The sequence below is a fragment of the Apium graveolens genome, chromosome 3 (genome assembly GCF_009905375.1).
Source record: "Apium graveolens cultivar Ventura chromosome 3, ASM990537v1, whole genome shotgun sequence".
In the NCBI taxonomy this organism is placed as follows: domain Eukaryota; kingdom Viridiplantae; phylum Streptophyta; class Magnoliopsida; order Apiales; family Apiaceae; genus Apium; species Apium graveolens.
The window spans coordinates 282,028,621-282,100,709 of NC_133649.1; positions in this window are offsets into that span (position 1 = coordinate 282,028,621).

Consider the following 72,089-nt stretch of genomic DNA (forward strand, 5'->3'; position numbering starts at 1 on the left):
GACTTAAAGATTCCTAAAAACGTAAACGGATATTAGTCATGACCGAATATGAAAATGGATGTCATTGACATGGTTGAAAATGAAAACGGAATGACAAGGATTAAAATTTTGGCGATTGCGGCATGTAAATGACCCGAATGGGAGTAAGAGTTTATTATAATAAATTCTGGAGGAGGATTATCAAGAACCAAGTAAGCCATCGTGCTATTTTAGGATTTTTAGTAATAGGTTAAATAAGACCGCTTATTTTATTATGCAAATGATAGATCTCCGCTCTATAAAATTGTTATGAACGCGGAAGAGATAATTGGTGATAGAGAGACCCCGTGATATCGCGCCACGCAAGGACCCAAGATATTTCGTGAGAAGGGACGAACAAAGGCACGACTTAGAGTTCTCAAATCGACAAGTAGAATGAGAGGACTATCCTGGCCATTGAAGATACGTCTAGCGGCTTACCTTTTATTTGGAACGGTTAGGGGAATCGCCTACTGTTGACAATAAATTTGTGTAGATGTACTTACCACGCGAGCATACGGAAAATAGTCGCTAATATCCCTTATGAAGGACAACGTGGAAGAATGAAGGATGTCATTGTCAGAGCTGATAGAAGGCAAAGAAGATCGTACACGCCCTGTAAAGGCCACTGGTAGTGGGTACCAATAAACGCGAATACGTCTAAGGCGCTAGCGAGAATAGCAAGTACGACCCAGAAGGTATCATAAGTACTATAGATATTATACGGGGAATGATTACAGAAGTCCGACCGATAACGGAAGCTGAGCGTTCCACGAGTCTAAACGTGTCAATCAATTGCGTATGAAATGGTGCTTCCTTCAAGATGGCAACAGGACCCGACGTGCCTTACATTACTACGGGAAGAAATGTTAAATCTGGCGCTAAACGTATAACTGGAGAGGAGCGTGTAGAAATGCAATGAGAACTTCTTACATAAAATAATCGACATAGATGATGCGCCGAAATGAGCAAACGTTAAGGAACGAAACTCTAGCACTAGTAAGAGTGATGGAGGGGGAAACAAATAAGTTGAAGGAGCATTCCAAACAATAGAAGGTGCGCTAATAGTCCATATTATAGATTTCTAAGGAAAATGAAGTGACCAATTGACGTTAATCGAATTACCGACAATAACGAGTTATCATGCGGGCATTTGAACGGCTACAAAGCTTTGTACGGAAGAAAGAATTGTTCTTCCTTAGGTTGGGAAGAAATTGGTAAGTGGAGGATACTTAGATCATCATTGAGTCAACAAACCAAAGAAATTCCTATAACTTATCAGAACTGGGCTAGTGGCAGCCCAGGATGAACAATAGAGATATGCAGACTAGATCTATAAAGATGAAAAGTACGAAGTAAAAGACCAAGTATTATTGAAAGTGCCTCCCGGGGAGGGAGTGATGAGATTCGAAAGGGAAAGAATGTTGAACCAAGGATTATTGGACTGGTTGAAATCTTTAAAGGAATAAGAGATTTGGCATATAAATTAGCACCAACATCGAACACTCACCAAGTTTAAAACGAGTACCCGAAAATATATTTGACGGATGAGTGAAAATTTTATGAAGAGATCCAATACTGTGAAGTTAACGTGAGAACTCGAGGTGGTCCCGTGAGAAGCGTGTCCCCGCCTATTTCTGAACTGATTCCGGGACGGAATCCTTTTAAGGGGGAAGACTGTAAGAACCCAAATTTTTGACGTCAGTAAAAAAACCTTTAGGAATAGTAATCTTGTGGTTTATTAAAGACTTTTGCGACCACACCATATACGAGTGTTTCATTTAAGTTTCCGAGTTCATATTGTGGTTATACGTACTAAATGAGTGTATGCAAAAGTCATGAGTTTTCGAAGAAAACCAATAGTCCAAATGATATTATTTTACGAGCCATCGAGGAATAAGAGAATTATACTACGACCAAGAAAATCTTGAGAATTATAATTTCATAACTCATAACCAAGTACGAGCAGTGGAAATGGTAATGATTTACGATTAGCGGAATTCTTCGACGTAGCATTTACGGGAATTGATTAAAAACGTACGTGAACGAAAGCGAGATAATATAGGATGACAAAATCAAGTGATAACCTAGGAAATTAAGTATTTTATAAATTTATTCAAAAAGTAATAAATTAGGAAGCTAGTTATAAAAATTAATAAATAACAAATTTTGATAAACATAAATTCAAGGAGCTTATCATGCAAGCTTTGACTAATGAGACACCTAGCTAAGCCTAGCCTTTGAAAATGAGATGCATCTTGTCCTACACACTTTCTAAAGTCACAAAATCCTATTTCCACCACATTTCCAAGAAGCAAGCAAGGCAATTCTCTCTCCCTCCCCAAAAACCCAATGCTGATTTCCAAGAATACCATGGGAAGAAAAATTCATATCTCATGATCTATTCATTCAAAAATCACCAACTTTTAACCAAAGCTTCCTCATACCATATAAAAGGTACGTTCAAAATTTCATGGCCATTGAATTAGTATAGAATAGTCAAATCCTTGCTCAAAATTGGTGGTGAATAGTAACTCCGAAAATCACTAATGTGTTTTCTTGATTTTTCATGAAAGTTTAAGGCTCCTAAAGCTAGACCAAGACATCATCAAGGATCTTAGGACTTTATTAAGTATTAAAAAGCTTCAAGGAAGGTATAAACATTCATCCAAACTTTGTTTAAGTTTTAAGTTTCAAGAAAAGTAAGGATCTTGGATGTAAGTATGGTTCTGATGATTGATTTGATATTATCTTGATGTTTAGTTAATTAGTTTTAAGGTTGATGATTGTTGTCTCAAGAAGATGATGTTATTGAGAGAATTTAGTGTTGAGATGATGATTTGATGATTGTTGATGGTGGTATAATGATTTAAGACGTAAACGAAACTAGAATCGTAATCTTAACCTCGTTAAAACGAACAAAACTTAACTTAAGTTTCTGCAGAAGTTTCCGAATATAAAAACTGTAGTTTCCCGAAAAGTGAGACTTGATTATGATATAAAATGTTATGAGGATCATTTAGGTGCTTGAATCGCTTGATTCCAATTTACGGATCAAAAGTTATGACCGTTTTAGTAAAAGGGATTTACGCGATAAAACTGCTACAAATTACAAATTTTGTAAATATAAATGATTGACTTACAAATATTTAAAACTCATGAAATATTTACAGAGATTAATAAATAGAGTTTATTAGCTTCCATTAAAATTTCAAGTAAAAATGTTGAAGTTTCAATTTTATAAAAATGTTGGAGTCGAGGTCGCGCGTAGTACGAATGTCAAAAATAACCCCTGTTAGGAAACTGCCATTTCGGGATTTTCACCCCTATTACCAGAAAATCATTTTTAAATGATGTGTTCTAAATTTTGTCTAGATCACGCACGCGAAAACGGTGCGTCAATTGAGTTAACGGTTTGAGAGATGTCAACGTTTTAGTGAAAGCGGTTTGAATAGTAAAACTCCGTAGTTGACAGAATTTTTGAAATGCTTTTCACCTAATTAAATTCATTTTATCAAAATGAAACTTTTAGGATAAATATTAAAAGCACTCAAGAAGCTCCTCGAGGTATTTTCATATTAAAATATTAATTTTACGATTTATTAAAAATGAGAGAGTGCGAGTCGCGTAATAGTAATATTCGGTAAAGTCAAATCTAGAAGACCACTTTGACCGTCCGTTTCGACCAAGGAGTGATACTTATTTCGAGACGGTCGAATGATGAAAGTTATGAAGTATTGAACTTATTAGAAATATAAGTTGATGATGAGAGTAGGAATACTGATTAAGATTATGATGTTTGTTGATTAGAAAACCCGGAACGAGAGGAAGTCGGGAAACGTATCTTGGATTCCAGACAAGTTTTCAAACCCTACCTTTTAAAACTGTTGTGTTGTGTTTGTTTTCACATAAATTCTATATACATGATGTTGTATTATGATATTTTATGAATTGTGATATATAATATCATACGATATATTAATGATTTTGGTATATGAATATTACCGAATTTCAATCGATAACGCTAGAGAGTAGCGTTGTTTATATGAGGAGTATATTTTAGACCGAGGATCGGTCAGTATAATTTGATGAAAACCCGGAAGTATTCCGGAGGTATTTTATTTAATAATATTAACGCTATAGTAGAGCGTGATGTATAAGTTGTAAGACCGAGAATTGATCTATTTTTATAAAGTATAAACCCGGGAATCATCCCGGAGATGTTTTGGACGATTAAAAGTTCGTACTTGTTTTATCCCAAGGGACTCGCTGTCCACCAGTGAAGTATTAAATACCTCAAATATATTTAAAATGATTTCCAAAGATCGTATTCCCTCAACTACATTTAATTACTTGAGCAACGAATATTATTTCAAGTTATTCATTCAATATAGGAGAAGTATTCTCCAACAATTATTTATTTCAAGCCTGATTAAGTATATTATTAAAGATTACTTTAATTATTTAAACATAAATTAGTTGGGGAATATTATTTCAAATATTCTTTAACAACATATTCATTCGAGGTCGAATTATTTAATAATTATTATTTAATTATTAATTATTTATTTAATGATTTAATATAATTTAAAAATCATGAAACCTATTCAAAAAATACTCCTGGATTTCAGAATATCATACGAATACTTTCAGATCGTCGATGAATTAATCTCGACTTATTTTAAATATTTCAGCATAGTTTCAAAAGAAACTCCCCCTTATTTAATTATCAGTTGACAACGGTCAACTCACATCCTTGGTACTTCCTCCAAAAATTCTCGGAAGTACATATATATATATATATCAAGGTGTAGCTATCAATAAGCAATATGTTTGGGGAACAATATAAGTTCCAGATATATGATGGGATTCTTACAAGGACAAGGAGCGGTAGACTCCAGTATTTCTTGGACTGGGGAGACTACCAATTTACTACCACATGAGAAGGTATACTATATACCGATGAACATATGGAGTGTGCGTACCTGAGAGGGATGGACGCAAAACCGTGTCTTGAGAGGGATAGACACGAAGTGTGTACCTGAGAGGGATGGACACAGAAAAGGCCCGAATGCAGCCAGGGTGATAACCGATAACAAAAGGGAATCATCCTTCTACGAGTAGAAAAGGTTACTATTTCCGTAGTACGACTGATCCTCGTGTGCGGTGGCTCCAGTGAATGTCCTATTCTTCCAATTGGAATTGTGATGCAATATCGTAACCCAAGCCTAGGTGCTGGGTTTACCATTAAGGTATTCGCTGGATAATAAGTCCACAAAAGAATTGTTTTCGAAAGAAGTTGTGTATCACCGAGGAAAACTATTTTTGAATAAACATATTTATCATAAATGGAATTATACTTGAATTTCTCATACAGTCTTTTCATACTATACATTATTATGGCTGAGCATTATTGCTCACTCTTACTTTCTTTAAATGTCACAACACAACAGATAACCAGTATGCCGGAGTGAGACTTAATCGCTTGCAGTCCTGGGGAGAATCCCTGGCAGCTTTGTCTCAGGTGGGCCAGAGTATCAGATAGGTATAAGATATCAGTCGTAATTATTATAACTTCATGTAGAGGTTACAAATAATTTTTTGAGATCCTGTAAAGTACATTTGAGTTTTAATAACAGATGATACTTGTTGTACATCATTTCTAAGGCTATAACTTATGAGTGTGTGAGATTGGGGGTCTGTGATATGAAATTATTGGATTATTGAGTTAATGCAGGTTACACATGATTGAAGGATTGCGTGACGACCCAGATTCTTGACCCCGGATTTGGGGGCGTTACAGGATATCTTTGCCTTTGAGCAAATTGCTGAGGTTGCTGGAATCCAGGTGGATTAAACTGTTTATTTACAGCTTACTGATATGGTTGCTGAACAACATTCGGATTATTGCTCCAGCTGAAATTGAGATGATTTCTGTTTTTAGGATGATAAGTAGCGGGCACAGGCTGCTGCGGTCTTTGAAAATTGTTCACATACTGAACAAATTTATTAACAAGAGAACACTGATCCGTAGCATGAGAACCGACTCACAGATCACAGACACTAGCTATTTGATTGTTGGTTAAAGAATCGACCTTTATAGACAGCGCCTTGAGCTGCGCTGCAATAGCTGTAGCTGCATCGACTTCCAGAATACCTGCTACTTTCCCAGGCATTATCCTTTGAGTTGGGTTTTGATACTCGTTTGCAGCCATAGTTTCAATGAGATTATAGGCCTCAGTATAGCTTTTGGCCCACAAGGTGCCTCCAGAAGCTGCATTGAGCATGGGTCGAGATTGGACCCCCAAACCATTGTAGAAACAAGTGATCACCATCCAGTCAGGCATACTATGATGTGGACACTTTCTCAACATCTCCTTGTAGCACTCCCAAACCTCGCACATAGATTCTCCTGGTTGCTGCGCAAACTGAGTAAGAGCACTCCTCATAGCTGCAGTTTTGGCCATGGGATAGAACTTTACCAGAAACTTTTGTGCAAGGTCTTGCCAAGTAGTGATGGACCCAGCTGGTAAAGAATGTAACCAGTCCTTAGCTTTGTCCCTCAGAGAGAATGGGAAAAGCCTTAGCTTGATAGCCTCATCAGGGACACCATTATATTTGAAAGTACTACATATCTCGACAAAATTCCTGATATGTATGTTGGGATCTTCAGTCGCAGCCCCTCCGAAAGAAACAGGATTCTGCACCATCTGAATAGTGCCCGACTTGATTTTAAAAGTATTGGCCTGAATAGCCAGATGAATGATGCTTGACTGAATGTCATCAATTTTAGGCCGAGAGAAGTCCATAAGAGCTTGATCAGCTTGAGCTAGACGATCACCCATTATTTCAGGTTCTTTCTTTTCACTCTCTTTATCCGAATCTTCAAAAACTATCTTCTCCGGAAAGTCAAGAGCTTTATCTGTTTCCTCAGCTTCATCAAGATTTCTCTTGCGAGTGCGAGAACGTGTTTGCATAAACGCTCGCTAGAGTACCTGAAACACAACCAGAAGCAGTAAGTAGCAAGTCTTAATCAATGAATCCTAATGACCACTGATGGCAAGTACATAAACTAAATAAATTAACACCGAGTCCCCGGCAGCGGCACCAAAAACTTGTTAGGCACAAAGCATGCGCTAAATAAATCACGCAAGTATACGTGTTCGCAAGTAATATAGAATGATTTCTAGTTCATTCCCATAGAGACTCTGATTAATTATATTTAATTAACATTTACTCACCAATGTATGATTATTCTTCAATGCCAAGATAATAACAATTAAGATTGGTTAACTAATATTAACTACGAGAATTAAACACTTGAATTAACAATATTAAACACATATGAGATCCTAACTTCATTACTACTTCATTCAATAGTTATTGTTATTAACCTTAGCATGTAGTGGTGATGATATTAATCGAACACCACGAAACTGATAAACGCCAACTTTCGTTGTACGAGTACCATTCTACCAAGCATCCACAATTAAGATAGAACTTGAATAGGCATCAATTATGTTGAGACCCTATATGTCTACGGAATTTGACAACATAACGATTTAAGTGCAAGTTATTCATGATGATTATAAAGGGAAAGTAAAACGGTTAGAGTTACCCACTAATCATGCATACAATGCATGGACCTATGCTAGCATGGCAAGTTCTAAATCTCAAAATTCACTATCGCTTCATAAAAGATTAACAGGCTATCTTACATGTTCGCGACGCATATAAGATGAATAAGCAAAACCTATGCTAGATATCATACAATCACCACATACCAAGGTATTAAACAATTAACTAAAGAAATCCATAGTAAATCCGCTAGGATCCCATGATCACGAATAGCCCATAATAGAACTCATCGTCATAATGGGTTCATATGAAAACATGATAATAACACAATGATATAAAGATGAAAAATACTTAATAAATAATGAAGTACATCACAAGAGTATTAAGGTTCAAAGCATAAAGAAAACTAGCATCCACTGTTACAACGAATTAAAGGAATCACAAGATAAACGAATGCTCCCTCTTCTTCGTTGTTGCGTGCTAAAACGGTCTTCTTAATCTTCTTGCCTTCGCTCTTGATAAAGAAAACGTCTTTCCCATAAGGTTTATATAATAGCCCAAGAGAACCAGCGCCAACAGAAGCCCAATTATACTAAAATTAATAAAATACAGATTCTGAAATTCCGCACGCACGCGGTCGCCTGCTTCCTCCACGCGGCCGCTTGCTAGCACGCGGGCGCCTGCTCCTGGCGCGCGGCCGCCTGCTACCTTTCTGGAAAATACTTTATTTTGCTAATTTCTTCGCTCATCACCCCTAGACTGATTCCAAGCACTTCCTTAAGCTTTATTTGATGAAAACCACCTATCTAAGCAAGTTATACCCTAAAATGCAAAAATACTAGAAAACACGTCAAATACACAAAATAATTGAGTTCAAGACACCAATTCAAGCTATTATGAGACGCTCTAAGTGGTATAAAATGCCACTTATCATAATGATACCTGGTGTGAAGGTGCACTGACTTAGAGTGTTCCACATAGTTGTTGGAGTTGAAGTGGTTTCTTATCATAACAAGAAATCAATCTTCTTTCATAAAGTTGACAGCTTACTGAGATGCTTCTCCTGCCACTTAAGTCGACAGCTTCCCAAGATGCTTGTCCTATCTTTCTTACAACCTGCGTAATCTATATCTATATAGCCAAACATGTTAAGCATAATATCTTTAGGGTACTATACTCTAAGAGTTGGTAGTCCCCTAAGATATCTAAAAATCTTGTTAATGGCTATACGATTGGATTCTCTAGGATCCATTTGGAACCTTGCACATTGTTATCTTGAGAACATTACATGTTGTCTATTAGCATTTGAGTAAAAGAGTGAGCTTGTCATACCTCTATAGCTTGTCATTATACATGAGTTGCACTGATCAAGCTTTAGTGGTTTCTTCATTCTTTTGGTTTACTTGTGCTCCTAAAAAAATATTCTTTTGACTTGATTGTAGTAATTCCAAATAGAATTGTAACGTTTCCAACATGTTCCTAAAAATTATAATTATATCACTGCACATATAAAACATTATGGTTGTGCCTAGTGATAAAGAGGGTTATTAATATGACGACTTTACTATTTCATATTTAACTAACTACAGTTAGAGTGCCATACCATGTCCTTGACAATTTCTTGAGTAAGATACTAGTTCATACCAATGTGAAGTTAGCTTGTGAAGAAGAGATATACAAAGTCTAGTAGATCTACAACTACAAAGTCCATAAACTATTATGCATTGACTTCCTCTTTTGACTCACCAACCAGGAGTGCACTTGTTCACATTCACCAGAGTCCAATTCCAGGTTTGAATGTGCACCAGGTGGCTGATATGTCGTAATATCCTCAAGTCTCGTCATTAATGCTTTCTGCTAGATACTGCTTCTTGATAATAACCTAGCATCTAGTTTGGCCTTGTACCTCATAAAAATGCCATTGTCATCCAGTTTTGACTTCTAGTTATCCTTGTATCAATTACAATATTATCTTTTGGTTTGGATATCAGCTTTCCTACGATATGCTTTTTGACTGATTGAGTGTATCTTGCTTTGTAAATCATCCGATCAATCCGGATCTATTAGAGCTCCTGTAATTTTCTTAGTTTCTTCTTCAGATAGAAAACTAGAGAAATAATCATTCATCCTCGGTAGCCCTACTAATCATTACCCCACCATCTAGACCACTTAAAAATTAGACTCTGGGAATCTCCAGTCTACCAATCCTTTGAGAACCTATGTCTTGGGGTAAGTTTAAATTATTTAAAATTCAAAAATCTCAAGAGTTGATAATTTTTAAAAACTAAAAAATCCAAAAATATGAGAACTTGACTGTTTGGTCTAAATACGGGATTTAATATGTATATCGATCAACTAGGTATGATACCAACTATTAGGTCCGAAGTATCGTAGAAGGCAGGTTGAATACGAGACTCACTAAATTAAAAAATTCTTTCAAATCTTTTACGGATATATAATTTAATATTTGGTTAGTGGTTCCATGTTTTCAATGTGAATAGTGTTTAGAATAATAAAACAATGAACACAAGATATTCAGGGAAGTATATATTCATATATAAATCCTCGGGGGTGTTGCTACACTCCGGTAAATAAATTAACCGGTTACAATCCAAGAACAACAATGTTCTTGCTTCTACAAAGATATTACAAATTAAATCATATACACTGATCTAGCTTTTTGTTTGTCTACGGATCTAATTATCGGATAACGATTATAATGCCCCCATGAATATACACGAGTTAAATCGGGCATTATAACGTTTCTCCGGTGAGAAGTTAAATGGATATCAATGTGCTAAGCTTCTCTGTATTTCTTCGCTGCTTATTTTATCAGCTCTCATTTTTGGAGAAGAAGATAAACAGAACAACTCATTGCTTCTACTGCTTGCGTAGACTTTTATATTAATTGAAATATGCGACCGGACCAAATATTAACCAAATAAATCAATTGATTGGATCAATAAAATTGTGGCTGAGAGATGACTGGAGACCAGGGAACTTCATTTCCTTTTACTTGCGCATAGAAAAGAGAGTTTAGTACTTAGATTAATTCTTTATCTCCTTGCTTGTGACTAGAGATAGGAAATAAAGTAATTTGCCTTAGAACAAATTTTACTTGCAATTAGAGATAAAGGAACATGAATTTGCCTTGGTTTGATTTCATTTCATCTAAGTGGCGACCAACGTACTAATGTCGTAAGGCTTAGTTGCGACTCCTACTAGCAAGGAAGAAGATTACTTGCGCATGGAAAACCATTTTGAGGTCCTTGGAATGCTTCCCAGGGTCCCACAAGCACATGGAGGCAATTTCTCTTTCCAAGGAATTCTATGTGGAGACTTGGTGAACCTTGTGAGATTTCAAGTTCCTAGTAGTAACCACTCATGCCTTAGAATAAATTATGACTTGTAAGAAGTGGTGACTCCTTGTAGCCTTGTAGTAGTAACTAAATGCCTTAGAATAAATTAGAGCTTTTAACTGGCAACAACTAGTGCTAGCAGTACACCTTAATCACCACTAAGTCGCTTAGAATTATTTTGGACTTGTATCAATATCTAAGTGGCGACCAGAGTATAAAATAAGCACCTTTGAGCTTATTCTAGATCCAGTTAATTCTCTAATGCTCCTACTAAGTCAAGACCAATTCGTGTACTGAGATATTAACCTGTACTCAGAGGATATTGCTTGAAATAATCAATATACTGGACATGGTGACTCCTACTACAAGGTAGTGATCACTTTGACTTAGTTTCTTTAGAATGTTGTAATCCTTCAATTTTCCCGTATTTAAGTCTTCTCCGAGTCTTCGTATAAACTATATAACATGCATATTTAGATACGAATCCTCATTTAATAACTCTTCCAATGATAATACTCAGATTCCTTTCATAAACTGCTCACGTCTAGTGCAACTGGTCTGGTTCATAGACGACTAGCTTTGATTCAGTTCTTCGTATTATATGCTTGATTACATTTTTAAGCTTGAAACAACTTCATCGTTTCAAACACTGACTGTCAATAAACAATCGTACTTTCACTAGAATCCTTTCTGGTACTTAGACAATGTCTTCATTTTTGCTACAATCTTGAATACTTCATTCACTGTTCTTCACTGACGCTTGGATATATAAATGAACTCCTTTCAGCGAGTATACCTTTAAGATTGCAGCTATTTTCTTTAACCTCTGTCTATACCATGCCTTTAATTCTTCAGATTCATATGCTTCATACACTGTCTATCTTCAATCAATGCTGATATATTGAAATCTTTTGGTGGCACTTTTACACTGAATCTTCAATCATTTCTGAAGCCCTGAAAGTCTTTAACCTTTATTCTTTACTGAGGCATGAACATGTCAATGAACTTCTTTCAGTGACCTATAAATATACTTCAAGCCTTTTTCTAATCTTTTGATTCTTTGTATTTGCCATGTCTTCATTTCTTCATGATTTTTTGTGTATATGTAGGATTATTTACCTATCATGTTTTAGTGTTGTTCTCGTGTTGAGTTATCACGTATACTGTGCATACCGCTACGATTCTCACCAAGAAAAACAGTTTACTGAAAAATCCCCAGGTCTAATCTCATAAACATTTTTACAGACTCAAGAAATATAATTACATAATACAAATATTGATTATCATACAACTTAATATTAGAGCTGTTAATACGACTTAGTCTTGTTATTATATAGACATGTCTTGCATAACAATCTCCCCCAATTTGTGAGAAGATTGCTAATCACAAATTCATGCCTAATAACTAGACTAACCCAAGCTAAAATCAAATAAAATAAAATTAACAGATTGACAAAATACACTATTTATACATTGATCATTTACATCAGTTCTCAATTACAAACATTAGGTGAATTTCTCATAACCAGCCTCTTTTCTAATGAGGTCCTTGATTTTGACTAGCACTTCAAGTTCTTCAATAATTTATGTCCCTCTTAGAGCTTCCACTAGTTTAAGCCAGTCTTCCAATGAGTAATTGTTGAGAAGATGAATTCTAAATCTTGAAAATCTGCCAACTATGATATTTCAGAAAATGTCCATCTTTTGAAACCCTGCTCAACCCCCTTGCCTTGAGTTCATTAGATCTCTGTTCAAACATCTCAATTTCTGTAACATATTTTCTTTCCCTTTCTTCCCTCTCAGCCTTTTTACTAGCATGCCTTATATCCCCTTATCTCAACCTTTCAGCCAACACAACCTTCCACATTCTGGTACTAGAGTCCCTTGCCTTCATCAAACTGATCACTCTCATCAATTCTACAATTGAATAATTTTCAATAACTTCTCTATTCAGTAAGATGGAAGTGTCATCCTTGTAGTAAATTATGACCCCACTCAGAGAAACAACACAAACTTTGACTATCTCTTCAACTAGTTGTTGGTGACAATCATCATCTGTTATGCTTTTTGAAACTGGTAGAAAGTCATCTTGATTAAAGCAATTCCAGATAGCACCATCCTCAGCTTGAATTTTCCTTGATTTTCTTCCTGTAGTCTTAAAGTGAATTTTGGTTGGAGGTTTGAATGAAGGAGGTTTTGATATTTTCTTTAAGGATACTTGGATGGTTGTGATAGGTAACTTGAGAATGGAGTTTGCAGTTGTCTTGAGCAGGTACTTGGGTTTTTGAGGTTGGATTGATTGAGTGTCTGCTTGGTTAGGTTTGGAGGTTTGAGTTTGGTGAGTTTGTGATTTTTGAGTTCCTTGGACATTCTGTTGCTTTGCTTCCCTTTCTCCATCCTTTCTTTTTCTCTTTCCATCATCCCTTCCATTATTTTCTTCCTTCTACTTCTTCTTATCATCAACCTTGCTACTAGTTGCTTTACTATACTGACTTGGATTTGGGACAGAAGATTTTTGCTCATTTATCTTTTGCTCCTCATCATATAAGTCATCTTTTGTATTGATTTGAGTTCGAGGCAACATGGTTTCAGCATTCCTTAGATATTTGCTCAAAATCTTGATCATCTTTTCATCTTCAATAGTCTTGATCTTTTTCGTCTTCAAATCAGTCTCTAGAGTCATAATCAATCTTAGATTTCCCATGACACATTGCTTAGGGATCATGAATTGTTTCTACCTTTTGGTGGTTGAACATATGTAGGCCACTCCCTTGCTAGGTTGAAGGTAAGCTTCTGGAAATGCAGCTACCGGACCCTTTTTGAGTTTATTTAGCAAGAGAGTGTCCTTTGGAATCACCCTGTTGACTTTTTTGATTAGGATGTCCAGCTCAGATGCTCTTCTAGATTGGAGATAAGAGAGAGACACATGCATTACCTGTCCACACTTTTGTCATTGATATTTGCAACAATCCTCTTCTCTTTGAAGTTTCCATCGATCACTAATATTACCTGTAGAAAATTTATATTCCTATACAAGGCCTTTTTATATGTGAAGAAGTTATTATTTAGAGAGATTCTGGGAGCTTTGAGAAGTTCATCAAATTCCTTGTCAAGACAAGGTCCCTCAGCTGCCTTCAACAATCTGTCCATCCCATCATCATCTTTCTTTTGAGTTGTAGCTAGGCTGGATGATCTTAGCTTAGACTCCATCTCCCCCTTTGCCTTTGTAGCAGGCATAGTGATTGTAGGTAGAGGAATTTGGGTCCTTACTGATTGTGGTAATTCTGGAAGGGATATTTTCAAATCTCCCATAATAGCTCCCAAATATATTGAATTCTACATCTGTAGATGTTTCTGGGAGTCTACCAAGGACTTGATATCCTGTTGCTGGCTTTGAACTAGTGAGATTAACTGTGACACTTGGTCTGAGAGAGATATTGGATGCTTGAAGATCTGTGACCTGAGCTTGAAGATTCTATATTTGAAGATTGGTTGAGATGGATATAGAGGGTATAGGTTAAGAGCTAGTTTAGAGAGGAATACCAAAAGTAGCTTGAATTGAATATTTGATTCCCTCCATCAATAAAGCTGAAGGTTCATATCTGGCTTTGTGAAGCTGCTCCAACTTGACCTTTGTGTCATTGTTACTTGATATTTATTATTGAAAAACTTTAAGAAGAGCTAGAAATGCTTGCTTTATATTTTTTATGCTTATCTCCACACCATTCAAATTAAAGGTGACCATCTTCTCAGCAAATTTGTTGAATTTGTTCTTGATCTCAATCTAAGATGGCACTAGTTGATCAATACTGTCACTCACCAGTTTCTTGACCTTTTCTTGATGGATATCCAGAGTCTTTTCCAAGGCTTTACCAATAAAGTGGAAAGCTTTTAACTGTACTTTGTAGACCTCTGTGATAGCATCATATACCTCTTGTGGAGTGAGAACCTTGGCATTGCTCCCCAAAATGGTGATATAGTCTTCACTGAATCTAGCCAAGGCCTCATCCATGTCTATATTGAAATCTTTAGATAGCCAGGCATCTACACTCCCATCCTGCTCAGCTTCATCAACAATCTTGGCTTGTTGATCTTCAACATCTTCTTTGTATGACAACAAAATTGCTTGATAGTCTTGACTTAACATATCAGTTGTGAGTAACTGTTGGTTGATGTTTGCAAGTCCTGCTATCTAGTCTACAAGAAGGTCATTCATTATGATTGGATGAGTTTGAGCATCCTGCAACCACTGAGATATAAGGTGTGAGGGTTGATGTGTAGTGTTTGAGGTTGATGGTTGGTCTGTTGTGTTAGAAGTATATGGTTTGGAGGTGGTAGTTGTTCTTGTGACAGGGGTCACAGTTTGACTCACAACATGAGTTGTGGTTGTGATAGTGTGTTATTAACTACTAATGATAACCTCCAATTAAATTTCGAATCCTCCAATTAAATTTCGAGTCCTCCAATTAAATTTGGGGGGGGGGGGAGTTGACCAAGTTACTATCATGTACCATGACCTCAAACACTTGTTCCTCTTGGAAGGAACTGATACTTGAATGTGATATACTTGCCCCCTCAATGACCGGATCATTGGAAATTGTACTCCTAGCCTCAATTGACAAAGCAATTTCATCCAGGGTTGTGAGGGGAGTTGTTTCTACTTGAGAAACCTCTAACTGAATTGGAGAGGATTTGAGTAGCTCCCCCTCAAGAGGACTACCTCCAAACTTAGCAGTCTATGAAGGTTGTGTTACACATGAAGGTGCTAATGGAACCTCCACGGGGTCTTCAGTAAAAACTGATGAAACCCCTGTATTTTTGATGGTGTCATCAAGGTCTACCTTATCATGTAGCCTCTCACCATCTAAATGTTGTGTCTCAGTGGTGATCACAGTTTCTTTATCACGACCCCATATTTAATAAACAAAAGCTAATATTAAAGACATAAGTTAAAAGTGTGACATATTACAGAAATTTTCCAAGATCGCTAGGTTTAGTGTTCGAACAACCCAACTACTAAACTATTACAAACCAAAAGTACATAATACATCGTTTCTCCCACTACTGAATCACTTATACTACCTGAGCTTGCATATGATACATAGAATAGTTCGTTGATTCTCCTCCGGTTGATTTATATGCTGTCTGCTTAAACCTAACCATTAATGCTTAGCTGAAAGGTTATAATTGAAATAAGCACTGAGCCAAATGCTCAAAAAGTTCTAATAACAAAGAGATAAACATAAGGTAGAACAGTTCATAATTTAAATGGCATAGAAAAGGCATCATCATTTAATAAAAGCATTTGAAAATAATTTCTTATTCAAAAACTCATTTTATGACGCTACAGATTATAGCCGGTGATCAGCCGCGAAGTAATCTCGAACATAGCTGTGTTCTAAACAATGTGATTGGGATCCCTAGGCATCTTTTAAGCCTAAAATAATAAATATGGAAAGGACATGCGTCTTAGTCCAAATCCATTAATATCTAGAAAGCCTTTTGTAGAAATAATCTTTTACAATTTTTCTCAGTTTAAAACTAATGCCAAGTAATGTGTCTAGGTTCTTAAATAAAGAATATTTGTATCCAAAGGATTATAGATAAATTCTCAAGATATCGATTATGGTCAAGGTCTTATCAATAGATCGAATAGGATCAACTACAGGTACCATTAAGTAATAGGAATTTGTAAGTTTCTGACTCTGAGAGGTAGTCAATCAAGGGTAGGGGGTTCAACTAATCAAACATGGTAAATGGCATCTGTCTAGTTACAAGATTTGGGTGTGATCATAAGGTATATGTATAGAGTTGGATTATTGGTATCTCGGGGTGTGAGGGTATAATGGAATAGCATTTAATCAATAGAAGATACATAATCAAGGCAATTGAAGTATTTTAGTTTTTAAGGATATCTTGGAATGGCCAAGACATTCTATTTATATCAAATGTAGGTACTAGGTCAAGTTGAAACAAAATAGTGATAAATGTATTATTTTTTAAGAGCATAAATAGACTTGAAGCAATTCCAATAATCATAAGCATGAAATAAAAATTGCAATGTCTGAATCTGAAATTAGAGTATTTGTAACAATATATCATGGTGACAATAATATCAATGATCATTATACAAGAATGCAATCGTAATTCAAAGGAGTGGTTCGTAACACTTGCCTTAAGAAGGCTTGACTAACTCTGGACTTGATCGTGGCAGCAACCGGGAGCACTACTCGACTTTGACGGCAAGCTAACTATCTTCTCCTGAGCCTACACAATAATATTAAACTTCATCATGATATATTCTCACAAAATTCCATCCTAGTTATAGAAAATTTGAATCATAGTGGCACTTAGGCCTATTTACACGTACGACTCTTAGTGTTCACATAATAGCATCATGTCCCAAGTAGTCATTTAGGAACACATAACACATTTAGTCACATAATATATATTATTTAAATCATAGTGCACTATTATGTATTGAATGATCTCACTCCACCAACACAAATGACTCGAAGTGTTTAACTAGTATAGTACAACCCAACTATCGCTCCAAATTCGAAGTGCCCTAACTAGCCAACCTCATTTCACTTGACCACAACCATGGCCTAACCTCCTACTGACCTCTAAATAGTATATGAACTGAATGGTCAACTCAGGCCTTACCTCTAAGAAATCAAACTAAGTGCAAAGTCAAAATGTTCCTAAGTGCAACACCTAGGTGACATCAAATGGTACTTAGTGTCATTGATCCCCCTTCTACTCAAAGTTTGCCACTCAAATTACTAAAATGGAATTTTAGGACCTAAATTTAACTGTGCAATTGGAATGACACTAAGGCCTATCCTAGGCCTCCCTCGGCCTTCTCTCAATGTTGACTCTCCCCTGTTCTAGTGACACTCAAACTGCTCTATTTTGTTCTCACTTCATACCCTTGGTTTAAACTCTAAAACTCCAAACTATGTCTTGAAAACCTTTCAAAAACTCCCTAGTATTAGTGATAATCAATTCCTAATGAGGGCCTACCCATGACATCACTTTCTAAGCTGAAACTTGTTCCTAACTCAAACTGTCCCCTGTTCTGGAAGAAATCGTGTTTCGACTTGTGCACCTAACTAGATGGACTGATTTCTCACATTTAAAGCTTCTGGGGTCAACTATAGGTCAATTCCCAACCCCTGGTAGATTGGGCCTCCCAATTCCTAACATATGCCCATTAATTGCTCACTCACAAACCAAATCTCAAATCCGAAAAAATGCTGAAAGTCTATTCTAACTCCTTCCACCTTAACTCCCTCATTCGAGGAAAACCAAATCTCAATGAGATCATTCAAGACTTATTATCATGACTCACTTAATCTGTTTATTAAATATCAAATAATCTCATCAAATACTCCAAAAATAACCACAAAAATCGAATGACAAGAAGGCATGTTAAGCATATTAGCACTTAGTCATTGTTTTCGAAAATACAGTATAATTTTGCTTCATAAATCGAAGTTCAAAAGCATGATATCTACTGATTAAACTTTCTTAATAACATGGCATACTCAAATTTATCAAAATAAATCATAATTGTAACACCCCCAGATCCGGGGTCGGGGATCCGGGTCGTCAGGGTCTTTCTTTCCACAATATCACTTCACTTAATTAATAATAAATAACCTTATGCTGTGACCCCACACTAACACACACCACAACCCGTTATAGTCTCAGAGATGAAATTTAAATAAGTACAAGTCTTTGAATCCACAATTTAAAAGTTATTACAACCCAAAATGATTACTTGATAAATTTACAGTTAATTGCCATTATCTGCCACAAGTTATAATTATACATAATTGATTCTCAAAGGTAGATGGTCTGATCTACAATAGATCTACCTCTGCAGCTATAGCAGCTACAACATCAACGGGAAGACGCGGGACGCTTCCTACGCGCTTGCGCTGGGTCTGCTGGAATCTGGCCATCTTTCCTAACTGTTGTTGTGTGATGAAGAAATAAAGCAAGGGTGAGTAGCAAGCCCACCAAAATAATATGTATAATGATTTACAATATATGAGCCTACTCATAATACTTATGAAAGTCTTGGTCAAAAGAAATGAACCAAGTTTGATATCTTAATGCGATGAAGTCGCAAAATATTCAGTATATATACATATATACTTTTCAAAATATTGGAAGTCCTCTTCCATGCATAATATACACAAAGTCCCAGTGTATAACTGTATAAAAAAAAATATCGTTGCAAGGTGATCTCATATATCTAACCTTGTCTCAACGTTTTTCTGAAAATCTTTGTCATTCATAAGACAATTATTAATTAGATATAAGTTTAAAAGATGAGGTTACCAAATACCCCAATATACTTATATCTTTCCCAATACTACTTGAACTACCACCGTTCAAGTTATAATCAGTTTCAAAAGTTCATCACATAGATGAGACTACAAGACAAGATTTGAATAGATTCAATCTTTGAAATATTATTGAATGAAATAAAGTTATGAGATACTTTATTTAGTCCCGATATATATATATCCACATATATATATCTCTTAAACATTTCCTGGAACCTCTGTTATGTAAAGTATGAACAGAGTTTGAAACATCCAATGAATTTTGGAAAGGAAAAGAATTTTGGCATAAACCAGATATCTTGCTGATCAGGCAAAGATACCAATAAGTAACCTTTTCTACTGTAGATGGATGAATTCCTCACCGGTCATCACCCTGGCCGCATTAGGACCTCGCGCTAGACCGTTACCCGACCCCTCACGCGTTGATGGACTGCCACCCAGCCACTTACACAATAATAGACCGTACCCCGGCCTGTCGCTTATGCCGACTCAATTAGATGGGCTTACTTCCCGAACGTTGGGCAAGTAATCAATTCATTTACCAAAACTGCAACCTCGTTGCGAATATAAAATACACCACAGAGCCGGATTCCCCAGGTTTTGAGCGAGTATTTAAATCCCCTTAAAAAGGAAGATCTTAAATATATAAAAAAAAAAGAGTTTTGGGATCCGCTCTGACTTTTAAAAATCATTTTGAAGACTCGAAAACACTTTAAAGAGTGTTTGGAGTAAAGCTGATTTAATGAAGTAAATCAGTCCCCAGAATATTTAGAAAATGACTGAATATTATTATTTAAATAATATTCCCATAAAGAATAATCTTTATAAAAATAATTGAAGTAGAAGTATTAAAACTTATACCTGAAACGAGTATTAAATAACCCAAGATATACTTATATGAAAGTATTATCTTTATTTGAATAATCGAAAATAAGTTTGATTATTGACACCTTATTCTTTAATAAAATAAAGAATATATTTCAGCAAATAATCGGAGTCATAGATCCTCAAATGAATATTCAAATAATATTCATTAAATAATATAAACTGAGTCATAAGCCTTCGAATGAATATTCAAATAATATTCAATAAATAATATAAAAGAGTCATAAGCCCTCGAATGAATATTCAAATAATATTCAGATAAATAAATAAAAGGAGTCATAAGTCCCCGAATGAATATTCAAAATAATATTCATTAATAAAATAAAGTTAAAGTTATCGAATAAACCTTATTCGATTAATAGTTTAGAAAACTATAACCATATATATATATATAAATATATATATATATAAATCCATATCCATATATACAAAATCTACTCGGGATCCTCGACTCCCGGTTTTTTGAAAATATTTTCACCTTTGGGTCCCTATACTAAGGGTATATGCAAGATACCGCTATCCTCTAGCATAGGTATTATCAACTGAACCAACAGATATATATTTCGAGAATATGAAACAGGCATGCATATATACCATATCACATGCTACAATATATCGCAAGAATTTGCTAAATAACCAATATGCATTTATCGCAAGATCATGCATATACAAATGTACATCACAACAACAGTATAACGGGTAGAAAACTTGCCTGAGCGACTTGGGGTGATAAAAGGCTCGGGACGAGTCTGGTAACCTATAAGCAACAAGTAAGTTGGAATTAAACCAAAATCACTTGTAAATCTTATACTTTAACTAACTTAGACTCTAACGCTTGTTTTGCGCTCACTGATTTGCTTAAGTCACTCAGGTATCCTCGGCTCCACTATTTTTAATAATTTAACCTTTACGAGTTTTAAAGCGATTCCTTCGCGAGTGTCTTACCAACTGCCTAACACACTTACCATAAATGTTTCATACATTAATTAACCCTTTTTGGTCTTTAACCTATGTTTCAAAGTAAGGCCAGGGAAAAAGTTTCGTTCGCGAAATGCCTTTACTTGAAACGGTCGTTTCCCCTAAACCGTGCATCGGAATCGAATGAACTATATATCAAAACGAAGCTCGTAACACGAGCTATCTAGACATGGCAATGGTCATAATCTAGCAGGGGGTTCTCGGGTCCTAATGTTATGCACAAAAATAGTCTAAAGAAAATCGGACGTTACGACAGCTATGTTTACGCGATTTCCCAAATTTAAACCATTCAAACACCATCACAATTCAACCTCAAATCAATCATACAACCAATATTCCTCCAAACCACATCATAACAGCCCCAACAAATTCACATTAACCATTTATACTTATTCCTCACATGAACTAAAAGCTTTACTTAGGTTCTTTAACTAATTACCAAGATTTACAACTCCAACAATGCAACAAAACCAACTAATCTCTACAAACTCAACCAAACTTCAACCAATCAAGCATCATGCTTCACATATGCTATATCAAACACATTCAATCCTAATTACTCAAAACTAAAGCTAGGGTTTGTAGTTTATACCTTCCTTGGAGAGTGGAGAATCAAGAGAATGGCTTGGAATCACCTTTAAAGTCCTTATCCAAGCTTAATCTAAACAAAACTTCAAGAACACAAATTTTAGTTCTTGAAAACACTATTCACCATCTTCTTTCATGATTTATAGAAAAAGATTGGCTTGGAATTAGAAGCTTAAACTTATAGGAAGTATGTAACTATCCATGGGGAAGCTTAGATAATTACCTTGCTAAATAGTAAGGGGAGGAGCTTGGACTTTCATTTTTTAAGAAAACCACCCGAGAGCATGAAGAAGAAGAAGAGAGAATTTTGTGTTTTGGCTTGATTTGCTTTTGGTTGGTTGATTTTTGTTGTTTGTTTTAGTGAATTACCTAGTTGCCCTTGGTTTTGTGTGGTTAAAAAGTCACCACATCTCCTTCCTTTCTTGTCATGCCTATGTCATCCTCATGATGTAATCCTCCCCTCCTTGTCCTCTTTCTATTGGTTGGATGACATCATTCCCACTAATCCCTTTGATTAACTTCCTAATCGTTTGCCTAATGACCGCTGATCTGTTATACGGTTCGCTTAACTTTCGTTTTCGTTTATCGTTTGAGGGATCATACCCGGGATCTTATTACTTAGGTTCCCTTAACCTTTCTCAATATATTATATTCCTTTTATGATCCTCTCCTATAATCCTTTAATTTCAATCCTTTTTATCCTGTTACCTTATACTCAATTCTCTCCGTATCTTGTGGATTTCCGGGAAAAATCAAAGTGTTCGGATTTGGATTCTGACGATCTTTACATACACTTATATCCCATATAAAGTACTAATAAAATCTCAGAATATCCATAACAGAACCCCTACATAGCGTGGCATGAACAGTTTTCTCATTCAGCAAAAACACTATTCATAAGGGTTTCAAAAATTTCCAAAAATTGGGGTTATTACAGTCTCCCCTCCTTAAAAGGATTCCGTCCCGGAATCAGATAGAAAGTGAATAGGGATACTCTCTTAGCATTGCACTTTCTAACTCTCGAGTAAATTTTCCCACATTGTGGTTCTACCATCAAACTCTTACTAGTTTGATAACCCTTCTCCTAAGCACTCGTTCCTTTTTTACTCTATACCCTTCCTGGTTGCTCCATATAGGTTACGTCGGGTTGCATATCTATGCGCTCATATGCCTCTATTTATCTGGCATCTGAATTACACTTCCTTAACATTGATACATGAAACACGTTACGACCTGCTACATGTTCGGGGTTAGGGCTAGCTCATATGCTAACTTCCCAAACGTCTTAATATATCCAAGGGTCCAACAAATTGTAGACTTAGCTTTCCTTTCTTTCCGAACCTCATCAATCCTTTCCAAGGGATACCTATATCATTACTAGGTCCCCTATTTCATACTCTTTATCCTTTCGTGTCAAATCAACATACTCATCATGTCCATCTTGGGCTACTACCAGCCGTCCTTTGATTAGATCTATCATATCCTTGGTCCTTTGGACTACTGCGGGTCCGAGCATCTTGCGCTCTACAACTTCATCCTAATATAAGGGAGATCGACATTGTCTTCCCTCAAGGATCTCATAAGGCGATATCTCAATACTGACATATGATCTATTGTCGTAAGAAAACTCAATCCGTGTTATGTGATCATTCCAATTCCTTTCAAGTCTATTGCACAGACTCTCATTATAGCTTCTAGCATTATAGCTTCTGCTTCTCAATACCCATCCTTTTCCAGTTCGTAATCGCTACTACCTTCCGTTCCTAATATTATACTGGTTATACTTTTGCTCGTTAGCGTTCTATAACCTTTTAATAACCACGTCAACCTTAGTATCACGAATGTGTTCCCATTCCGCATACTACCACCACTTTATTACTCCTTTTTTTTTAGTTGTTTCTATTTTCCAAAATTTGATCAATCAAATAGAAGTAAAGGAATTTGTTGAGAGATCACTATGATCATGAACATTTGTTATATCGCATAGTTAGTACAGAAGGTGGCCAGCCTTTAGTACTTGACAAGCAATTAAACAATAGCTGGTATCCTACTCGGCTTCTATCACACAGATAGATAGTCATTCGGCAATACCTCCCCTTCTGGAAGGGTTGTTCTTCTCAGCTTACATGAAATGAAAAGAAGAGAAAAGAACGAATTGAAGAGAATTGTATATATGAAAAAAAAAATATACTGCCACAAAATATCTAGCTTGGAACCTACCTCTGAACTATAGAGGTTTGTCATAGGAGAACAATTTATATACGTATATAAATCAACATTAAGCATTATAGCCTCGTATTTCCCATGCCTAAATATTTTCGCTATCCCGTCCATCATTCTATGGACCCACACTCTTCCTTGAGCTTATACACAATTACCTTTGAAACTCCCTCGACATCGAAAATCGAATCTGGGATCTCATTCTAGACATCATCGTTACTTGAATTCTATGCTTGCACCGCAACCTTCCTCGTATAATAATACGACTCTCTATTGATAAGAAAGAATAATAATTCACTAGGTAGATACTCTACTTAATTAGTCTATCAATGATAACTTATACACTACCACTACTCGATTAGTGGTACTCAATCTCAACACCCATTCCAATACAACTCTCACGGTTGTAACCAGCTCATTACTCGCAGAATCATTGCTGCCTTACTATGGTCCACCACTGACCTACTGTAGTCATTCATTTTACATGAAGTCTTAATAGCTAACCATACGGAGTCCATACATCTCGTATCTAATTCTCCTAAGGAGTTAACATAACCACCAATCACAATTCATGAAGAACACTCCAAACTCTGACGTACTTTCATGACATGAAGCAGATAAAATTGCAGAAGAGTTTCAATCAAAGCAACGATAGCAGGTTAATACCATTTTTAATCATATGCCTTAGATAGAAGACTTAACTCAAAGGTTCGTCTAGTCCTTTTGGAAACATGGTCCTGGCTTATTCTCAAGATAGTACCTCCTAAGATAGATAGCCCGTTCATGGCGATTACACGAATTAAACCTTTGCCAACTACTATTACGGTTGGGTATTGCACAGTCATCAGAAGGAATGTCAATCTTCCAAACCATAATACAATCTGCATAGCTTTAACCATCATTACTGTATTCCTTTGGCACAAGCGCCTATAATTATCCTCTTACCTTTAAAGTGTCGGCCACCTCTTTGGCCTTTCCTGATAGTAAAATTTCCTTACAGTCAATGTCATTTTAACCACCTTCAAATAAATTTTCCACCTTATTTCAATCACAGCTTATGTGAAGATGTTTTCCTTAAAATCTGATGAGTAAAAAAAAATCACCATTTTTCCATAAGTTATTGCCTCAATCTTTAGAGGTTAATAGCTGTCATGACTGACTCTCAATCATAATTAGAACATCTTTTATCTTAAGTCCTAATTGCCCTGAACAATTTCGACCATTATTGGTTCGATCCATACCTTCTCGTGGTTTAACATGTGCCTCACTTGGCATCATTATAATTACGTCATATTTCCTTTATCAACATTTCTATTCTTGAGAATTTTGAATATTACCTTTCTCATTGCAAAACCTCTAAGGTTATCCTTGAATCGTTCCTCCTGTATTCCCTAGATACAGGGCATATCAAAATACCATATACTAATACTAGAATCATTGTCTATATACTTTTGAAAAAAAAAAATTTCTCCACTGATTCTTAAAGGTTGTTGTTACCTTAACCCTTTCCCAATCATACTGTCGAAACTCATACTGTCCCTATTAAGGGTGACATGCCAACCTTTATGCAGTCCCCTAGGATTCATTTTAAGTTACCAATGTTCTATCCTTAATTCCACCTTTAAAAGGTACCTGCATCCTTCCACGGATAAATCAAGTCATATATCCTTGATAGATTATCTTATTCATCATTCCCACCTCGATAGTCTATACCTAACTTCATAATAGCATCCTTATTCAAATTGAGGTCAATCCATATGGCCTCCAAAAGATAACAATGGTCATCCGCTTTTCTTTCCTGATTTGGTAATGATAACATGGAGCTTCTGAAAGATATTGGTCATGTTCAACGTGAACTTCTTCTTAATAATTCCTTATTTACTTTTGTTGTTTATCTCAACAGTCACCTCAATGTTGGGATATCTTTCATACCCGGCGTCTCCCTTTCTGGATATCAAGCCACCGGTCTTACACTTCACATTCTTGAAGGTCACTTCCTTCATCCAATTTTTCCTAATTTCTTACTTCCTTGTCTCCTCAGTCTATCCGCGTCTCATTATTTATCCTTCGAACTATTTCAAGGTTTCCTCGAATCCTCCCAACTTAAAGGGGGTACAATATATGTATCTCTTATGCCTTCAACCATCAATTTTAACTCATGGTGGATCATCATCCTGACGATTACATACTTTTCTATTTCTATTGCTATGAGTCTTTAGGGTTTCCTCATACCCGACTCCCTTATCATACCTCAAACTCTTTTGCCTTTATATCACTTTCCACTTCAGTTCCTTTTTATTTCCCTTTCTCTTATCATTATTTCATGAACCAACACAACATAAGCATTGATTTCAAACATCCCGTCATTCTGGATTCGTGTCCTCAGAACGAATCTTGACAACTTTTACATCTTAGATTCATAATTCATCATACTCTTCTGCCTTTGTTTTGGCTCTAAAGCTTTTACACTATCTCCTTATCTTTGGGAATTACTTTCCCGAAAACAATTGACTGAACTTAAATCAGTTTATTATAATCTCTTACTCCGTGCCTTCCTTGGTCTTTCACCAGCGGGTGGTCTCTCTCTTAGGAGGGTAAGTGACAAAAATAGTCTTTTATGGTTCGTCAATCATTCAGAATCTCAAATGATTCCTCTATTTCCTTTAGCCAGGCTCTTGCCTCGACTAGGTCAACCTGTTCCTTGGAACTCTGAGAGCTTAGCGATTTAAAGGTTATGAAAGAATTTCACACCACATTGTTTCCTCAGGGTGGTGGTTGGGGATAATAGTCTAAGTTCTGTCTAGACTGGTCCATAAATTGTCGTATAGGAGTACCATCTCGGGTCTCCTTATCTCGCTCGACTTCTGTTGTCTTAGTCTAAATATCTCTTCCTACTCCCCATAATTGGGGTCATCTTTTAATTTAAAATCTTCATTTTCCACTTTATTATATTCCGGGTTCTTTATATCTTAATTGCAACCTCCCTGATTATCACGTTCCAGGTTTGCCCTTAATCTTATTCCTTGTGGGGGCATATTACTTGGAAAATTTTGAGAATCTCCGGATATTTTTCTTACTTACTTTGCTTAAGTCTTCCCCTCGTTTAGTCCTTGCACGATTGCAAATTATGAATTCTCAAGTTCGATAAACTTCATGACACTGTCTTAAGTGTTAATAGAGCAATTAACAATGTGATTTTATCACAAACAAACTGATCTGAACTGAAATTAACGAATATATACATAACCATTTGTTCGAGGGTACAACAACTGAACATATTAAAGAGGATTACATCATATGAACTTATCGCTCCTATCCCAAAAGTACTACCATAGATAGCCATCTCGTCATTAAAACTAATCATTCATTACTTAGGCTAATCCTCCGAAAGCGGTGCTACATGAAACCCTTGTTTGATTGCTCTGGCTCTGCACACTACCATGGATTAAGAGATGCGAGCACACACGACATCCCTAACCTGCTCCATCACAGAGGTGATGAGGTCTAAGATAGTCGCAAGTAGAGCTGGATCAACCTGACCCTCAAGATGGCCTCTAGCTGTAACACGGGTGGTAGCCTCAATCCTTTCCATGCTATACGCTAATCCTGCCGGAAGTATCCCACCCTCAATCCTTGGTGCAGTAAGTCGATCCAACAGATCACTCCTAACATTCCGGGCCTCTGACAGGCCACCCAAAGTCATATGATAATCAGCGATAAGAGAAGCCTGAGTGGTAGCATCTAGCAGTCCATGGGGTGCAGGTGGTGCAGACCCAGGAGATCCAAATGGATAACCAAGCACGGTATCAGGTGACAATGGTGCGGGGGATAAAGGTGGCATTTCCTCAGTATGTGCTGGGCTCTGTACAGGGGATGGGACAGGAATTGGTGGAACCTCATGGATGTCTACAGGAGCCTCTGGAAGAGGGTCTGATACTGGTATAATTGGGGTCGTGGAAGGCCCCACTCCTTCTGCCCTCATTAACCTTTGTGCCCTTGGTAACTCTTCATCCTCTAGTGCCACCCTCGCGGCCATTCTTGCTCTGGTAGTCGCCCTGACTACTGTCATCTGTTCCTCAGCGGTCCTCTCTTCATTCTCATCAGGATCCTCCATGAGATCCTCCTCAGCCACAATCCTTTCCGGAATAACATCCTCAACCGCAACATTCTCTATCTGAACCTCATCCGGTCCCTCATTAGGGTACTCCATCGGATTCACAATTTGATCTCCAACTTGTAATAAAACATCCTCATGCTGATGCTCCTGAACCTCAAGGTTCAGTGCTCCGCTGCCCTATACGAGAACGAACTATGTTACTATCACGATACTTATAAGGGTTCCCGTAAGGGTTTTAACTGTCAGTGCTACGTTAGGTAGCCCGACTATGAACTTGGCAAGAGTTCTTATTATCTTAGTGAACTTATTATCTTAACGTCACATCATCTCTGAGGTTTATAACGCTTAGCTCTGATACCATTTCTGTAACACCCCCAGATCCGGGGTCGGGGATCCGGGTCGTCACGGTCTTTCTTTCCACAATATCACTTCACTTAATTAATAATAAATAACCTTATGCTGTGACCCCACACTAACACACACCACAACCCGTTATAGTCTCAGAGATGAAATTTAAATAAGTACAAGTCTTTGAATCCACAATTTAAAAGTTATTACAACCCAAAATGATTACTTGATAAATTTACAGTTAATTGCCATTATCTGCCACAAGTTATAATTATACATAATTGATTCTCAAAGGTAGATGGTCTGATCTACAATAGATCTACCTCTGCAGCTATAGCAGCTACAACATCAACGGGAAGACGCGGGACGCTTCCTACGCGCTTGCGCTGGGTCTGCTGGAATCTGGCCATCTTTCCTAACTGTTGTTGTGTGATGAAGAAATAAAGCAAGGGTGAGCAGCAAGCCCACCAAAATAATATGTATAATGATTTACAATATATGAGCCTACTCATAATACTTATGAAAGTCTTGGTCAAAAGAAATGAACCAAGTTTGATATCTTAATGCGATGAAGTCGCAAAATATTCAGTATATATACAGACATACTTTTCAAAATATTGGAAGTCCTCTTCCATGCATAATATACACAAAGTCCCAGTGTATAACTGTATAAAAAAAAATATCGTTGTAAGGTGATCTCATATATCTAACCTTGTCTCAACGTTTTTCTGAAAATCTTTGTCATTCATAAGACAATTATTAATTAGATATAAGTTTAAAAGATGAGGTTACCAAATACCCCAATATACTTATATCTTTCCCAATACTACTTGAACTACCACCGTTCAAGTTATAATCAGTTTCAAAAGTTCATCACATAGATGAGACTACAAGACAAGATTTGAATAGATTCAATCTTTGAAATATTATTGAATGAAATAAAGTTACGAGATACTTTATTTAGTCCCGATATATATATATCCACATATATATATCTCTTAAACATTTCCTGGAACCTCTGTTATGTAAAGTATGAACAGAGTTTGAAACATCCAATGAATTTTGGAAAGGAAAAGAATTTTGGCATAAACCAGATATCTTGCTGATCAGGCAAAGATACCAATAAGTAACCTTTTCTACTGTAGATGGATGAATTCCTCACCGGTCATCACCCTGGCCGCATTAGGACCTCGCGCTAGACCGTTACCCGGCCCCTCACGCGTTGATGGACTGCCACCCAGCCACTTACACAATAATAGACCGTACCCTGGCCTGTCGCTTATGCCGACTCAATTAGATGGGCTTACTTCCCGAACGTTGGGCAAGTAATCAATTCATTTACCAAAACTGCAACCTCGTTGCGAATATAAAATACACCACAGAGCCGGATTCCCCAGGTTTTGAGCGAGTATTTAAATCCCCTTAAAAAGGAAGATCTTAAATATATAAAAAAAAGAGTTTTGGGATCCGCTCTGACTTTTAAAAATCATTTTGAAGACTCGAAAACACTTTAAAGAGTGTTTGGAGTAAAGCTGATTTAATGAAGTAAATCAGTCCCCAGAATATTTAGAAAATGACTGAATATTATTATTTAAATAATATTCCCATAAAGAATAATCTTTATAAAAATAATTGAAGTAGAAGTATTAAAACTTATACTTGAAACGAGTATTAAATAACCCAAGATATACTTATATGAAAGTATTATCTTTATTTGAATAATCGAAAATAAGTTTGATTATTGACACCTTATTCTTTAATAAAATAAAGAATATATTTCAGCAAATAATCGGAGTCATAGATCCTCAAATGAATATTCAAATAATATTCATTAAATAATATAAACTGAGTCATAAGCCTTCGAATGAATATTCAAATAATATTCAATAAATAATATAAAAGAGTCATAAGCCCTCGAATGAATATTCAAATAATATTCAGATAAATAAATAAAAGGAGTCATAAGTCCCCGAATGAATATTCAAAATAATATTCATTAATAAAATAAAGTTAAAGTTATCGAATAAACCTTATTCGATTAATAGTTTGGAAAACTATAACCATATATATATATATATATAAATATATATATATATATATAAATCCATATCCATATATACAAAATCTACTCGGGATCCTCGACTCCCGGTTTTTTGAAAATATTTTCACCTTTGGGTCCCTATACTAAGGGTATATGCAAGATACCGCTATCCTCTAGCATATGTATTATCAACTAAACCAACAGATATATATTTCGAGAATATGAAACAGGCATGCATATATACCATATCACATGCTACAATATATCGCAAGAATTTGCTAAATAACCAATATGCATTTATCGCAAGATCATGCATATACAAATGTACATCACAACAACAGTATAACGGGTAGAAAACTTGCCTGAGCGACTTGGGGTGATAAAAGGCTCGGGACGAGTCTGGTAACCTATAAGCAACAAGTAAGTTGGAATTAAACCAAAATCACTTGTAAATCTTATACTTTAACTAACTTAGACTCTAACGCTTGTTTTGCGCTCACTGATTTGCTTAAGTCACTCGGGTATCCTCGGCTCCACTATTTTTAATAATTTAACCTTTACGAGTTTTAAAGCGATTCCTTCGCGAGTGTCTTACCAACTGCCTAACACACTTACCATAAATGTTTCATACATTAATTAACTCTTTTTGGTCTTTAACCTATGTTTCAAAGTAAGGCGAGGGAAAAAGTTTCGTTCGCGAAATGCCTTTACTTGAAACGGTCGTTTCCCCTAAACCGTGCATCGGAATCGAACGAACTATATATCAAAACGAAGCTCGTAACACGAGCTATCTAGACATGGCAATGGTCATAATCTAGCAGGGGGTTCTCGGGTCCTAATGTTATGCACAAAAATAGTCTAAAGAAAATCGGACGTTACGACGGCTATGTTTACGCGATTTCCCAAATTTAAACCATTCAAACACCATCACAATTCAACCTCAAATCAATCATACAACCAATATTCCTCCAAACCACATCATAACAGCCCCAACAAATTCACATTAACCATTTATACTTATTCCTCACATGAACTAAAAGCTTTACTTAGGTTCTTTAACTAATTACCAAGATTTACAACTCCAACAATGCAACAAAACCAACTAATCTCTACAAACTCAACCAAACTTCAACCAATCAAGCATCATGCTTCACATATGCTATATCAAACACATTCAATCCTAATTACTCAAAACTAAAGCTAGGGTTTGTAGTTTATACCTTTCTTGGAGAGTGGAGAATCAAGAGAATGGCTTGGAATCACCTTTAAAGTCCTTATCCAAGCTTAATCTAAACAAAACTTCAAGAACACAAATTTTAGTTCTTGAAAACACTATTCACCATCTTCTTTCATGATTTATAGAAAAAGATTGGCTTGGAATTAGAAGCTTAAACTTATAGGAAGTATGTAACTATCCATGGGGAAGCTTAGATAATTACCTTGCTAAATAGTAAGGGGAGGAGCTTGGACTTTCATTTTTTAAGAAAACCACCCGAGAGCATGAAGAAGAAGAAGAGAGAATTTTGTGTTTTGGCTTGATTTGCTTTTGGTTGGTTGATTTTTGTTGTTTGTTTTAGTGAATTACCTAGTTGCCCTTGGTTTTGTGTGGTTAAAAAGTCACCACATCTCCTTCCTTTCTTGTTATGCCTATGTCATCCTCATGATGTAATCCTCCCCTCCTTGTCCTCTTTCTATTGGTTGGATGACATCATTCCCACTAATCCCTTTGATTAACTTCCTAATCGTTTGCCTAATGACCGCTGATCTGTTATACGGTTCGCTTAACTTTCGTTTTCGTTTATCGTTTGAGGGATCATACCCGGGATCTTATTACTTAGGTTCCCTTAACCTTTCTCAATATATTATATTCCTTTTATGATCCTCTCCTATAATCCTTTAATTTCAATCCTTTTTATCCTGTTACCTTATACTCAATTCTCTCCGTATCTTGTGGATTTCCGGGAAAAATCAAAGTGTTCGGATTTGGATTCTGACGATCTTTACATACACTTATATCCCATATAAAGTACTAATAAAATCTCAGAATATCCATAACAGAACCCCTACATAGCGCGGCATGAACAGTTTTCTCATTCAGCAAAAACACTATTCATAAGGGTTTCAAAAATTTCCAAAAATTGGGGTTATTACAATAATCAAGCATGTAGTCGATTTAAGGGCAAAAATCAAGCATATAGTCTAGTTGTCAAAATGCATAAAACTAACATGCAACCACTATCAACATAATATCCCAACTATTCCATGGCATGCAAGGGTTTTAAAGTAGGTGATTCAACACAAAAGTTGGCTTTGAACAACATGCAACACATAACAAAGTTCACTTAAAGCATGGTCTCATCACAGAGCATTTCAAAACAAATTTGTGGTCAACAAAACTCATTCCATTCGGCTCCGAAGGAGCCATTCACGAATGGAGGGGAGTGATATGATAACATGGGAGTGAAAACACTTAACCATTAACAATTTCCACTCTTGACAATTTTGCCTTATGATTAGGACCTTAAATTCATAAGAATCAAGGTCTTCATCTTTAGGCTCAACCTTAACTTCAACATACAAGCTATAACCAAGTACTACATTACATAATTTACTCACTAACCAAAGGTTTAAGGTTTAAGGGAGTGCTTTTTGTAAGTAACTTGAAGAATGGATGAAAAATGAACAAGGGGTGTGGGTGGGGGCTTCGGCCGAGAGAGAAAGGAGAGAGGGGAGGAGAGTGATGGTGGTGTGTGCAAGTGGAGAATGAACCCACTTTTGATCATTTTATTTATTGTGAAATTGATAGTGGAGTTTGTAATTATCTCTTTGTCCCTCTCCCTTAAACTATCAAGAATTGCATGCGAGGTTATAAGGGTAATTAGCTTGGTCAAAGTAGTGCTAGTGGGGTTGGAAATGTCAACAATGCCCTTCTCTTCTATTGAGTGGAAATTGCATGCAAGGTTTTATTGGTAATATACTAATTATTAATCTAATTAAATACAAAGAATACATTTTATAAATAAAACTATAAATCTATAAATTACAAGAGTGGCATCGTAAAATAGCTTAGAATTTTAGGAATTTAATAAGATCGAACTCGAAATTTATTAATAAAAATATTTTAAAAAATTATTTATCTTAAATAATAAAATGCATTTTATAACCTACATAAATAGCAAATAATGCATTTCTTAATTTCTAAAATTCTAAATAATATCATAAATTATTTAGCATAATTCAAATCACACAAACATATACTCACAATTTTTTTATATTATTTAATTAATTAATATATATAGATATAGATATATCAATTAAAGGATGGATGAAATACCGGTTATGACATCCTCTCCACCTTAAAGGAAATAGGTGAGGGTACCGAACTCGCATTTTTGACTCTAATTCCCATGTCGATTCTTCGACTTTGGGATTTCTCCAAAGCACTTTCACCATCTTTACTGACTTGTTTCTAAGACTCTTTTCTTGCCAGTCGAGTATTTTGATAGGTTGCTCGACATATGACAAATCTTTCTGAATTTCTAGTGGCTCATACTCTATCACATGATTGACATTCGGATAATACTTTTTAAGCAAAGAAACGTGGAATACGTTATGTACATGCTGATATTGTGGCGGTAGAGCTAACTCATAGGCTACTTTTCCTACTTGATTTAAAATTTCAAAAGGACCAATATATCGTGGTGCCAATTTCCCCTTCTCCCAAATCAGGTCAATCCCTTCCATGCTGACACTTTAAGTAATACAGCTTCACCTACTTGGAAACTCAAATCCTTTCGGGCAGGATCTGCATACTTCCTCTGTGTGTCTTGAGCAGCAATTAGTCTTTTTTAAATTAAAGCGATTAATTCCTTCATTTGCTGAACTAATTCAGGGCTGAGAACTTTTCCTTCTCCTACCTCGTCCCAATTTGCCGGAGATCTGCATTTTCTTCCGTATAAAGCTTCATATGGAGGCATTCTGATGCTGGAGTGGTAAATGCTGTTGTATGAGAATTCTACCAGTGGTAAGTGATCATCCCAGCTTCCTGCAAAATCAATTGCATAACTGCGCAACATGTCTTTAATTGTTTGTATAGTTCGCTCACTTTGACCGTCCATTTGTGGATGATATGCGGTGCTCATATTTAGCTTTGTGCCCAAACTTTCCTGAAACTGTCTCCAAAATCTTGAATTGAATCGTGGATCTAGATCTGAAACTATCGATACCGATATGCCGTGTTGTAACACAATTTCACGCACGTACATATGAACCAACCTATCTAATGAAGTCTTCTCGTTGATTGGTAAGAAATGTGCTGATTTTGTAAGGCGATCAACTATAACCCATATGGCGTCGTGTCCGAATTTTGTTCGAGGCAGTCCCACTATGAAATCCATGGCGATATTTTCCTATTTCCACTCAGGAATCTTCAATGGCTGAATCAATCCACTTGGTTTTTGATGTTCCGCTTTTACTCTTTGACAAGTGTAACACTTGGAGACCCATTCTGCAATTTCTCTTTTCATATTTGGCCACCAAAATTTCTTTTTCAAATCCTGGTACATCTTTGTGCTCCCTGGATGAATCAAAAATTTCGAGTTGTGTGCTTCCTGTAGTTTCTCATTTTTCAATTCAGTCACTTAAGGATCCAAATCCTTGCTGAAAATCTTAATATTCCTTGTTCATCCTTTTTCGTACATATTTTTTCTCCCGTTAGTTGATTATTCTCTCGACTCATCACTTCTTCTTGACATTTCTTTATCGTCTGTAACAGTTCTTGCTGAAAAGTCATGGCATAAGAAATCTCTTTCAATGTTCCGCAAACACAAAGTTCTAACTCAAATCTTTCAATATCTTCAGATATTTCCCTTGGCATGGTTATCATATTTAACCTTTCCTTCCTACTCAAGGCATCGGCTACTACATTTGCCTTTCCTGGATGGTAATGCATCGAATAGTGGTAATCCTTGATTAGCTCCAACCATCTCCATTGTCTCATGTTGAGTTCCTTCTGGGTGAATATATACTTCAAGCTTTTATGATCCGTGTAGATTTCACACTTCTCTCCGTACAGGTAATGTCTTCATATCTTGAGTGCGAACATAATGGCTTCCAATTCCAGATCATGGGTTGGATATTTCAATTCATGAGGTTTAAGCTGTCTTGATGCATATGCAATCACCTTGTTATGTTGCATTAGCACGCATCCTAGGCCCTTATGTGAAGCGTCGCTATATATCACAAAATCTCCTTTGTCATCGGGTAGTACTAATACCGGGGTGGTAACTAATTTCTGCATCAATTCTTGAAAACTTTCTTCACATTCTGCATTCCATTCAAACTTGTGATTCTTCCTTGTCAGCTTGGTCAGTGGCGTAACGATCTTTGAGAAATCCTTTACGAATCTTCTGTAGTACTAGGCCAATCCTAAAAAGCTTCTTACTTCAGTAGGAGTCTTTGGTCTCTCCCAACTCATAACCGCTTCAATCTTTGCAGAGTCCATTCTAATTCCTTCGCTTCCAATTATATGTCCCAAAAATTGAACTTCTTTTAACTAAAACTCGCACTTTGAAAATTTTGCATACAACCTCTTTTGCCTAAGAATCTCCAAAACTATCCACAAGTGTTGCTCGTGCTCTTCTTCCGTCTTCGAATATATTAGAATATCATCAATGAATACCACAACAAACTGGTCTAATTATTTCTTGAAAACTCGATTCATTAAGTCCATAAAAGCTGCAGGGGCATTTGTTAATCCGAATGGCATTACTAAAAACTCATAATGTCCATATCTTGTCCTAAATGCCATTTTTGGGATGTCTTCTGGTTTGATCTTCAACTGATGGTATCCTGACCTTAGTCAATCTTCGAAAAACACTTTGTTCCTTTCAGTTGGTCAAATAAATCGTCTATTCTCGGCAACGGATATCGATTCTTAATCGTCATCTTGTTTAATTCTCGATAATCAATACATAGCCTCATACTTCCGTCCTTTTTCTTTACAAATAGAACAGGTGCTCCCCATGGTGACATACTTGGCCTGATGACTCCTTTATCCATAAGTTCTTGTAACTGACTTGCTAATTCCTTCATTTCAGCCGGTGCCATCCTCTAAGGTGCCTTCAAAATGGGTTCAGTGCTTGGAGCAAGATTAATCTCAAACTCAATCTCTCGATCTAGCAGTCCTGGTAATTCCTCTGGAAATACATATGGGAACTCTTTCACCACTAGAATATCTTCTAGGGTAGGAAATTCTTTATCTGAATCTACTACATAGGCCTAATATTCTTCACATCCTTTCTTAAGTAGCTTACTAACTTGTATAGCGGTGAGAAATAGACGCTCTTGCTTCTGACCTTTAAATATCACCTTATTCCCATTCTTTGTTCTTAAATAGACCTTCTTAGATCTACAATTTATCTGAGCATTATTCTTTCCTAACCAATCCATTCCTAATATTATATCAAACTCCCCTAACTTGAAAAGTATCAAGTCAACTGAAAACTTATGCCCGGAGATGTCAATATCACATTGAGGGCAAAATTGACCTACATGTACCTTTTCTTGATTAGAAATTACTATGTTCATCATTTCACTCATATTCTTCTTATCGCAGTTTAGTCTATTAGTAAAAGTTTCTGATATAAAGACCTTGTAGCTCCTGAATCAATCAATACTTTAGCTTCAACATTGTTTATCGAAAGCTTACATGCTATCACTTCTGAATTCTGAATAGCATCCTTCATTTTAAGATTAAAAGTCCTTGATGACGCTTGTGGAGTCATGGTAGGTGGTAGAGGTAATGCCAACATTTCTGATGGTATCGCGGTGCTAGTGCTTGCTATATTTATCATGTTTTTGATTGATCCGATTGACCTGCACTCCTTAGAGATATGTCCAACTTTTCCGCACTTGTAGCATGTTACTCCTGGTTTCTACACTTTACCCTCATTGGCCAAATATCCCTTCTGATTACATCGATAAAATGTCATCTTGAGCATGTTGCAAATTCCCGAATACTTCTTCCCACAATGCCTACATTCGACCCTTGGCTGTTTATTATCATTCGCTTAACCCTGATTCTATTGATGGTTCCCTTTATTGTCTTATCTTTTATTCACTTCCCCTTTCTTCTGTGTATTCCATCCTTTATGGAATCCAATTCTCTTCACATTTCTGTCTTGCTGATATACTGATTCTGACCTCTCCCTCTGATGAAACACTTTCCTCTTCTTATTATCTCTTTCTTTTCTAGATTGTGCTCCATTACTTTTAATCAATGCCGCATTCTGAACTACCCTGACATAGGTATCAATCTCAAACATTGACACTCTATCTCGAATCCAATATTCGAGCACTTGTTGAAATCTCTGAGCCTTCTCTTCATCAGTATCAACGTACTTGGTCACAAATCTTGACAATTCTATAAACTTCTTCTCATATTCCAAGACTGTCATGCTTCCTTGTTTCAATTCAAGAATTTCACCACCATCTGCTTCTGTATATACTTGGGGTAATATTTTTCCAAAACTAACTCCTTAAACCTAGTCCAAGTAACTGGTTGAACTTCTTCCAAAGCTTTGACTATACCCACTCAAAAGTTTGATAGTACATAATACACACTATTATACATATGTCACCTGTCATATCATTTCTGTCGTTTAGCGTTATGGGAACTCTGGTCCACCAAGCCTTTCAAAATACTCACAAGCAGCTCCATGAAGTCTGGCCTTGAGTACTCTCCGGGTCACCTGAATCTCATTCTGTAGCTCCCTCACATTCCTGTCGACATCTATAGTCCTTATAATATGCTGTAGCTCCTGGATTTGTGCCAATAGGGTCTCTCGTTCCAAAAGAAGAACCTCATACTTATAGTGTAGAATAGGGTATGAAGTAAACTGAAAAGATGAACCCCCAACTGAATGTCCAGTAGAGTCAGAATCAGTGGGTGGGGGTCCTCGAATAAGCGGTCGTACAACAAGAGGTGGAATAGCTCGCAGTGGTTCGACCATCACAACTGGTATTATAGCTGACACTGGTGGAAGAGCAGGATGTGGATCAGATGACGGTCTTCGAACTGAAGGCTCCTAATGATCAGATGATATCGGGATAAAGGAATCTGCCATCGCTGCTATCTGGAAATCACGCTGCTAGATAAGAATCTTAAATCTCATCATGAATCATACCAAAACCTATTATTTAGTCACACTCAACCTTTCAATGTTCTATTTTTCTATTTCTTAATCCTAATCTTAACACTCTACCCATTTCTGATAATATAGGCTTGTGGAACTGACTTTTAAACCGTAGCTCTGATGTCAAACCTGTGGCGCCCTCCAAACCCGGGTAAGAATTTTGGGTCCACAACACACACACATACACCATATTTAAACTTGGTTATGAAATATTATGTATGCAATGACCCTACTTACCATAATCCACGGATCGAAACAGTTTAAAGTATGCCCACAAGCCACAACCTTCTTTATATTACAAACGTACTAAATCTCAGTTTATTTATGTTAAAACTGAAGTAAACTTTACTACAAACTATCAACACAAACTAAGACAAACATCATCTGCTAGCTTATTCCAATTCAACCTGGAAACCTAGCTCGCATGCTTGTCTGGGGATCCTCCCTACCACCGATTTCCCTTTTCACTGGAAAAGAATATAAACAGATTTGCAAGAGTAAGCAAACTAGCTCAGCAAGTCACAATGACAACACTGAGATTAAAAAATAATCAATTGAAATGATATAAGGAATCAAGTTTCCTGATAAGCAATGATTAGAAATGGATATTCACTTTTATTTTAAAAACCAAGGTTAGGCTACTGATCAGTCACGCACTAACCCCGAGCAAGGATCCCAACTTTGCTCTATATACTGGATCCAAGGCACACATTGGCCTATTATGACCACGAATCTGGTCCGACCACGAATCTGGTGCATATTTGAAAATAATCGAATTCCATAATATCAACATGATAAACAATGTAAATCAATAAGTTGAATCATAAATAACTTTTATCTCGAAGCATAGGGTGATTCATATTAGCCTAAATGTATAACAAGGTAAACGGGAAGATTGACTTTTAACCAAGGAAAGAATTAGAAAATAGAAGACCAAGGATTCAATGGTTACAAGGATTGGTCTTTTGTTATACAAGGTATAAAGGTTTGCATGTTAAGCAATTCCATATCAAGAATCATTATGTGGTATATATGTATTTGTGGAGTAGTATCGTATATGTATGGTTTGTATCTGAGAATTCCACAATCAGTGGTTTACGAAGAATAAGGCTTACAGCTCAAGATCAATAACAATAATCAGGGTTCAGGGTTAAGTACTTCAAAGTACTTGAAATATAGAGTAAGAACTATTTGGAATAATTGAAACATAATGAAGAGAGTTCGAAAATATGCAATATATTACAAGGAAGAGCAGGAGCACTTGCCGTATCAATTCGCTTTTACTTTACTCTTACTTGTCTACTGGTTTTCACTCGCCAATCACATGCTTTCCCTTTCTAAGTCTCGCTTCCTCTGTTAAACATCACATGTATCTATCAATACTCATTCTCATCTTGTTATATTCTTTACAAGCTTCTAACTACCCTTCATTTCACCCAAATCCGACGCACGGATCGAAAGTTACAACAAAAACCGTCAAACAATGCACATACAGTCATATTATACATCAATCAGATAAAATATAACACGTATAATATCCAATTAAAATAATTATTTAAAGAAGTTTCGGGGTTAAAATAATTTTCCAGGTATTTAATACCAATTTTTGAATATTTTTCGGAATTAAAAAAGGTCTCCGAGTCATTTTATAATTAAATAACAAGGTTCGAACACCCGAATCTGAATTTTAAATAATTTAATAATAATTATCGAGTTTTGAAAATAGTTGAAAATAATATTCTAAAGCTCAAAAATATTTTTCAGAATTTTCAAATCAAAAGAATAATTAAATCTAATTATTCAATCAATTAAAATTAATTAAATTAATTAATCAATTAATATTAGATTAATCGATTAATTAAAATAATTAAAAACTAATTAAATTTATTTAATAAAATAAATCAGATTTATTTTTAAATAAATAAATCATTAAAAATAATTTTCTGAATTTAAAAATGATTTTTTTAGAAATAAAATAGAATTTTAAACTAATTTTTAAATAAAATTATTCAGAAACAATTTTCTGGATGGAAAATAGGATCCTGGAGGATCAAAACCAGGTCAAACCCCGGGTCCAAGATTGACCCGAACGGGTCACCAAGAACAGCCAAACTCGCCGGAAAAACGTAGATTCCGGCGAGCCCAATTCGAGCAAATCCTGAATCGTTTGGTTTAATTCTTTGCCTCAACAAATTCTTGATCATGCTAGCAACCCAGAGCTGTGGTTTGTTTCCGTTTATAACCCTGGGGCGGTGTCTTCCGGTGAAAACGCCATTAACGCCGGCGAAACTTCGAGCTTTTCCGGCGAGTTGATTCAGGCCTCCAAAATCCGATTTGTTTACATGGTCTGATTACAAATGACACGATCTACAGGATGGGGTGCTCAATTTCAACCCAGAAGCAACAAATCAAAAGTTCCTATATTTAATTAAGAATATTCAAAGTATATATAAACCCTGATTTATTTAATTCGAAAATTAAACTCAATTTTCTATATGTTATTGAACTCCAAATTCATCATATAATATATCAAAATGACCAGGATAAAATTATCTAGAAGATACAATCATCAAATCATTTCAATAAAATCAAAATCATAAGTTCATAAATTAATCTGTAATTAATTCAAATTAAAATAAATAAATAAGAAAATCACCTTGATTTATGCACTAAAATGGATAGTTGATTATGAAAGAACTTTTCGAGAGCTTCGATTCGGTATGTGGCATGCTTGATTCCGATTTCGATAACGCTTTCGTTTTTGGATTTGATTCTCAGGAACGCAACGATTTAACTGGTTTTTCTCTTTAATTTATCGGTTTTTACTGATTGATTATGATTATACGAATAAAATGAAATAAGAAAAGGCTATTTATATATAGAATATTAATACCCGTTGGATCTTATTGGATCAAAAAATAAGTTACTTAGCCGCTAAGTAATTGCAAAAATGATCCGATTTGATACATGTTTTGGATAATTATCAAAACCGGACTTTTTATAAAACACTTTATACGAAAATAATGTAATAATATCCCGTCTCTCGAGAATACGGGTTTGATTTATCTATAAAAATGATTATCGTATTGAAAATCTTACGTCAGGACTCATACGGGTCAACCCGTACTCCGGATTGAAAATGTCAAAACACGGAAAATGTCTGGAATAATCAGATTAGGTTAAGAATGATTTTTCCGAAGAGTTTCGGGTTGTAAAAACGGTTGAAGTTACACGATTTCCGAGTTTTCTAAAATAGTTTTTGTAATTATTCATAAAATAATTATTAAATCCATAAGTCATTATAAAATCATATAACAATCCAAAAATTACCAGAAAAATACCATAATTATCTATATTTTATTCGGGACATATTAAAATTAACATACTCACATTTTATCACATATAAACATCTAAATATTAATAACAATCATCAAATAATTCACCAAAATTCACATAATAATCACATAATCATTATTTATTAATAAAAATAATAACATGCTATATCCCAGATATTACACTTAGGATACCACAATCCCAAGTTTGGTGTCCCCTTGTAATATTTGAAAATCCCTTTGACAGCCATCAAATGTGATTCATCAGGATTTACTTGAAATTTTGCATACATACATGTTGCAAACATGATGTATGGTCTACTAGCACTTAAGTAAAACAAAGATCCAATCATTTCTTTATAACCTAAAATGTCTACACTTTTTCCTTTGTTATCTTAATCCAACTTTGTAGCTGTAGACATAGGTGTTGATGCCGTTGAACCGTCAACCATTCCAAATTTCTTCAACAAATCTTTGACATACTTGGTTTGGATGATAAAGATTCCATCACTTCTTTGGCTAACTTGAAGGTCAAGGAAGTAACTGTTAGGAATATGTTGGTTACTTGATGATAACTTGAACAAAACACTTAGTAGATTTTATTTAAGTGATTTTGTAGCTTTCAACGGATGATCAATTCAACATCCGTTGAAAGAGTAGCTTATATAATAATAAGTTTAGTAGCACATTTCCGCATGCCTTAGTGAACTAGATGTTGTAGAATGTTTAAGTCATGTTGATTACTAGATTGATATGCAAGATAGGTTGGTTAACTGATCATCCGTTGAAAGAGTAGCTTATATAATAATAAGTTTAGTAGCACATTTCTGCATGCCTTAGTGAACTAGATGTTGTAGAATGTTTAAGTCATGTTGACTACTAGATTGATATGCAAGATAGGTTGGTTAACTGTAATATTAGATGCCTTGTAATCTTGTATGAATGAAACGGAGTTAACTGCCATGAAGACAATCTCAACAGATGTTTCACTAAGTTTTAACGGATGATCCAATGAAGTTTCAACGGATGATCAACCAAAGTTTCAACGGATGATCAATTGAAATTTCAACGGATGATCAAATTCAAAAGAGCCTTTGACAGTGACTTGCAGTCACATGCGTTGGTTGTATGCAAATGGAATGTCACAGCCTAATTCAAGTTTTAGAGGACAAAGAAGCATTTCCATTTCTATGCTAAACTAAAGATATTCAAAGATGCTGGATTGAGAAATGAAGAAGCATGAGATTAGACTAGAAACATTTTGTTTTATTTGTCTGTCTGTTTATCATGTGACTTGGTGATATATAAACCAAGAGTGGCAAGTAAAACATGTAACTAAGCAAGTAAGAATTTCTCTGTTCTTGTAGTTCAACTTGTATGCAGTTGTGTACAACATTGTGACATAGAGTTATCTACTTAATATATATCAATGGTGGATAAGTTCAATCCACCAGAAAGTTTTTAAGTACTTGTATTTAATTACTTTGTGATTTAATTTCTTTACTACTTTCATTCCGCACCATATCTAAATCAAACACAGTTATATATTCATAATAGAACTATTCTTAAAATTAGAAAAGAAGCCTGAATTACATTCAACCCCCTTCTGTAATTCTTATTAGATTGCTTGGGAATAACAATTGGTATCAGAGCAAGCTGTTGAAGAACAAAGAGTTTAAAGATCACAACAACTAACAAGATGAGCAAAAAAGATGTTGGAATAAAAATTCATGTTCTGGACAAAGACAACTATCACCATTGGAAAGTGAAGATGCACCTACATCTCCTATCTCAAGATGAAGGATATGTGGACTACATTGAGAAATGTCCACATGTCCCTATGAGAGCTGCTATAGGAAATGAGCCATCCATCCCAAAGACTAGAGCAGAATGGTCTGATCCAGATATTGAGCAAGTCCACAAGAATAAGAAGGCCATGAATATTCTGTTTAATGGTGTTGATGGTGACATGTTCGACAACATCATAAACTGCAAAACTTCTAAGGATGTATGGGATACCATTCAAGTCATATGTGATGGAACTGAGCTGGTAAGGGAAAACAAAATACAACTCTTGATTCAGCAATATGAGCATTTTCAATTGTGAAGAGAGTGAGTTACTCACTGACATATTTAGTAGATTTCAAAAACTACTGAATGCTATTAAGTTGCATGGAAGAGTCTATCAAAAAAAAGACTCAAACCTCAAATTCCTTAGATCTCTACCAAATAAATGGAAACCTATGACAGTCTCATTAAGAAATTCTCAAGATTACAAGGAATTTACCTTGGACAGACTGTATGGGATTTTAAAGACCTATGAGCTTGAAATAGAGCAAGATAAAAAGCTGGAGAAAGGAAGAAAGAAAGGATGATTCATTGCATTGGTTGCTGAGCAAGACAAGGAGAAGGAGATAAAGGTTGAAGCTGTTGAATCTGCACCAAACCCTAAAGTTTGTGAAGTCAAGGGAAAAGGGTTGGTAGCTGAATATGAAGACCATCTCAGTCAAGATGACATGGATGACATATATGAGCATCTAGCTTTTCTATCTAGGAGGTTTGCCAAGCTCAAATTCAAGAAGAATTTTGAAGCATCCAAGTCAAACAGAAACATGGTTGACAAGTCTAAATTCAAGTGTTTCAAGTGTGGCTTGGCAGGTCATTTTGCTAGTGAATGTAGAAAGTCTGTGTAACGTCTGGGAAACTTACGTCTTTATTATATCATATTTATAATAAATAAGGTGTGTTAATGTGTCATTTAGGTGTGATTATCTGTTAAACCCTAATTGTTACGTGTTATATGCATCCTGTGTCATTTCTGTATTTTTAAGGTATTTTTCAGATGTCTTATTTTGCATTCATCGCTTTCATTTCAAACGTTTTACGACCCAAACCATGATTTTAAAGCCAGTTTTCAAATAAAATAATGGGCCTTATTTTTCATCAACGGCCTTTACCATCGCATTATTCTGAACATCTAGATTTTTTATAAATTTTCTCGTTTTACGAAAAATGACTTTTCCGGGCCCCATTGGGTGTTAAAAACCCCACAAAAATCACATTTTTATTCTTATAAAATTATAGGACTTTCATTTATATTATTTCTTTGCATTTTTGTAATATTCACAATTTTTAGGAAATTTTGGCATACATATTGCATATATAAAATATTTATAAATTAAATTTTAATACTCAAAAATTAAAAAAATTAGGGTCAAATATTTTTATTTGATGTATAATTAGCCCCTTAATTTTATTTAGGAGTATTAATTTTACTACTATAAATAGCCTAATTATTAATTAATTATAATTAATAAATCAGTAAAATTCAGAAAAATACAAAAATTCTCTGTAATTCGGATCGGGAAGAACAGGGTCGGGAAGAACATGGTCGGGTCAAGAATTCAAGCCGTGATTTTGAGCAGATTACAGTACCAAATCAAGCAGTTCGAGTATCTAAATCGAAGGTTTTGATATGTTCTTTCCATTTTTAACATCAATTTCATGTTTTAATTCTTAGTTTTTGATTTTCAAATTCTAGGGTTTATGTTCGAATTAGGACTTTTTGATTTCAGGGTTATTTTGATGTTTTGATGATTGATATAGCTTTGTTATATGATTTACAGTTGATTCATGGTGTTTAATTGATCGAACGATGTCTGTATAGTGATTCACGATTTCTAGGGTTTATGTCAGATTTTCAAAACACAACTCGATGATTTCTGTAAATTTTTGGTTCCTGAAAGTTTAGGGCTTTGATTGTATGTGTTCATAGCTTTAATTTCCACTATAGAACATTGAGTTTGGTTTACAAAATCAAAAGATGGGTTTTTGGCCGGAGTTGAAGTCGGTTCTGATCGGAGAAATTGTTGCAGGGATGTTTTTGGTCGATTTTGGCCTGAAACAGATTGTGGGAGTAATTTGGAATGATTTGGGATCAAAAACGGTACCAAACGGTGTCCGTTTGGCCAGGAACAGAGTCGCCGGAGTTCGGGAAACCCAACGGAATCTGGAAATTTTCCGGCGAGTTTATCCCCGACCCGGGATGTTCTTGGTGACCGGGTTGCAACCCGATTTGCAACATGGGTTTGATATGATTTTGTCAGGAAATGTTTTCTGACATATGTTTCTGGAATTTTAATTTTAGTTTTATTTTTATTAATTTTAAAAATCAGATTTATTTATTTTATAAATTGATTAATTAATTATTTAATTAATTGATTTATATTATAAATAATTCTGAATTATTTTCTAAAAATCAGATTAAATTATTTTCTTAATTAATTATTATTTATTAACTATTTATTAATTATTTAAAAATAATTAATTATTTTGATAATTAATCAAATAATTTCCAATAAATCATAATAAATTCATTTTAATTCCAAAAATTTTAGAAAAATCATTTTCAATTCTGATTTTTTCTTAAATAATTATTTAAAAATTATTTTTGAGTTTTAAAAATCAGTAATAATTATTTATAGTGAATAATGAATTGAATTATCAGTGTTTAATTGATAATAATTAGACCGTTAGTCCGATTCCAGTGAAACGAAAGCCTGTTGACTCAGAAAAATGAATTCTTTTCATTAAAAATCATATTAAAGCCTAATTTCTTCTAGAAATTAGTTGATTTTGTTACTTGTTTTATTATCAGTCGAAATGCGTGCCAAGACGAGTCCGAAAAATTCTGGAAAAATGGGAAACGAGTCAGATAACGATCAGTTGAGCGATCAGTGAACCGATTTTTTGTTCTAAAAATTATTTTAACTATATAAATGATTATGTGCTTATGTGTATTACATGATTAAGAGAGTCTTATTTGCTAATACGTAGTACATGAGTCAGTCGTAAGCGCATTGGTAGACATTAGGAACGGTGTGAAGTCGATTCAAGATGCAATTGAAGTACGAAATGACTTAATCAGTCTATTTCTCTAACAGAAGCTAAACCAGCCAGGTAGATTGAGTTGGTATTAGTCAAAGGTGATACACGAAAGTGATCTAATTGTAGTGAGTCGCGCAGAAGGCAAGTTTTTCCCCTATTCTATTTTCAGAATAGTGACATTTCTGTAGATGCTTTTCACTGTTGCACTCTTTTGATTCTTGTTCTTACTCATTGGTACACACTTGATATTCCTTTGTTCATATTTCATTGGTGATACATTGAGATTGATATATTCTGGTGTTTAGAATATATCAAAGCATACCGATTTTTCCGGTTTCTAAGAGACGGACTGGATGATGATATTTTTGGGATTGAGTGTGTCTTAATCCAGAGGTTCGGGATATGACTGGTGCCTCGACATGGGTCGTAGTGCCTGGGTACCCAACTGGATCTATATATTGAGATATAAATCTGCATTATATTCTGACTGATCAGCAGAATATAGATGGGAACTTGTGTCTAGTTTAGTTCATTTGTACTCGCAGGTAATGGCCTTCTTTCTATTCTTGTATGGGTTATATCTTTGTAGATATACCCGAGATTACAGATTCATTTAAAATACTTTAACACTATTTATATTTTGTGGACTTGTTGAGCAATTTTTGGATCACCCTTTTTGTGTTATTCACCTTATTGTTTTCAGTTAAGAAGGAATATGAAACCCATCAGGACTCGAGTGGTAAAGAAGCGGGTCAAGCCACGGGATCCTCTCATACCCAAGGTGTTGATCCCAATCCAGGAAGAAAGCTTTGAGTTGCCCGAACAGGTGGAGTGTTGATAGATAGTGTGTGTGTTTGAATAAAAGTTGAACTTAATTTTAAAAAAATGAATTAGACAATGGGTTGTAATAAAGAGAGTTTGTGAGAATTTAAATTTGGTTTGAAATAAAGTAGTTAGTGGTTCTTGTTTTCATACTTCAACCTAAAAAGATCATGTTTAGTGTTAAAGGGGTTTAGTTTCATTTCTTTATTAATTGTTAATCAGATTGTACAGGTTTGGTGATTAGCTAGTAACCCCCAGACTTATACCCCGGGTCTGGAGGGCGATACAGGTTTGGCATCAGAGCTATAGGTTTGGTCCCTGAAAATAAGAACATTAGGGTTAAGATAAGATAAGGAGATCACATAGGTTAGGAATAGTCAAATAGGAAGAATAGTGTTAGGATTTAGGTCAGATTAGAATAGGGAAGTATAAATCTTAGGACTATTTAGTGACCTTTTCTTTTCTTCGGTATATTATCAGATGGCATCTTCTGGTTATTCTGCTTCTTCTGAGAGGACTGTCACCGGGCCAGCAGCACCAGTTATACCTCCAGTATCTGAGTACATGTTTCCTCCTCTACCACCTCCACCACCATTGCCACAGGAGCCGGTACCACCAGTACAGCGGATAGTCCATGACCCCATAGAGATGTTTGATCCCTTTGAGTTCTTTGAGCCGATGGTTCCTTTACCAGTTGAGCATCAGTTAATATCGGGGATTGAGCAGGAATTACCACCACCACCATTGTTACCTCCTATACCAGTGCATGCCCCAAAGCCGGATGTGTTTCAGATGATTCCAGTCGAGGGGATGGGAGAGCATGATGTGGATCTACAGTTAGGTTTACCACAGAAGGGTACATGTATACCGAGGGTTTCGTCACAGGAGTTAGTAGGCCAGGTTTCTCAGCCGCATATGGTACCATACCATGAGTACAGAGTTATGAGGGATGATGTGGAGTATTGGAGGGCACAGTGTCGAGAGATCATGCATCTGTTTGACCAGAGAGACAGAGGACCATTAGCGGCCCTACAACCGGATTACTATATGAGACAGCGATTGCAGTCAGTGTTGATGAGTGCCACTTGGGAGCTTGATGATTTGACCCATGAGGGACCACCTTCTTTCGCAGAGTTCTACAGGATATTCCGCTTGGCACAGACATTGGTCCAGACACTTAGAGAGGAGCTTAGGCGTATTCCACCTGGGTTTTGAGACAGTGACGAGTTTGAGACAGTGACTTCAGAGTACAGATGTATATAGAGGCAGCATAGTATAACCTAGTGATTAGTGTGTGTGTGTGTGTATTAGTAGTTTAACCTGTAGTAGTAGTTTGACCTGTAGCGGTAGTATGACTTGTAGCCGTAGTGATTACCAGTAGCATGAGACTTTTTTATCAAGCATTTACACCTGAGGTTGGTGTCACATATATATATGAACTAAACTTTTTCAAATTTCTTTTATTTAAATTTCAGTCTTTACAGTTTTACAGCATTTATTTTCACATTATTGTTTTACAGCTTTTCCTATTATAATTCCTGTTGAAAAAAAACAACAATAACCATTTTATTTAACTGCTTACATTTCCAGTTTTTATATTCAGCAACTGTTTTCTTGATATAAATCATGTTATTAACACCGGATAAATTGTTTTCTTACCTACTGTCAATTGTTTATTAAACTGTTAAAGAAATATCACATGTTTTATTATCAGAAGAAGATGGCACCAAAAAGAAAGACTAGGACTGAGACCTCTAACAACAATTCTGAAGGTCAGACTAATGAGACCATGAAGCAAATGTTCCATCTGATACAATAACAGATGGTAATGATGCAACAGCAGATGTAGCATCATCAACAACAGATACAACAACAAATATTACAGCAGCCACCTCATCCTGAGCCTCAATTACCACCAACATTATCTGTTATTACTTTTAAGCAGTTTCAGTCACTTAAACCTCCAGAATTTGAAGGGTCTACTGATCCTATTAAAGCTACCACCTGGTTGAAAGAAATAGAGAAAGCGTTTGCACTAGTAAAGATAAGTGAGAACCAGAAGACTGATTTTGCTAGTTACTTATTGAAAGGAGAGGCAAATTATTGGTGGGAATCTAAAAAAGCTTTAGAAGGTGAAGAGGTTATTGCGTGGGATAGGTTTAAAGAGTTGTTTTTAGAAAAGCATTTTCCTCGCTATGTGAAGAACCAAATGCAGATTAAGTTTTTAGAACTGAAGCTGGAAAATATGTCCGTGGCCGAGTATGAAGCCAAATTTACTGAGTTGGCTAGGTTTCTTCCAGAACAGGTTGATACTGAAGAGAAGCTAGTTCAAAGATTTCAAGAAGGATTACGACCATGGATTCGTGGCCAAGTTGCAGTTTTTGAATTAACAACGTATATCGCCGTAGTCCACAAAGCTCTGATTATAGAAGGGGAAAGTGAAAGATCTCAGCAAGAAAAAGGACAGGGAAGTTTCCAAGATCGCTCAAGCAGAAAGCCGGGATTCCAAGCCCGGGCAAATTTGAATTTTAAAAGGATAGGACAAGGTCCACATAAAGCAGGTAATCGTTTCCAAGCCTCCAGTCAACAGGGAATGGTCAGAGTTCCAGTGCCGTATTGCAAGACATGTAATCAAAAGCATATCGGTGTATGTATTAAAAGGGATATAACGTGTTATCGATGTAAGCAGAAAGGGCATTACTCTAACGAATGCTCGGTGGGTAGAACAGCGGAAGTGGCTTGCTTCCAGTGTGGAAAGAAAGGGCATATTGCTAGAAATTGCAAAGGACCAGCTATGGCAGCCAGTATTCTAAGAGTGTTGGCATTACCTCCATCGCCGCCTAATCAACCCAGAGCAAGAACTTTCAACATGACAATGAAAGAAGCAGTGCAGAGTCCAAGTGTGATCGCATGTACACTTTTGGTGAACTCCATAGATTCAAAAGTATTAATTGATTCTGGAGCTACCCATTCATTTATTTCTGAAGAATTTCTTGATAAGTTACATTGTGAGATCGAATGGTTGGGCGAGACGTTAATTATAAAATTAGTGAATGACGACCAAGTTCCAGTAGATCGAGTATGTCCTGTGTGTGATGTAGAAATAGCCGCACATCATTTTTCGGTAGATCTAATTCCTTTTAAGCTAGGAGAGTTCGATATCATTTTAGGAATGGATTGGTTAGCTTGTCATAAAGCTCAGATAGATTGCGCGACTAAGAAAGTCAAACTGCGAACTGTGGAAAATACAACGGTAATATTCAAGGGCAAAAAATAGCGGAAGAAATTTCTCACCGTAATGCAGACTAAACGATTGCTTCGACAAGGTTGTGAGGTGTACATAGCTTACGTGTTAGATACCGAGAAAGGAAGTCCTAATATAGAAGATATTCCAGTTGTGTGTGAATTTCCGGACGTCTTTCCAGATGAGCTTCCAGGATTACCGCCAGATCGAGAAATCGAGTTCACGATTGATTTAGCACCAGACACAGAACCAGTTTCGAAAGCTCCATATCGAATGGCTCCAGTCAAGATGAAAGAATTATCAACGCAACTGCAAGATCTACTAGACCGAGGCATTATAAGACCTAGTGTATCCCCATGGGGTGCACTGGTGTTGTTCGTAAAGAAGAAGCACGGCAGCATGTGATTATACATCGACTATCGGGAATTGAATAAGCTCACCATCAAGAACAAGTATCCTTTACCGAGAATCGATGATTTGTTCGATCAGCTAAAAGGAGCAGCATGGTTTTCGAAGATAGATTTGCGATCAGGCTATCATCAATTGAAGATTAAAGCCGAAGATATTCCCAAGACCGTATTTCACACGAGATATGAACATTACGAGTTTCTTGTGATGGCATTCGGTTTGACAAATGCGCCAGCAGCATTCATGGATCTGATGAACAGAGTATTCAAAAGGTACTTGGACAAATTTGTGATTGTATTTATTGATGACATCTTAATTTACTCAAGGAAAGAAGAAGAGCATGCAGAACACTTGAGGATAGCTTTGAAAATTCTGAGGAAAGAGCAACTATACGCGAAATTCTCAAAATATGAATTCTGGTTAAGGGAAGTACAATTTCTAGGACACATCATCAGTAGAGAAGGCATCCAAGTCAATCCAGCAAAGATTGAAGCTGTGTTAAATTGGGAACGACCAAAGACACCGACAGAAGTTCGAAGTTTCTTGGGATTGGCAGGGTATTATCGAAGATTTGTCAAGGATTTTGCGAAAATAGCAACGCCGCTGACTAAGTTAACTCGAAAAAGTGAAAAGTTTGTATGGAATGATAAATATGAAGAATGTTTCCAAGAGTTGAAGAATCGGTTAGTAACCGCACCGGTACAAGTATTGTCAGACGAGCATGAGAATTTCGTCATTTACAGCGATGCATCGTTTTGCGGACTAGGATGTGTATTGATGCAGCATGGTAACGTCATCGCATATGCTTCGAGACAACTTAAACCTCATGAACAGAAATATCCCACTAATGACCTGGAATTAGCAGCGATCGTATTTGCGTTGAAACTTTGGAGACATTATCTCTACGGTGAAAAATGCGAAATCTACACGGATCATAAAAGTCTGAATTATATCTTTACGCAAAAGGAATTGAACATGCGTCAACGTCGATGGCTAGAATTTATTAAAGATTACGATGTCACAATCAGTTATCATCCAGGAAAAGCAAATGTTGTAGCAGATGCGCTGAGCAGGAAAGAAAGATTGAATTGGTTAACTTCATGGGAAGAATTAGCCAAGGAATTCAACAAATTGGAAATCGAGATTCGTATTCCCAATGAATCTGTAAAAGTTATCTACGCTATGACTTTCCAACCGTAGTTGCTAGAGAAGATTCGCCGCTGTCAAGAAGAAGTGATGAGTCAAGATGACAACCTAACGGGAGAAGAGATCACAACTCAGAAGGATAATGAAGGAATTTTATGTTTTGCTTCGAGAATCTGGATCCCTAATGTAGCAGAACTAAAGGAAGAAATACTGCGAGATGCGCACAGTTCGAAGTATTCCATTCATCCAGGAAGCACAAAGATGTATTGCGATCTGAAGGAAAATTTTTGGTGGCCGAATATGAAGAAGGAAATAGCAGAATGGGTGAGGAAGTGCTACATATGCCAGCGAGTTAAAGCGGAACATCAACGTCCAAGCGGATTATTACAACCGTTAGACATTCCAGAATGGAAATGGGAACATCTACCGATGGATTTTGTGGTAGGATTACCGAGGACTAGGGCAAATCATGATGCGATATGGGTAATCATTGATAGACTCACGAAGTCGGCACATTTTCTACCAATTAACGAAAGATTTTCACTCGACAAGCTAGTGCACATGTATCTTAAGGAAATTGTGATGCCACATGGAGTTCCGATATCTATCGTGTCTGATGGAGATCCTTGTTTCGACTCAAGATTTTGGAGACAATTTCAAGAGTGTCTCGGAATAAAATTGAACATGAGTACCTCTTATCATCGGCAAACCGATGGGAAAAGTGAAAGAACTATCCAAACCATTGAAGACATGCTACGAGTTTGTGCGATTGATTTTGAAGGCAGTTGGGATGAGCATTTACCTTTGGTGGAATTTTCTTACAATAACAGCAACCATGCCAGCATTGGAATGCCACCGTACGAAGCATTATACGGAAGGAAATGCCGATCACCAGTACATTGGGATGAAGTTGGAGAATGCAAGATTTTGGGTCCAGAATTAATCCAACAGACTAAAGAAAAGATTGAACTTATTCGAAAACGACTCGATGCAGCACAAAACAGGCAACGCAAATATGCAGACCAAGCAAGGAAAGATATAGACTATCAGGAAGGAGAAAATGTATTACTCAAAATATCGCCATGGAAAGGATTGGCCAGATTTGGCAACAAGGGTAAATTGAAACCACGATACGTCAGACCGTTTGAAATTTTGAAGAAAGTGGGAAAAGTTGCGTACGAATTAGCCTTACTGCCTCATATGCAGCATATTCACAATGTGTTTCACGTGTCAATGCTTAAGCGATATAATCCTGATTCTAGGCATGTAATAGAGTATGAACCGATAGATATCCAACCTGATTTGTCTTTTGTAGAACAGCCGGTAAGAATTTTAGACCGGCGAGAGAAAGTGTTGAGAAATAAGTCTGTATATTTAGTGCGAGTGTTGTGGAGAAACCCTATGGTTGAAGAATCAACCTGGGAACTTGAGAGCGAGATGTTAGAGAAATACCCTCATTTGTTTTCATAAAAGATTCTGAGGACAGAATCCTATTAAGGGGGAATGATGTAACGTCTGGGAAACTTACGTCTGTATTATATCATATTTATAATAAATAAGGTGTGTTAATGTGTCATTTAGGTGTGATTATCTGTTAAACCCTAATTGTTACGTGTTATATGCATCCTGTGTCATTTCTGTATTTTTAAGGTATTTTTCAGATGTCTTATTTTACATTAATCGCTTTTATTTCAAACGTTTTACGACCCAAACCATGATTTTAAAGCCAGTATTTCAAATAAAATAATGGGCCTTCTTTTTCATCAAACGGTCTTTACCATCGCATTATTCTGAACATCTAGATATTTTATAATTTTTCTCGTTTTACGAAAAATGACTTTTCCGGGCCCCATTGGGTGTTAAAAACCCCACAAAAATCACATTTTTATTTTTATAAAATTATAGGACTTTCATTTATATTATTTCTTTGCATTTTTATAATATTCACAATTTTTAGGAAATTTTGGCATACATATTGCATAAATAAAATATTTATAAATTAAACTTTAATACTCAAAAATTATAAAAATTAGGGTCAAATATTTTCATTTGATGTATAATTAGCCCCTTAATTTTATTTAGGAGTATTAATTTTACTACTATAAATAGCCTAATTATTAATTAATTATAATTAATAAATCAGTAAAATTCAGAAAAATACAAAAATTCTCTGTAATTCGGGTCGGGAAGAATAGGGTCGGGTCGAGAATTCAAGCCGTGATTTTGAGCAGATTACAGTACCAAATCAAGCAGTTCGAGTATCCAAATCGAAGGTTTTGATCTGTTCTTTCCATTTTTAACATCAATTTCATGTTTTAATTCGTAGTTTTTGATTTTCAAATTCTAGGGTTTATGTTCGAATTGGGACTTTTTGTTTTCAGGGTTATTTTGATGTTTTGATGATTGATATAGCTTTGTTAGATGATTTATAGTTGATCCATGGTGTTTAATTGATCGAACGATGTCTGTATATCACGATTTCTAGGGTTTATGTCAGATTTTCAAAACACAACTCGATGATTTCTGTGAATTTTTGGTTCCTGAAAGTTTAGGGCTTTGATTGTATGTGTTCATAGCTTTAATTTCCTCTATAGAACGTTGAGTTTGGTTTACAGAATCAAAAGATGGGTTTTTGGCCGGAGTTGAAGTCGGTTTTGATCGGATAAATTGTTGCAGGGATGTTTTTGGTCGATTTTGGCCTGAAACAGATTGGGGGAGTAATTTGGAATGATTTGGGATCAAAAACAGTACCAAACGGTGTCCGTTTGGCCAGGAACAGAGTCGCCGGAGTCCGGGAAACCCACTGGAATCTGGAAATTTTCCGGTGAGTTCATCCCCGACCCGGGATGTTCTTGGTGACCCGGTTGCAACCCGATTTGCAAACCGGGTTTGATCTGATTTTGTCAGGTATTGTTTTCTGACATATGTTTCTGGAATTTTAATTTTAGTTTTATTTTTATTAATTTTAAAAATCTGATTTATTTATTTTATAAATTGATTAATTAATTATTTAAATAATTGATTTATATTATAAATAATTCTGAATTATTTTCTAAAAACCAGATTAAATTATTTTCTTAATTAATTATTAATTATTTATTATTTATTAACTATTTATTAATTATTTAAAAATGATTAATTATTTTGATAATTAATCAAATAATTTCCAATAAATCATAATAAATTCATTTTAATTCCAAAAATTATAGAAAAATCAGTTTTAATTCTGATTTTTTATTAAATAAATATTTAAAACTTATTTTTGAGTTTTAAAATTTAGTGATAATTATTTATAGTGAATAATAAATTGAATTATCAGTGTTTGATTGATAATAATTAGACCGTTAGTCTGATTCGAGTGAAACGAAAGCCTGTTGACTTAGAAAAATGAATTATTTTCATTAAAAATCATATTAAAGCTTAATCTTCTAGAAATTAGTTGATTTTGTTACTTGTTTGATTATCAGTCGAAATGTGTGCTAAGACGAGTCCGAAAAATTCTAGAAAAATGGGAAACGAGTTAGATAACGATCAGTTGAGCGATCAGTGAGTCGATTTTTGGTTCTAAAAATTATTTTAACTATATAAATGATTATGTGCTTATGTGCTTATGTGTATTACATGGTTAAGTGTGTCTTATTTGCTAATACGTAGTACATGAGTCAGTCGTAAGCGCATGGGTAGACATTAGGAACGGTGTGAAGTCGATTCAAGATGTAATTGAAGTACGAAATGACTTAATCAGTCTATTTCTCTAACAGAAGCTAAACCATCCAGGCAGATTGAGTTGGTATTTCTCTAATAGACGAAAGTGATCTAATTGCAGTGAGTCGCGTAGAAGGCAAGTTTTTCCCCTATTCTATTTTCGGAATAGTGACATTTCTTCAGATGCTTTTCACTAATGCACTCTTTTGATTCTTGTTCTTACTCATTGGTACACACTTGCTATTCCTTTGTTCATATTTCATTGGTGATACATTGAGATTGATATATTCTGGTGTTTAGAATATATCAAAGCATACTGATTGTTCCGATTGCTAAGCGATGGACTGGATAATGATATTTTTAGGATTGAGTGTGTCTTAATCCTGAGGACCGGGATATGACTGGTGCCTCGACATGGGCCGTAGTGCCTGGGTACACGACTGGATCTATATATTGAGATATAGATCTGCATTATATTATGACTAATCAGCAGAATATAGATGCGAACTTGTGTCCAGTTTAGTTCATTTGTACTCGCCAGTAATGGCCTTCTTTCTATTCTTGTGTGGATTATATCTTTGCAGATATACCCGGGATTACGGATTCATTTAAAATACTTTAACACTATTTATATTTTGTGGACTTGTTGAGCAATTTTTAGCTCACCCTTTTTGTGTTATTCACCTTATTGTTTTCAGTTAAGAAGGAATATGAAACCCATCAGGACTCGAGTGGTAAAGAAGCGGGTCAAGCCTCGGGATCCTCTCATACCCAAGGTGTTGATCCCAATCCAGGAAGAAAGCTTTGAGTTGCCCGAACAGGTGGAGTGTTGATAGATAGTGTGTGTGTTTGAATAAAAGTTGAACTTAGTTTTAAAAAATGAAGTAGACAATGGGTTGTAATAAAGAGAGTTTGTGAGAATTTAAATTTGGTTTGTAATAAAGTAGTTTGTGGTTCTTGTTTTCATACTTCAACCTAAAAAGATCCTGGTTAGTGTTAAAGGGGTTTAGTTTCATTTCTTTATTAATTGTTAATCAGATTGTACAGGTTTGGTGATTAGCTAGTAACCCCCAGACTTATACCCCGGGTCTGGAGGGCGTTACAGTCTGATTCTGGAAAAAAGAAGTTTGAGCCTCTGGATTATAAGCAGAAATACTTTGAGTTCATCAAACAAAAGGAAAGGGATTTCGTCACACAAGAAAATGACTGGGCTGCAGATGGACTAGAAGAGGATGATAATATAAGCTATGTCAATCTAGCCCTAATGGCCAAATCAGATGAAGTAGAGGTTAGTTCTTCAAGTAATCGGGGAAACAGAAAGAATCTTTGGTACTTGGATAGTGGGTGCTCAAGGCACATGATTAGTGATTCTACCCTGCTCACTGAATTCAAGGAGAGAGATGGCCCAAGTATCACTTTTGGAGATGATAACAAGGGTTATATTGTGGGATATGACTTGATTTCTAAGGGTAATGTCATCATAGAGGAAGTTGCCCTAGTGGATGGACTCAAGCACAACTTGTTGAGTATCAGCCAGCTTTGTGATAGGGGCAACTCAGTAACTTTCAGTTATGAATCTTGTGTTATGATGTTAGGCACAAAACACGCGCTAATAATTCACGCAAGTATACGCGTTCGCAAGTAATATAGAATGATTTATAGTTCGTTCCCACAGGGACTCAGACTAATTATATTTAATTAACAGTAACTCACCAATATATGATTACTTCTCAATGTCAAGACAATAACACTTAAGGTTGATTAACTAATTATTAACTACGAGAATAGAGCACTTAAATAACACTTGAAGTAATAATATTAAACACACATGAGATCATAACTTTATTACTACTTCATTCAACAATTATTGTTGTTATCCTTAGCATGCAACAGTGATGATATTAATTGAATAACACGAAATTGATAAAAGCTAACTTTCGTTGTACAATTACCATTCTACCAAGCATCCACAATTAAGATAGAAGTTGTATAGTCATCAATTATGTTGAGACCCTATATGTCTACAGAATTTGACAACATAAAGATTTAAGCGCAAGTTATTCATTATGATTACACAGGGCAAGTAAAACGGTTAGAGTTACCCACTAATTATGCATACAATACATGAACCTATGCTAGCATGGCAAGTTCTAAATCTCAAGATTCACTGTCGCTTCACAAGAGATTAACAGGCTATCTTATATGTTCGCAACGCACATAAGACGAATAAGCACAACCTATACTAGATATCCTACAATCATCACATACCAAGGTATTAAATAATTAACTAAGAAAATCCATAGTAAATCCGCTACGACCCCATGATCATTATTAGCCCATGTTAGAACTCATCGTCGCCATGGGTTCATATGAAAACATGATAATAACATGAAAATATAAACTAACTAACTAGTTATTAAAACCAGAGTACGTCACAAGAGTATTAAGGTTCAAAGTAAAGAAAACTAGCATCCACTGTTATAACGAATAAAAGAACCACAAATTAACGTATGCTTCCTCTTCTCTGTTGCGGTGTGCTAAAACGGTCTTCTTTTCTCTCCTTGCTCCTTGCTTGATGAATACTTGTTCTTGTTTCTGTGAACGTCTCTTAATATTACTGGAATAGAGTCCCACATGAATCAGCCATCTCAGAAGTCCCAATGAAACACAACTTAATAAAAATCAAAATTGAATTTCCCGACTCCGGGAGGCCGCCCCAGCTTCCCAGGCGGGCGCCCCAGATCCCAAGCGGCCGCCCCAGATCCCAGGCAGGTGCCTAACAGGTTTCCGGAAAAAATATTTTCCTGCTCCTGATTTTGCTGAATTCTCCGCACATTCCCCCGAGACTGATCCCAAGTACTTCCCTAGGCTTATTTTGATGAAATCTCCCTACATACGAAAGTTACACCCTGAAATGCAAAAACACTCGAAAGCGTATCAAATACACAAAATACTTGATTTCAAAACATCAATTCAAGCCATTATAAGACGAGCTAAGTGGTATAAAATGCCACTTATCACACCCCAAAACTTAAATCGATGCTTGTCCTCAAGCGTCACAGGCTCGAGAAAAAAAATAAAAACATGCATGAATGCAAACTACATGAAATTCAGTGATCCCCCTTGCGATGACTAAACCAACCAACACATGACATCTCAACAAATACAATTAGGCGACTAAAGGTCAATCAAATCATGCAAGCTAACATACAAATAGAAACGTGGTGTGTGCGGATGCTTAACAGATATGCTTCGAAACTAGATCAATTATAATAACTCAATTATCCTCAAGGCAATCACATGATTATAAAAGAATAAATTCTAGATACAAAATGACTTATAACACTTCAAGATTATTGGGGTTTATTACGGAATCATGCTTTTATTCAACACATAAAACAAATGCTTATTTGATCGTGCAATGAGTGAGGTCCACAAAAGATTTATGCAATGGTATCCATTTAGCGAGCGTTAGGTTAGCGGATCGCAGACTATAAAAGCCTTAGGTCACTAGGCACAAAGTCCCCTAAGAACTTAATAACTCGAATACCAAAGAGCTCACTCATGATCAATTATGCATTAAACCATATTTTTTTTTCTTCTTTCTTTTTTTCTTTTTCTGAAATTTTTTCAAATTTCTGAACAAGTGCGTTTCGCTCCATCTTGCTCAACCCTAGACTACTCGCATACAATACGAGCTGGGCTACTAGCCATTTGACGCCTACACACGACTAGCAATGAATTCTAATTTTCACTCCAATTTTTATCTTTTCATGCCTTTTATCATTAAGAGCCTATCATCCATTCTAAGCATAAGCAATAGATTAATCTCGAAAACCATCAAACAATGACATCAATCTAGCCCTTCAACATACTCTAAGACATAGTGAAATTACAAGTGTTTCTAGCATGCATGTCAACCTAACCAGCTTCAACATCACTTTAACGCTATCACTACACTCGCATCAGTATCACATATCAATCGGTAAAGCAACACAAAAGGGATCATGGTATACGCATGAACTAAACGACATGATACACAAAGATATAAAAACTATATGGCAAAAATATGCAACTATATGAATTAAACTATCATAAATATGCAACTACATGACATACACACAAATATGCTCCTTAACTACCAACCCCAAACTTAAAATCTGCATTGTCCCCAGTGAAGGTAGTAGAAAGGAACACAGGGTATACCTACTCAGAGAAATCATCATCATCACCCTCAGAGGGTGGAGTGTTAGGAAGCGGATAAGCAGAGTCCTCACCAAAAACGGGCCACTGGATGTCAGCTCCAAGGCCTCTGAAAGCAGTCCCAAGTGCTAGGGTGAGCTCCTGAGCAAACCTACTCTGTGACTCGTACATCGCATCCATCCTCCTGGATAGCCTCCTATACTGGGCATCAGCCATCCCTGAACCTGCACCAGCTGCTGGACGTCCTCCTGGAAGACGATATCCCAAACCATGCTCCTCGGGCTCTCCACCCGTCCATTCCTGTATTGCATTCAGTGTCGATGAATCAATATGAGCGGCCGGCATCTGCAGCTGCTCATAAGAAGGCCAGTAGACTCTAACTGCGCTGCACAGCTTCGTGACAGTAGATGCATAAGGGATGTTATTTTGCGTCCTCCCCCTTAAAAACTTTAAAATCCATTGGTAGATGAACTCCCCAAGGTCCACATAAAACTCCTCATTCAGAATCCCCCATAACAACCTGGCTCTCTCAACTATAACCTCATGTGCATGCGAAGAAGGCAAAATATTAGCATAAATAAAGGCATTCCATGCACGGGCATACCTATTCATCGCAACAGCCGGAAAAGAATGATACTCGTTAGATCCCATCTTAAACTTCCACACCGTGCCCGGCTGACAGAGAGTAGCAACAATCAAATCCAAATCAAAATTCTCGGGGGTCTTCTCGTTCCAATTCTCCTCCTCGAGATTCCTTTGTCGCTGCCCAATAACACGGCGAATCGCCTCGGGCTGGTAATCAACCGTAAGCCCCCTAACAACAGTATACCCATTCTTGTCAGCCTTTAAGTTCACATAAAATTCGCGAACCACACTCATCGGGACCGCCTCCGGCGACTCATAAAAATAAATTCACCCTTTCTCAGCAATCATCGGCAATAACTCACCATCCTTCCCCGATGGAAAAAATCCCCTCTCCTTCGGGGCCTCGCAGCAGTACCCCTCGAAGAATCAGCAGTAGGAATGGTGCTACTGCTATCAACAGTTTGAGATCTCTTTGGGGCCATTGAAATTGAGAATAAGTGTTTGAGAGTTATGTTTTGTGTGTAGGAGAGAGTCTGTAAGTTGAAAGTATATGGGAGTATATACGAGAGGTTGCGTGTATATATAGGGTAGGATTTAGGTTTAGAATTAGAACAAGAGTGGGGTTGTGGATTGTTTGTAGGAGGAAAAACGTGGGTAGTGGGGTTATGGCTGGTGGTATTTTTGTTTTTTTTATAAGGTCGAAAAAAAATTTCCAGAAGAAGGGCTCCAGCGGCCGCCCGGGCTTACCAGGCGGGCGCCCGGGCTTTCCAGGCGGGCGCCCGGGAGGTCTCTGGAAAAAAATTTTCTGCCCATTTTTTTTTTCTGATTTTTTGGGTTTTCGGATAGAGTACCAACTTCTAAGGGTTCCTATAGTCTCAAAGCTTGGGTTGTCTCCCAAGAAGCACTTCTTTTACGTCATTAGCTTGACGTAGAGTAGCTCGATCAAGTTGACAATAAAACGGCACTAACCACTTCCCGGTTTTCCGTGTCCCCATAATAATGCTTCAATCTCTGACCATTAACCTTGAATGCTTGGCCTGGATCGTTCTCAAAAATCTCCATCGCTCCATGTGGAAACACAGTTTTGACGATAAATGGTCCAGACCACCTTGATTTCAACTTTCCAGGAAAAAGTCGGAGACGAGAGTTGAATAAAAGAACTTGTTGCCCCGACACAAATGACTTAGGAGATAACTTCCTGTCGTGCCACCTTCTCACTTTTTCCTTGTACATTTTGTTGTTCTCATACACTTGCAGTCAAATTCATCAAGTTCATTTAACTGAAGCATTCGCTTCTTCCCAGCTGCATCTTGATCAAGGTTTAACTTCTTTAAGGCCCAATAAGCCTTATGCTCAAGCTCCGCAAGCAAATGACATCCCTTACCATAGACAAGTTGAAACGGGGACATCCAAAGTGGAGTCTTGTATGCTGTTCTATAAGCCCAAACAGCTTCATCAAGCTTTGAAGACCAATCTTTCCTTGACGGACAAACAACTTTCTCTAGAATGCGCTTGATCTCTCTATTAGACACTTCAGCTTGACCATTAGTTTGTGGATGATAGGCAGTAGCAATACGATGATTCACATTATAGCGCTGCATCATAGAAGTGAACTTACGTTTGCAGAAATGCGACCCCTCATCACTTATGATCACTCGTGGCGTTCCAAACCTTGTGAATATCTGCTTATGAAGAAAATTCAACACTACCTTTGCATCATTTGTCGGCAGAGCCTTGACTTCTACCCATTTTGAGACATAATCGACTGCCACCAAGATGTACTGATTATTGTAGGATGAGATAAATGGTCCCATGAAATCGATTCCCCAAACATCAAAGACCTCAACTTCAAGCATCACATTTAAAGGAATCTCATCCTTTCTAGTAAGATTCCCAACTCTTTGGCAACGATCACACCTTAAAACGAACTGATGTGCATCCTTAAATAACGTAGGCCAGAAAAAACCTGCTTGCAGAATACGAGCTGCTATCTTTTCACGACCATAATGTCCACCATAAATTGTGGAATGGCAGTCTCTTAATATCCCCTCCGTCTCACAGAATGGGATACATTGCCTGATGATCTGGTCAGCTCCTTGTCTAAACAAATATGGTTCATCCCACATATACCACTTCATCTCATGCAGAAACTTCTTCTTTTGAGCTGTATTCATATTAGGAGGCATTATATTGCTGACAAGATAGTTCACAATGTCTGCGAACCATGGCTCTTCCTCCTGAACTGCGAACAACTGCTCATCCGGAAAAAAATCGTTCATCAATGTCTTATCATGTGAAGTAGAATCGGGATTCTCCAGTCTAGAGAGATGGTCAGCTACTTGATTCTCAGTACCTTTTCCATCCTTGATCTCTAAATCAAATTCCTGTAGCAAGAGCACCCAACGAATAAGTCTAGGCTTCGAATCCTTCTTTGAGACCAGATAGATAAGATCAAAATTTTTTGAAACCAAAAACTATAGCCAAGAGCTCATTCTCAGTAGTGGTGTAGTTCAATTGAGCTCCATTAAGCGTCTTACTAGCATAGTAGACCACATAAAAGATATTATTCTTGCGCTACCCAAGAACTGCTCCTACTGCATAATCACTTGCATCGCACATCATCTCAAAAGGTTTTGTCCAATCAGGTGTTGTTATAACTGGTGCAGTTATTAAACTCTTCTAGAGAATCTCGAATGCTGCCAAGCATTCATCATCAAATTTGAAAGGCACATCTTTCTCGAGAAAGTTGCACAACGGCTTAGATATCTTAGAGAAGTCCTTGATGAAACTCCGATAAAAACCCGCATGACCAAGGAAACTACGGATTCCTTTCATAGAAATAGGTGGCGAAAGATTTTCAATGACCCCTACATTGGCCTTATCAACCTCAAGGCCCTTTCTAGAGACTTTATGCCCAAGAAGGATGCCTTGCTGCACCATGAAGTGACATTTTTCCCAATTGAGAACCAGATTGGTCTGAATGCACCTTTTCAGCACCAAACGGAGATTATCCATGCATTCATCGTACGAATGTCCAAAGATGGAGAAGGCATCCATGAACACTTCGACATTATTTCCAATCATCTCAGAGAATATCGCCATCATGCATCTCTGAAAAGTGGCTAGTGCACCACATAAGCCAAAAGAAACTCTGCAAAAAGCAAATATGCCATATGGACAAGTGAAAGTAGTCTTTTCTTGATCTTCTGGTGCAATGTAAATATGATTGTAACCCGAATAGCCATCCATAAGACAATAATACTCATGTCCAGCCAACCTGTCAAGCATCTGATCAATAAATGGAAGAGGGAAGTGATCCTTCCTCATGGCTTTGTTCAACTTTATGTAGTCCATCCATACCCTCCATCCTGTGACTGTTCGAGTGGGGATGAGCTCATTCTTCTCATTTTCTACCACAGTAATACCTCCTTTCTTAGGTACACATTCCACGGGGCTCACCCAAGAACTGTCAGAAATAGGATATATAATTCCTCCATCCAGCCACTTTAGAATTTCTTTCTTCACCACTTCTTTCATGATAGGATTAAGTCTTCGCTGTTGCTCAACAGTCGGCTTGCTACCTTCCTCTAGCAGAATTTTATGCATGCAATACGAAGGGATGATCCCCTTTATATCTGCTATAGTCCATCCGATGGTCGATTTGAATTCTCTCAAGATCCTCAAGAGCTTTTCCTCCTCACTACCTGAAAGGTCAGATGCAATAATAACAGGAAAAGTAGATGCATCACCTAGAAAAGCATACCTCAAGTGTTCAGGCAATGGTTTAAGCTCCAAAGTAGGCGCTTCCTCAATAGATGGTTTGAGTTTTCCATCAGCATTCTTGAGATCAGCATTACCAAGAGATTCAAATGGCATGTCTAGCTTTCGCTTCCAAGGAGAAACATTTAGATATTGTAATTGCTCATTGCCTTCCTCATCTCCACTGTCAAATTCCCCCACTGAGGCTTTTCTAAGGCATCAGACATTAGCATATGATCAAGTTCTGAAGTAACTGCAGAATCAATCAAATCCACCTTGAAGCACTCATCGTCTTCTGTAAGGAATTTCATAGCCTTGAATACATTGAATGTCACATCCTGATCCTGCACCCTCATAGTAAGTTCACATTTCTACACATCTATCAAGGTATGGCCTGTAGCCAAGAAAGGTCTTCCCAAGATTATGGGAATCTTCTTATCTTCCTCGAAATCCAGAATGACAAAGTCTGCAGGGAAGAAGAGTTTATCCACCTTTACTAACACGTCTTCCACGATGCCTCGTGGGTATATAATAGAACGATCAGCCAATTGTAGAGACATGTAGGTGGGCTTTGGATCAGGCAAATTCAGCCTTTTGAAGATAGAAAACGGCATCAGATTGATGCTTGCTCCCAAATTGCAAAGGCACTTGTCGAATGACAACTTGCCAATGGTGCAAGGAATGGTGAAGCTACCTGGAACCTTAAGCTTTGGAGGTAATTTTTGTTGCAGCACAACACTGCACTCTTCCGTTAGAGCAATGGTATCAAGATCATCCAGTTTCACCTTCCTTGAAAGAATACTCTTCATGAATTTCGCATAACTAGGCATTTGCTCCAGAGTCTCAGCGAAAGGTATGATGATGTGAAGTTTCTTGAAAACCTCCAGAAACTTACCAAATTGCTTATCCAACTTTTGTTTTTGCAATATCTTAGGAAAATGTGGTGGTGGATAGAGCTATTTCTCCCTTGTATTACCCTCAGGCAGAGTGTGTTGAACAATAGTCTTCCTTGGTTCCGCCTCTCTTTCCTTTTGCTTCTCTTCTTCATCTACAACTTCAGCTTCTCTATCTTTTGCTTTTTCAGCATCAACAACTTTTCCAGACCTTAAGGTAATAGCCTTGACTTGCTATTTAGCTTCCTTCTTGCCTGGCACTTCAGTATCATTAGGAAGTGTGCAAGGTTGACGATTGAGCAGGGCATTGGCTATTTGACCAATTTGATTCTCCAAGGTCTTGATATAAACAGCCTGACTTTTGCACAACAGCTTTAGCTCCTCGAGATCAGCATTAGAAGGTAGAGCAGCACCTCCTTGTTGAGCATAAGATTGCTTTTAAGCATATTATTGAGGTTGATGGAATCCAGGTGGATTAAACTGTTTACTTATGCCTTGCTGATATGGTTGCTGCCCATTATTCTGAGTATTACTCCAGCTAAAATTGGGATAATTTCTGTTATTAGGATGATAAGTAGTTGGCACAGGCTGCTACGATCGCTGATTATTCACATACTGAACAAATTCATTAACGAGAGAACACTGATCCATAGCATGAGAGCCTGCACAAAGTTCACAGACCATAACTATCTGATTAACTCCATAGTTGGCTAAAGAATTGAACTTCATAGACAGCGCTTGGAGATGCGCTACAATAGCTGTAGCTGCATCAACTTCCAGAATACCTGCTACTTTCCCAGGCATCATCCTTTGAGTCAGGTTTTGATGCTCGTTCGCAGCCATCGTTTCAATAAGATTATAGGCTTCAGAATAGCTTTTGACCCACAAGGCGCCTCCAGCTGCTGCATCGAGCATGGGCCGAGATTGGGCCCCGAACCATTGTAGAACCCAGTGATCACAATCCAGTCAGGCATACCATGGTGTAGACACTTTCTCAACATCTCTTTATAGCGCTCCCAAGCTTCGCACATAGATTCTGTTGGTTGCTGCGCAAACTGAGTAAGAGCACTCCTCATTGCTGCAGTCTTGGCCATTGGATAAAACTTCACCAGAAACTTTTGCGCAAGATCTTCCCAAGTAGTGATGGACCCAGCTGGTTCAGAATGTAAGCAGTCCTTAGCTTTATCCCTCAGAGAGAATGGGAAAAGCCTCAGCTTGATAGCCTCATTAGTATCACCATTATACTTGAAAGTACCACAGATCTCGAAAAAATTCCTGATATGCATGTTGGGATCTTCAGTCGGAGCACCTCCGAAAGACACAGAGTTCTGCACCATCTGAATGGTGCCCGACTTGATTTCAAAAGTATTAGCCTGAATAGCCGGATGAATGATGCTTGACTGAATGTCATCAATTTTAGGCCAAAAAAAGTCCATAAGAGCTGGATCTGCTGCTGGAACTATACGATCACCCATGATTATCGGTTCTTTCTACTCACTCTTCTTATCCGAATCTTTAAAATCTATCTGTTCCGGAATATCCAGAACCAAGTCTGTCTCCTCAGCTGTATCTAGACTCCTCTTGTGAGTGCGAGAACGTGTTTGCATAAACGCTCGCTAGAGTACCTGAAACACAATCGGAAACAATAAGTAACAAGTCTTAATCAATGAGTCCTAACGACCACTGATGGTAAGTACATAAACTAAACAAATTAACACCGAGTCCCCGGCAGCGGCGCCAAAAACTTGTTAGGCACAAAACACGCGCTAATAATTCACGCAAGTATACGCGTTCGTAAGTAATATAGAATGATTTCTAGTTCGTTCCCACAGAGACTCAGACTAATTATATTTAATTAACACTCACTCACCAATGTATGATTACTTCTCAATGTCAAGACAATAACACTTAAGGTTGATTAACTAATTATTAACTACGAGAATAGAGCACTTAAATAACACTTGAAGTAACAATATTAAACACACATGAGATCATAACTTCATTACTACTTCATTCAACAGTTATTGTTGTTATCCTTAGCATGCAACATTGATGATATTAATCGAACAACACGAAACTGATAAAAGCCAACTTTTGTTGTACAAGTACCATTTTACCAAGCATCCACAATTAAGATAGAAGTTGCATAGTCATCAATTTTGTTAAGACCCTGTATGTCTACAGAATTTGACAACATAACGATTTAAGCGCAAGTTATTTATTATGATTACACAGGGCAAGTAAAACGGTTAGAGTTACCCACTAATCATGCATACAATAGATGAACCTATGCTAGCATGGCAAGTTCTAAATCTCAAGATTCACTGTCGCTTCACAAGAGATTAACGGGCTATCTTATATGTTTGCGACGCACATAAGACGAATAAGCACAACCTATACTAGATATCCTACAATGATCATATACCAAGGTATTAAACAATTAACTAAGAAAATCCATTGTAAATCCGCTACGACCCCATGATCACGATTAGCCCATGATAGAACTCATCGTCACCATGGGTTCATATGAAAACATGATAATAACACGACAATATAAACTAACTAACTAACTATTAAATAAAACCAGAGTACGTCACAAGAGTATTAAGGTTCAAAGTAAAAAAAAACTAGCATCCACTGTTACAACGAATAAAAGAATCACAAATTAACGTATGCTTCCTCTTCTTTGTTGCGGTGTGCTAAAACGGTCTTCTTTTATTCTCTCCTTGCTCCTTGCTTGATGAATACTTGTTCTTATTTTTGTGAACGTCTCTTAATATTACTGGAATAGAGTCCCACATGAATCAGCCATCTCAGAAGTACAAATGAAACACAACTTAATAAAAATCAGAATTGAATTTCCCGACTCCGGGCGGCCGCCCCAGCTTCCCAGGCTGGCGCCCCAGATCCCAGGCGGCCGCCCCAGATCCCAGGGGGGTGCCTGGCAGGTTTCTGGAAAAAATATTTTCCTGCTCCTGATTTTGCTGAATTCTTCGCACATTCCCCCGAGACTGATCCCAAGTACTTCCGTAGGCTTATTTTGATGAAATCTCCCTGCATACGCAAGTTACACCCTGAAATGCAAAAACACTCGAAAGCGCATCAAATACAAAAAATACTTGATTTCAAAACATCAATTCAAGCCATTATAAGACGTTCTAAGTGGTATAAAATGCCACTTATCATGTGACCAACAAGAAAAGCAACAAAGTGGTTCTCACTGGAGTGAGAAAAGGAAATGTGTATCTAGCTGACTTCAACTCATCAAATGTAGAATATGTTACTTGTTTATGTAGTAAGGCAAGCCAAAATGAAAGTTAGCTATGGCACATGAAGTTGTCCCACCTTAACTTCAAGGCTATGAATGAGCTAGTTAGGAAAGATATGGTAAGAGGCATTCCACAGGTGGAATTCTCAAAGGATAGATTGCGTGATGTCTGTCAAAAGGGAAAACATATCAAGGCATCATTCAGAAAGAAGCTTGATTCAATAATTGAAGAATCTCTACAACTACTATACATGGATTTATTTGGACCAGTCAATATATTGTCAATCTGAAAGAAAAGATATTGTCTAGTAATTGTGGATGATTTCTCAAAGTTCTCTTGGACATATTTTCTAAAGTCCAAAGATGAAGCTAGTGAAATCATCATCAATCACATAAGGCAAGTCAACAATCATCCTGATTTCAAAGTAAGAAGAATTAGGAGTGACAATGGAACTGAGTTCAAGAATTATGTGATGAGAATATTTTGTGAAGAGAATGGGATCATTCATGAATTTTCAGCAGCAAGAACCCCACAACAAAATGGTGTGGTGGAAAGGAAAAATAGATCTCTTATTGGAGCTGCAAGAACAATGCTAGAAGAATCAAAACTACCAACATATTTTTGGGCAGAAGCTGTAAATACTACATGCTACACTCAAAATATTTTTTTGGTTAATCAAGCAAAATGCATGACACCCTGACCAATTGTTCAAGAACAGAAAGCCAACATTAAACTTTCTTCATGTCTTTGGCTGTAAATGCTATATCTTAAGGAATCAAACTGATCAACATGGAAAGTTTGATGCCAAAGCTGATGAGGAAATTTTTGTTGGATATGCAGTTGGAAAAGCATACAGAGTCTACAGTATAAGAACCAACATTGTTATGGAATCTGTACATGTTGTGTTTGATGATAAAATGATTGAGCAAGATGGAGATTTCCATGACAGCCTCAAATCTGGGGGCACTCCCGGACATTTGCAACAGCTCAAAAGGATATATCTGAGAAGATAAAGAACCTTTTTTCTTTCGACACAAGTTGATAATGTTGAGATGATTTGTGATGATAATGATGATGAAGGTGATCAAGAACCAATGTCTAGGGACAATGCAGAAAAACCTACAACTAATGAACTACACAATTCAACATCCGTCGAGAGACCAAGTGCATCATCCATTGAAAGACAATCTGCATCATCCGTCAAAAGGCAAAAATCAACATCCGTTGAACCATCAATAGAAATTATGAGCCAATACAGATCACAATCAGAAAGAACCCCAACTACAAGTCAAAGACCTACAAACTCAGGGGGAGTTTCTTCGAATCAAAAATCAGTCACATATCAAGACAACTATGAAGCCTCTTCATCTAGAGCTAATCTACCACTATAGAGAAAATGGACCAGAGATCGCCCTTTTGAACTAATTATTGGTGATGCATCTTCAAGAGTGCAAACATTGAAAGAAACTCAAGAAGAATGTATGTATGGCAACTTTCTATCTCAGGAAAAGCCTAAAAAGGTAGAAGAAGCTATGTTGGATCCTGATTGGGTTTAGAAGGAATAAAGTTTGGAAGCAGGTACCCAAGCCTAGAGAAAAGAATTCTATTGACACCAAGTGGGTGTTCAGAAACAAGATGGATGAAAATGGCATAGTAATCAGGAACAAAGCTAGATTGGTTGCTAAAGGCTATTGTCAACAAGAAGAAATATATTTTGATGAAACATTTGCTCCTGTTGCAAGACTTGAAACCATCAGAATTTTATTAGCCTATGCAGCCCATGCAAATTTCAAGGTCTATCAAATGGATATCAAAAGTGCCTTTCTGAATGGAGAGTTAGAGGAGGAAGTCTATGTTAGTCAGCCTCCTAGTTTTGAAGATCCAAATTTTCCAGAATATGTCTACTATCTTTTGAAGGCACTTTATGGACTAAAGAAAGCACCTAGAGCCTGGTATGACACTTTGCAAAAATTCATCTTAGAAAATCATTTTACAAGAGGTACTGTTGACAAAACCTTATTCTATAGAAATATTAATGGCTCTACTATACTTGTTCAAATTTATGTAGATGATATTATATTTAGCTCTACAGATGAAAAACTTTGCAAAAAGTTTGCCAAATTGATGTAAAGTAAATATGAAATGAGCATAATGCGAGAACTAACTTACTTTCTTGATTTACAAGTTAAGCAAGTTAGTGATGGAATATTCATTAGTCAAAAATAAAAATATTTATGATCTTTTAAAAAAGTTTGACTTAATGGATTGCACATCTGCAAAAACTCCCATGACCACTACAACTAAACTTGAATTGAATAGTACTGAAAAGTCTGTGGATATTTCAAGCTATAGAGGCATGGTTGGCTCACTTTTATATTTAACAGCCAGTAGGCCAGATATAATGTTTGCTACATGTCTTTGTGCTAGATTTCAAGCTGATCCTAGAGAATCTCATTTAGTAGCTATTAAGAGAATTTTCAGATATCTCAAAGGAACTCCAAAACTTGGCATTTGGTATCCTAGAGATTCTAGTTTTGATCTAACTAGTTATTCAGATGCAAATTATGCAGGTTGTAAAATTGATAAAAAAAAGTACATCAGGAATCTGTCAATTTCTAGGAAATAAGTTAGTATCCTAGTTCAGTAAAAAGCAAAGTTTAGTCTCTACTTCTACAGTTGAGGCTGAATATATTGCTGTCGGTAGTTGTTGTGCATATTTTTTATGAATGAAAAATCAACCGTTGGACTATGGTCTACAGGTGAATAAGATTCCTATTTTCTGTAACAACACAAGTGCCATTGCAATTACTGAGAATCCAGTACAACATTCAAGGACCAAGCACATTGACATCAAGTATCACTTCATTAGAGAACATGTCATGAATGGTACTGTGGAACTTTATTTTGTTCTAAGTGAGAAGCAACTTGCAGACATCTTTACCAAGCCACTTGATGAATCCATCTTTTCTAGGTTGGTAAGTGAGTTAGGTATGCTTAATTACTCTTAATTTATTTTGATGTCTAAGCAAACAGAAACGCAGCCAGAGTAAAATTCGATGCTTCCTGTTAAAAGATGAAATTTTGGCTAAGTCAGAATTTACATCTCGACGGATGTTCATTATCTGTTGAAAATGAACATCCGTTGAATT